The sequence below is a fragment of the Polyodon spathula genome, chromosome 12 (assembly GCF_017654505.1).
Source record: "Polyodon spathula isolate WHYD16114869_AA chromosome 12, ASM1765450v1, whole genome shotgun sequence".
Taxonomy (NCBI): Eukaryota; Metazoa; Chordata; class Actinopteri; order Acipenseriformes; family Polyodontidae; genus Polyodon; species Polyodon spathula.
Window position 1 is genome coordinate 41,257,779 of NC_054545.1, and position 72,089 is coordinate 41,329,867.

The window sequence follows — 72,089 nt, forward strand, 5'->3', positions numbered from 1 at the left end:
TTCAAAACTGAAGGAATGTTTCATGAAGGGCAGTTATAAAAGTATGAAACATGTTAACAATGCTATGGTGCTTCTATTTTTTCCCAGCCTCTGTACCATAGAATATTACATTTTCAGTAAAAGTGTGTATGGTCCACCCCCACATAGGCACAGCAAAGCCCCTCCTGGGATATTGTTTTTATTGCTGCAGACAAGAATTTGATGAGAGAGCAGCAATAAAAAAAAAACTTTTTTACTCTGCTCTTGTAAGACATCTCCCTGCCAGAAACAATCCTCCCAGATCATTACAGAACCAGAAAGAAAAACCAAAAAACAAACAAAAAAAAAACACGACTGGTTGAGTTAAAGGCATGATAACCAAACCTATAAAATTCATTTTCTTTTTAAAGGCATTGTCCTTGCAGGAGATATGTAACCTTGATTAGATCACTCAAAGATTCACCTGAACAGGAATTAGCGAGGAGTACAATAAGTCGTTTCAGATGTTATTAACATTTTAACTTCTCTCTTACCATTATATCACATTTGCAGTCATTCTGAATAGTTATGGGTTTTGTTTCTCAAATTGTGAGTTATTATGCTTTTTCTCTCAATCTATTTGGCTTTGAGCTGCATTGAGATTGAGCTTTTCTAAAGAATCCCAAGTGCTAGCACTTAACAGCTTGTCTCATTCAGTTCAAAGCTAGTGACAATGCTACCTTTCAATGCTACCTACTCAAGTTAATATAGTCAGAGAGTAGGTGGGACTGGCAGAGTTAAAAGGTCACATTGTCGCATTGCATTGAATGGAATCAGTCTCAACTCTTACTAATAATAACAATAATAAATATAGCTGCAAGCAGCAATGACCAGGGGCCAAGTACCAGACTATGTGACCTATAAGTGTATTTCCCCTGTGGCATATAGCACCCCATTGGCCTCTACTAGTCTTTGAACTTTGAAAACTGTACTATATTCTACCATAGATTAATAGTACAATATATACTGAAATTTGATTTGCTGATGGCCTGCATTTTTTTTTTTTGATGCAGCAACTTTATTTTTAACAAACTTAGGTCAAAGGTCAACGTTAAGATAATTTTTGGATAGCGCCCATATGGTTTTTTATATATGTTCCATAGTCACCATGGCCCTATCTGCACTCTCTAAGCAGTTATAAGCCAGTTTTGCATTTGAATTTAAGGAGAGGTCAAAGATCATGATCAAGGCAATTTCTTAATAGAGCATATATGGGTTCCTATCTGTGTTCCATAGTAACCATGATCCTGTCTACACTGTGTAAGGAGTTATAAGCTAGTTTTACATTTGACCTTAAGGAGTGGTCAAGATCAAGGTAATTTTTTAATAGAGAACACACTAATTCCCATAGGCCTCTTCTACTCTGTGAAGATTCATGAGTCTACAACATTGTACCTCATGTCAGAGAAGTTTCAGAGAAGATTTTTTTTTAATTGTCCAAAATTCATGAAAAATCCAATATGGCCACCAAAACATGCGACCTATGACCTTAATTTTCGGGCTTGCTTGTGCAACGATGTTGATTTTACATACATTTGAATATTTGACATAATAATAATAATAATAATAATAATAATAATAATAATAATAATAATAATAATAATAATAATAATAACATTCCAGCAACTTTGTTGCTTGACCCCCTAATAATATTTCCCTCTTTCTTAGTCTGCTGTACATTGCAACAAAGCCGTGTGGCTATTGGATGAGAAACTAAAATACATTGATACGTACATACTGTATAACTACTATACTGAACACATCTGTTCCCAGTTTCCAATAATCTTAAAAATCCTACATCTACTGTGAACAGAGTGTTGCAGCTTTTGAGGCCACTTCTGAATTTTAAAAAGTCACCAGGATAAAAACAGAAGGTGATTCACAACGTGACTTAAACAAGATAACTGATATCTCAAACCCATACCAAGATGCTCTTTATGGGTTAAATGATACAGATAAGATTGTGAACTATTTGGTGCACAGTTTTCCTAGTAGGAATGCATCATTCAATCACAAGAACTCATGATATAAAACTATTCCATCTGAGCAAGGCTAAGAGGCATTTTATATTACCTCTTATTCCTCCATCCTTCAGTGGATATTAGTACTTTAAAAATGTATACCAGCGTGACCTACAGTAAACTTTATGAAGCAAGTTAGGGTTATGCTGTAAAAAACCTTTGACTAATTTCCTTTTCTGAACAGGTTGAAAGCCAGTCCAGAGACAGTGGGCAAAATGAGAGGTATTGTCTGCTTAGCTGAAATCTTGGATTCCATTTCACAAGACAAGCCGACAGAGGAACCGAGCTCAGGAAAGCTGGTAGTTTAATGTTGTGTTCCATGACTGTACCCCATCCAGTATGATTGCACGAGATGGAAATGGATGATTTATTTGTCCCAAAGGAGTCACAAATCTGCTATGTAAGAAGTAGTCATTTTTACTGACTACATCCTACACACAGGCATCCGGAAAGAGCTTTTTGACGAATTCTTTAGCGTGGTATTATTTTTTTTTTGTCTCCTCTCAAAATTAGTGTCTTGGGAGGATGTGCAGGAGACATCACACTTTTTTCTTCTTTTTCTTTTTTTTTTGCTGCCCAGTTCAATGAGGCCTTCAACAATTTTGCCATTGTGAAACCTGCGAGTAAATCTTCAAGAAGCCCAGACTGATGATAGCTGAGGGGGAGAAATGAACAAGTGGCTTAAAATAACAAGAAGGATATGTTGTTGGTTTAAAGCATTTGAAGGGAAATAGCCCCATTACATAACATTTTTCACTGACCTGTTTCCTGGATGAAATGCAGTTGATCTACTTTGGCAGCACCTACCGGAGAAAAAAAGCATAGTGTTTGTGTTGGAGAGATACAATTCATAAGATTAGTTTCGGTAATATTTCATCAGAATATATTTCAGGAGCACCCTGTGCATTTGTTCCAAGATATATTTCAGGAGCAAGCAATAGAAATGTGTTATTGGAGCAGGTGTGACCAGTTTATGTGTTTTACAAGACACAGATGCATACAAAATACTGATGTGTTCAGATGTTTCTGGAGCCATAGACATAGGTGTTCTAGGGCTCAAGCACTCATAGGGAAAAATTAGCGGGTGCTCAGTATCCACAATAATTTTATTTTATGTGATGAAGTTTATTATAGTTCTGTCGAACTGAAGTGTTTGTGCGTTCACTATGAATAATATTTGACGCTGTTGAGCAGTAAAACATTAACTAGAGTGTACCAGTAGGTGGCACAGTGTTGGCTATATCGGGCTGCTAATTTCATGATCTAATTTTGTTCTAAGTACGTGAAATGCCAAATTAGTAGACGGCTGCTCTGAATGACGTTTGGGTGACATACACTATGTGACTGATGCAGGGGCATGCACAAGAAGGGGCAAGCAGGGGCACAGGCCCCTTCAATAACCATCTCCAAAATATTGATTTCTGCTTATCAATGTTTTGCGTTTGCCCATTCTGTCACTGACACTCACAAACTGAACTCAGTTTACACACGTTCCCTCATAACATGCAGTTTAGGACTGGCGCATGTGTCCCCTTAGTGTTTGAGTCCAGCTGCAGTAGTACAATTAGTGGAAATATATATATATATATATATATATATATATATATATATATATATATATATATTTTTAATGTGCCCCCCCCCCCCCCCCCAATAGCGGTCACATTTTTATTCCGGTCACATTTTTATAAGGGCATATGCCTCTGACTGACTGTAGGAAATAAAACAAGATGGATACATTTAAACATTTTAGATCAATGGGTGGGAGACTTAATTCCCTACCTTGGGAAACCACTTCGGCAAGGATACCCATGAGTGCACATAAAAAAATAAACGAGGCAGCTGCAAAGAGAAACTGGCTTTGAAAATCTATAGAAAGAAACTTGTGCCTGAGCTAAAAATTTCAATCTTGAAGAACCCTGCATGTGCAACAAAAGCACCCAGGCGAATTGATGAAAGAAGCAGTCCCCATGTTTTCGCAACGTCAGAAAATGTGTATCGAAAATTGTAAAAATTAGGTTTTTGATTTGATTCTGCTATTAGTGATCATTTAACAAGAATGGAACAATTTGAGACTGGCAGCGAGATGGTTAGAACCGAGGATGTAGAGTTTTATGCAAATGACTTCGACGTGCAGAGATTAAAACACTGAGACGTGTTTATGGATTTAGCTCGTCAGTAAAACATATCATTCTCCAGTGTTCATGATCACCTTTCTAAAAATTGAATGAAACAAAAACTTGCAAAATATTGTAGCGATCTCGGTTCCCGCAGGCAGGCGCATCATACAGGGCGAGGTAATCCATACACAGGCAAAGGGTGGGCACGAACCCGGGACCTCTTGTGCTAAAGCATAGCGCCGATTCTGCTGTACAAAAGAGCTGGCTCCTTTGCAAGGAGCGTATATCGGGCTTATGTCTTTGTATGTGATTACGTCACCTACCAGCCCTGCTGCTGCCTTACCCCGTGCACGCCACACTCTCCCTTGCCAGCCTGCCCCAGACTTGCTCACCAGGCTACAGTCCAACAAGTGCGTGCCGGGGTATCTGCGTCCACCTCTGACACCACTGTAGCGATCTTTGTTCCCACAGGCAGGCACATCACGCAGGGTGAGGCAATTCACACACAGACAGAGGGCGGGTGCGAACCCGGGACCTCTCACACAAAAGCATAGTGCCGATACCGCTATACAAAAGAGCCGGCTCCTTTGCAAGTGGTGTGTGTATATTTTTGGCAGTGGTCACATCTGCCACCATCAATGGGTGCCCATTTATGCTCCATAATAATTAGTTGTTCCAAACACATAGAATGTGTACCATCAGGTACATGCTGACAGTAAACATGCCCCAACACTGTGTACATACCATGTCGTGCCTTGTGGTAACTGAAACCAAATAACATATTTCTGGGCAAGTTTGACACAATTTGGTGATTAACTTACCAACTTGCTGCTGAACTCTACTGAAGGGTAGAACAGTATTGCGAGATGTAGTGGATAGTAACTGATCAGTTGTGTCTATTTGCTTGGTGCTGACGAAGGCTGCCCCAATGGTTTCTTGAAACTTAGCTTGTGTTTTTGATGTCTCGACTCTAAATGGCTGGGCACTTTTGATAATTTGCCGTTTTTTCACATTTCCATTGTGTTTTTGTTTCAGATAAAGTAAACTTCAGCTGTAACAGAGAAACAAGCAATGATTGAGAAAGTCTGTTATTTACACAGAAGAGTGCTGTACATATGGGTGTCTGGGGAGGGAAATTACTCTGCTGATGACGATGATTGACACATTACTGTTAAAACAATGTTTTTTTTTAACAAATACAAAAGAGGTTGAAGGAGTAAGTGGTCAGAATGTTGTTAAGGGTGTAATCTTTGATTCACATTTTTAGTTTGAGCATATCTAGGTCAAGCGCTCTAATTCCATGTAACTCCATCAGCTGTTTTGAAATATTTCTGCCACATTCAGACATTTCAATATTAGAGGAAGATTTTTAGTCTATGAATTTCAAGGAAGCAAGCATTGATGGGGCAAATGGTCTCCTCTTGTTCGTAAATGTTCTTTTGATTGTTCTGGGATAACTTTTGTAAAGGTTTACCATAGTAAAAGCATAAGAAAGTGTAATAAAACATAGTCCATCAGCATAGGTAAGCATTGTAAAGAGAGGCATGGTATATTTAAAAACCATAGTAAACTATGATAAATGCATTGTATAACTATGGGAAAACTGCAAAATTACAATGACATTGTTATTTCATGTGGTAAAGAAAAAAAAGCCTATATAGTTATAGTTAATTATCTTTTTGAATTAATATTTAGAAAAGCCTAACAAGGCCTGACCTGAAATGCATTGTCACTTGAATTAACTTTTTGCAGTAGTCTTTATTTCACAAACTAACCCCCAGGCTTCCTGAGTTCCCCTCCTTCTCCGGGGTTAAAAGTCAGCCTGCTTTGATGTCAGGAGCGAGCTGTTGCTTCAGCAAACAATAACATACAAATTCACTACGTACAGATGGGCTTCACAGGGACCTTGACCTCACTAAGACACGCTTTCATTTAAATGAACGCTTCTCAGCTGTGACCTGACAACCTAAAACCATTTATCAAAGCCAGCTTGCACAAGGGCCAACTATAACTAACTAAAAACTACTACCAAACCTAACTGTGTTTTAACATTTTTGTTCGTGAAATGGCAATGATGGTTAATTACCTCCTGTGGGCCAAAACAGTAAGAGCTGACTGTTGTGTATTTAGGAGCATACAGGCGTATTTATTTAAATTGGAAGTCTTATACTTCAAATCATTATTAGCAGATTTTCTTCAGAATAAAAAAAACTCACCCAAAAAAGTTGTCAAACCAAAAATAAACAACTCAGGCTTGCACTGAAGAGCCTGTAAGTGTTGTTGTGTGTTTCTTATTAATTCAGAATTGAAGTTGTTTTTACCTTGAAAAAACAATTGCTGATAATGTTGAAGCAAACTATGAAAATTTTTACAATTTAGCTGTCTTAACTGTCTGCTTAATCTTTATATTGAGGATTGAATGGATAAATAATGATATTTTAAGAGATTTTAATCTTGTTTTGGCTTGCAGGTGGAATAATGAAGTATGCAAGGGGCACTTTAAGAAAAGCGTGGACATTAAAAGACCATTGTTCCTCAAAGATTTAGCTCTTCATGTTCCTCACTAATCCTACATCTGTGTTTAGGTTCTGTGACATTAGACTTTAATTTGTTATGGCTGAAAAATGATATGTGTATGTCTGTGGCAGGCTACCACGGTTGGATATAACGGGGAAATTATCCTGGACCTCTCAGCCCTCATGTTTCCCCAGTATAGCTCTCTCTCTCATGCTGTAATTTCTCACCTTATCATCTAATACCTGCTGTGAGACCCTATTGGAATTCTAATTAAATAAACTCAAATCGTTAACAAATATGCCAATAACATACATGGCAAGGAATAGTTTAATGAAAATTGGATAAGTGGCATTTAATGACCTATATGTCATTAGGTAAGAAATGAGGTGTCATGGTAAAGTGTAATACAATGATGCATATCAAATAACTTCTTGTATTATTAAGATACATGTAAAAATGGAAATGTGACATATCTTCACAAACTGCAACTCCCAATAACTTGTGCTGAATAATGTTAATACCAAGTTTCATCAGAATTGGATAAGCAGTTTTCCATGATAATTGATGTTTGTACAAACATACAAACACCTCCCTACTGTACATGCCCTATAGGGGATAATAATGCTGGGCTGATGGCAGCTCCAGATGCATGTTTCAGTGGTTGAGTTCTATTTTTTTTTTTAAATTAGAACAACCATTAAAGCTACACTTCCATCTGCCACTAGATAGACTTGAAAGTGATTTGAAATCAGACTGGTTCGTTACCATCAGCAGCAAACTGAGATCAAATCGATTTCAACTGGGACTCACACTGATGGCGGAAGTTACTTGATGAGTGTGATGAGCTACTTTTAAACTATAGTGTTTTATTTAACACAAAATACAAAAACTGAACTGGTTTTCTTATTGTTTGTGTTAGTACCACTGTTAGTAGTATATTTTGCAGTACTGCTATATACTATTTCAAGGACACCTCATCAATTCGATTTTTTGGGGTTAGTGGGATAATATTGCTTGTTGTCAGGATGGAACATGGATAATACTCTGTGAAATATATTCAAAATCCTGACTGTGTGCCACTGACATACACATTTCTTCATTTTCTTCATTTCATTTAGACTCATAAAGAATATGGCACACTACTGCACTAATAAAAAAAAAAAAAAATCATAGCACAAGCTCAGCTGTTCTGCTTGGCGAAAATCTTGCAGTGACACTGCTGAAGTCTGGAGGATCACATACATTGGTCTCATTTCTACTATTTAAAGGCAGAGCCCAGAAAAAGTGAATTTCATGAAATACCAGAATTCAATTGTGTTGTATATGTTGCTGTAAAAGTTAGAATCTGGTAAATCTTAAGTTCCCTTTCAATTCGAAGACGACCACCAACCTATACTCTTGGGATATGCCTGCCACAGGTCAGGTATTTACTGAGCATTTTATGTCAGAGCTGCTGATAGGTCGGTCCTGCCTCATGAGGGAACAAACTATCAATTCAGGTCAGGTAGGTAAGGTCGGTATATTAACCTTTCCAGTTGCTGTGATTGAGTCTGTGTGAAAGAGCTCTCACTTGAGTTTTTCTGGAGTTCCCCTACAATATTTATATTATTGCTGGAAGTTGGCTTGCCACTTCCCTGGGATCAGAAAATTGGCATCTAAGATTGAACTATAAACACTGAACAACTGCGCTTTGTTTTAAATAAGTTCTCTTCTCTTGCTGATTGCAGTCTGCTTTTCTAACCCGCTTGGCTGAAAAAAGTCTCCCTGCACAGCTTGCTGTTGTGTGTGTGTGTGTGTGTGTGTGTGTGTGTGTGTGTGTGTTTTTCTTTACTGCTCTTGCAGTAAACACAAGCAGTACATTCTCTACTACCGCAGATCTTCAGACTTTGCTCCACCCCGGCGTACGCTATGCAGTGCCCCGGTTGTATGTGACTACACCTGGTTCAAATCATTGCCTGTGCTGCACATAGGTGTAACACCTGTACTACTCCCCTGTGCCTAACCGCAGCCACCAGAGCTTCTGTATCCACCCTGGTGTATGCTATGTGCTACCCCAGGTTGTGTGACTACACACGGTTAAGGCTAAGCACCTGCTTAGATGCTCCGAGCCCTACTGCCATCAGTGCTTGGTGCCCTCAATGCCTCAGAGCCTCGGTGTCTCTGCACCCTCGGTACTGAGACGCTCTGTGCCTTGGTGCTTCAGTGCCCCAACACGCCCTTAATACATGCACCCTTGGTGCTCCGGTGCCCACGGTGCCTGAGAGCCTTGGCGCCCTCAGTGCTTCTGTGCCCAGCACGTCCCTGGTACCCCTGGTGCACGCGCCCTCACTGCCCTCGGTGCCCTTGGTGCGTCCAAGCTTCGCTGTCTTGGTGGTTTGGCGGACTCTGTACTTCGGTGCCCCAGCACGTCCCCGTTGACCTTGGTGCTCACGCCCTTGATGCTCGCTGTCCTTGGTGCTTCGGTGCGCTTGGTGCCTCAGAGCCTCGGTGCTTCAGCACCCTTGGTGCTTAGACGTTCTGGGCCTCAGTCCTTTGGCGCCCCAGCACGTCCCTGGTGCCCTTGCTGCACGCACCCCTGGTGTGCGCTGCCCTCGGTGCCTCAGAGCCTTAGTGCCTCGGTGCTTAGACACTCCGTGCATCTGTATTTAGACACTCCAGCATGCCTCCTCTGCCCTTGGAGATAAAATGTTCTTCTCTATTTGTGTAGCATTGCAGCCTCGGGTGCTACACAGGAGGCTTTATAAGTTTATGGGTGTTATGTCCCCTGCTAGTACGGATGAGCTGTCAAGGCCTGCCCTAACGGTCAATGCAGGGTAATGGAAACCAACCTGAAAAGGGCATATGTGGTGGAAGCGCAAGTCATGCACTTGGCCAACACGGCAGGCCTCTTGACTGCGCATATGGATGGCATACTGCAGACTCCCCTTTCTGAACTGGTGGCTTCAGAGCTGTGTCTAGTTTCAGGCATGCTGCTCCAGATATCAGGCTTCCAAGGGCAGGCAGCTTTGGCTGTCCCAAGCAAGGGTCCCAGGTGAGGACAAGGCTGGATGTGTCGATATCTCCCGGCCATACCTTCGGGTTGGCTGTGGAGGATATATTGCAGTGCTCCCACCGAGAATGCGAGGCATCTCAGCAGATAGCCTCAATGCTCCCTTCCCATGCTCCCGTTCAAGAAAGAGCGAGACGCTGGTACCCTCCCTGCGACATGCACGGTGACTCGGACGGTCTTGACTGCTCCATGTAATGAATTGAAGCACCACCTTCAGGCTTCTGCGGCAGCTAATAGCTGGGGCCCACCCACAAAAACGGAAGGGCACCGGGCACCGGGTGTGGGATCCCAACACAACAGCTATCTTGGAGTTCCAATGCCGCCCCAGGTAGGAGTCATGACCCTATCTCTTGCCTGATAGCGGTCATTTTACAATTTCTGCAAGAAAAGCTAGAGGAGGGTAAATCCCCCTGTACGCTGAAAGAGTACTTGGCAGCCATATCTGTGTGCCATGTCCCTGTAGACTCGATGTCCCCAGGCGCTCAAGTCCTGATGATACATTTTCTCAAGGGTGTTCAGCGGTTACGTCCTCCTAGAAAAAACACCAACTCCGAGTGGAGTCAAGATGTGGTTTTGGAGGCTCTCACTAAGGCTCCATTTGAGCCTATACATTCCAGAGAGTTCAAGTATCTCTCTATGAAGACAGCCTTTTTGTTAGCCATCACTTCCGTTAAGCGGATTAGTGAGCTACAGGCTCTGTCAGTACACAGCTCCTGCATGCGTGTTTGGGACGATGCAAACAAGGTGTCATTATGAAGTGGGAAGTAGCAACAGTACCTTATCTCTTGGTCGAATGGTCCAGATTCTTGTTTGTTTGTTGTGTTGCTGCTCTTGACGATGCTGAGCCAGTTTTAGCTTCTTGTGTGCCAAACGACTAACCAGTTCCAAGTCTCTCAAAAGTATTACGTATTTGACCATGTTTTTGGAACTTAATTTGGTCTTCCTACCCTTCTTTCACAAGATCAAGGATACCTCAGGGTTACCGCCAGTAAAAAAAATATCACTGCAAACATCAGGTAGGGAAGGAATTTGGCCCAATGTTTCTGCTTCAGTTGATAAACCGCCTCAGTATCTGTTTCATTAACACAAGTAGCGCTAAAATGGTCAATTTGCGTTCCGGAATATAATGCACATGCCTGTTCATGACTTTTCCTAAATATATGAATTACATATACTGATGGTGTTTGAGCCACATATTCACAAGAAATTGATCATTATAAGTACGTTTACCTAGAGGTTCCAAAACCATCATTTTAAATGGCTATTTCAATACATATCTGTCAAATATAGCCTATAATGTTGCTTGTCCTTTTCAATACAATCACCTGTCCTTTTCAATAGTCCATGATCCTGTGGTGTCCACCTGTCTACATTCTTTGAGTGTTTGAAAATCACGCCTCTCTGAGTCATAGGTATGTGGATAGCATTGCAGGTTCATTCTTGCAACTATACTGAGATTGAGTGGGCATACTGAGAGAGATACACCGAAAACAAAAATGGCTCATTTTGGACATGGCAGCCATCAATGCGTATGTTTTGTACAATATCGGGGAAAACTGCAACAGGAAGAACTTCATCTTTGCAATTAGCCATGGAGCTTCGGCAAGCACATATTGATTAGAAAGGGACAGAGATAGATGCCCCTTTTGGCAGTGCTGCAACCCACATGCAAGAGGAAACAATGCCAGGTTGCAAAATGCAACGACAACAAAACTTTGGATGCTGTGCCGGTTGTGGAAGGGCAGTGTGCGATAAATGCTCAGGGAAAGTGGAAGCGTGTATTGTGTGTGGACTGTACAAGTTAGAAAGCTGCCAGGCATGTAGGCTAAATAAATATGTTATGTAACATCCCCCAGCAGGTCTGCTTCTTCCTATGGTTTCCTATGGCTAGAGGTGGACTGCCTGCCACTCCAACCTCCACCATCAGAGTGAGACTACTAGCAGTTTCCACCTCCACCACCGGCGCGGCCTGTCTGCAGCTCCCACCTCCGGCACCGGTGGGAGAAGTGGAGCTTCCGCTGCCGCCTGCTTGGCTGGGGGCTCCTCTCCTGCTGTTACCTCCCGAGGGTCCGCACCTGCTGTCGCCTATGGAGGGACCACTCTTGCCTTGTCCCGCACTCCCTGGGGCTACCGAGCCTGCAACGCTGCTGGAGTGTGCTACCCCGCTGTCAGCCTTTCCACTGCAAGCGGGGCCACATGAAAGAGCAGCCTTTTCGCTGCCAGGATTACCGGCCGTGGACTCCTTGAAGTTTCTATTCTTGGCCCGAGACTTTGAGTGAGACTTTTGGGCTTTTAAGGGGGGAGGTGGCCTTTGAGGTCATGTGTGCTACGGACAAGGGGGGAGATATGTGGCAGTGTGCCCTGCCCCTGTGTGTATCATTGTGTTTCATGATGTTTGTTATATTTGGATATAGTGGTCCACGGGATATAAATGGGTCTGTGTAGCATGAGTGATTTTAAAATATAGAGTTGTATTTAGGCACGGGGATTGCATAATCACTTCACGTGCAGATAAAGTATGTAATAGTATGTAAGCACAGGGAGTGCACAAATTAGTTCAAGTGAATAATTAATTAGTAATTGAATCCCGGCACAACTGTATATATATATATATATATATATAGATGCACGAGTCACTCACTCGGGGTTGGATGTTCATGGAGAAGGAATGAGAGAGAGAGAGAGAGAGAGAGAGAGAGAGAGGATAATTAATAATCTAAGTCCCTCCAGCACGATACTTGTTGTACGCTATTGCACCTCAGTTTCGCCCGCAGTTGATGTGTGTCTTGCATTAATTTCCTGGCCTGATGTCACCACTACAGCCAGCCTGTTCATAGTACCACAAAGGGAAAACCATCAGCCATGGTCACTATGTTGCCTAGATGCAAAAAGATCAGCAGTGGTTTCAATGTAATGCTATGCAATGCACACAACACATCAGACTGACCAGATTTCCTACTGGAAGGTCTTTAACCCACCTAGGTGGTATCCTTGGCACTGGCCTGTGATGTCAGATATTACATGCTGGAAGCAAAAATCATTGTGCCATATGCCAGGGAAGGTCGGTGGGTTGTTTGATGTGAAACATATACCACTCCTAGATTATGGTTAGATGTGAGTCACCCTCATTTCTAGGGACGTGGATAAAGTACACTATCCACACTTATGGCAGACTCCTAGTAGTTCTCTGGGAGGAGGGGTAAAGGCGCATGCCCCCTATTTAGAAAAAAAAGACAAGCATCCTATCGTAACTCAAGGTCAATATGGTAATGGAAGGTACATGTGTGTGCTGACTTCCAGGTGGCAGCCCTGCAGATTTCCGGACAGGCATGTCCCTGGAAGCAGCCATTGAGGCAACAGTATATCTGGTGGAAAGAGCTTTAAACCCTGTAGCAGGCTCGTTATCAGCCAACTTTAATGGTTATTTGAATGCTTTGAAATGCTAGAAAATGTAATAGTGCATTGAGACATGTTAATTACTTTCATACTTACATTGAGATCAAAAGTGCATGCAAATATAGTTATATTTTTGCAAGTTCATACGGTTGTGCAGCCTGATGTGGGTATGTATGTGTTGAAGAGTAAATGTATATCCATTGCTGCTCACTGGTGGACCATGATGATGGATGTCTCTTGTGTCATCTGGAAAGAGTTGCATGTTCTATGTCATACCTGATGACGGCAGTCTGCGGTTGCTTGTGTTGTCTGGTTCCTTTGGCTGCTTGTGTGGGGGTGGGAGGGCTAAAAACCCTAAAGCCACATTTCTTTTTCTTTTGTGGTGTTGAGTTCAACCCTAACTGCTGCATTTACATAGTTTTTTTTGCAATGAATGTCCTTGCTTTTTGAGGAGACTTATTTTTTTATTACAAACTACACCACTTCTATAGAGGTGTTGCATACATGACTGCTGGATTTTATCACATTTTATTAGACATGCTACGGCAAAGAGTGCAAACTAGCAAAATAGTAAAACAATGTTGATTGTTTCTATTTGCATAGTTTTTGAAATCTATGATGCATAGTTGTAACGTAATAAATGAAGTAAGGTGGGTTCACACTAGACAACATAATGTTACAATGATTATTACAGTTTGGTGTAAAACTGCAATTCCAATGTTATTGTATTACAGTCTAGTGTTAAATAATGTGATTCTGCATCTTCATTGAAAATGTCACAAAAAATGGTGTTTCGTAATTTTGTTACTTTGATAATAATATATCAAATCTTCATATTATGAAAATTATGAGAAAAGGCGCTGTTTGGAGGCAAAAGTTTCTTCAGAAGTTTAGTAATAAATATGGGTGAAAAAATACCTTTAAGTCCATTGCTCTCATATAGATTCAAATAAATCCATCAGGCAAATCACCAAAAAGCAATTATTGACATGAATTACATTGATTACACAGGTTAATTAATTAAACACAGATTAATCAAAGAATTTGTGGAACAGCAGTCAAAGGAATAAATATCAAAAAAGATTAGACCAAAAACTCAAAAAGACCCTATAAGAAAATAACATTCAGTTCATAGGTTGGGTCTGTAATCTAGCTCTTCATTTAATCCTGGAAATTCAGTAGCTTTTAGTTGAAATATCCAGAATGTTTCCCATTGTAAAAGAGATTGGAGTCTGTCACCTCCCCTTATTGATTTATTAACCATTTCAGTCCCTAACATTTTAAGATTATCAAAGTTACTTCTATGAGTAACTTTATAGTGTTTGGCATGGGATATTATAAATGGCCAGTTCTAATCACTTCTTTATGTTCCACTACCTTTTCTTTTAGTTTTCTTTTAGTTCTCCTTACGTAAAAACAACCACATGGGCAGTCCAGGTACCACTGTAGCTAATGGAAAACAAATCTATCCCTTAACACTTTTAGTAATATGAGACATTTTCCAAATTTAAAGGATTTAACTGATGAAAAGAATGAACAAGTAAAGCTAGCCAATCACACCAGTGTTTTAATCTGGAAACTGGTATACCATTCACCACACCTTTTTTCAAGCACTTTATTACTTTTTGTTATGTATCATTTTGTAACAATTGCGTCAAAACGAAGCTTTATAATAGAAAATATTCTTACCTCAGACAGCCGTTTATCACCACCCTAAGAGCTCGACCAGTAATTTGTTTTAAAAATCTAGTGCCTCTGCATGCAACAGAAAGTTCTTAAAGTGAATATTGCAGTATTGTCACAATCATTTGAAAAACTAAGAAAATTAAATAACCAGTCTCATTGTATTGTGTGTGAGATACGTTTCACCTTACTGACTAGTAACATTTTTTAAGATTATTTTTTACTGACTAGTAAAATTGGATGTTTGCTGATCTTGTGAGTATTAACAACACTTATCAAGATGTTTGTTATGCATTCTGGGACCTGTAGTTCAAACTGGAAAGTGTGTCTATGTGATTGCATTGTTTACAGGCAACCCAGAACTACATATCCCACAGTGGTCTGACATGCAGGGGCGGGAATCTCGAAAACTGCACAAGGTGGCGTCATGAAACCCTCCACACTTTCACAGCATTGCAAGTCAATGGAAACAGGCAAATTGTGGGCAATTCTGACAAACCCTGCCGAAGATAGTAAAGTGCAAAGTTAGGGGTTTAACACTGAGAACCCAACTCAACCCTAATGTATAAATAGACAGAGAGAGTAGGTATGGCTGACAGAGCAATCTGTTACAGTGATTGTATTTCCATAAATCTTACCCTTTGTGCACTTTTATTATGTGTTTATATGTCTCAAAAGTCCAGTTTTTAAAGAAATGTGTTATGGCAAATGTATCAGGATAGCGTCACGGCCCAAGCTGTTACTGGCAGGAATGAGACACTCAGCAACAAGAAGCTGCAGTTTAAGGGCTGTTGCACACGTTTAATAAACAAAACAGAAAAAACACAAAGAAACAAGGCATGAGGGCCAAAATAAAGGTTTACACAAAAGTAGGCTGGGCATTGGCCTTCGCCTTCGCCTTCGCCTTCGCTGCACAGTTCATAAACAGCCAAACTCCCTCTCCACAAGCAAAGGATTCTTACCCTTTTATACAGGTGGCCAGTCCTCAATTAGAACTCAATTACCAAATTGGAGAATGGCCACAGATGTGATTGTTAGCAGGGGCAGATTTAACCCCACCCCTGCCAACCTTACATTCCCCCACACACTATTTACATTTGAACAATAACCATGTATTTATATTTTAAAACATGATATGTGGTACTACACTTGGTTGAATAAACTTCCGTTGAATGTCAATGATTGCAGATAATGTTGTATTTGCTTGGTTGTTTCAACTTGAAGGTGAAATCTTTCCCATCCCTTCAATGGCTTCTTTCCTGTCAATAACCAATAAGCTGATTCCCCTATTGGCTGATGTGCTTTTAGCCAATAACACCCTTTGACCTAGAATATACTACTGAGGTGAAAATACCCAGAAAATGCAAGAATAACAGATTTCCTTTGAAAAAGGCAGATAAAAACAAAACAGATAAACATGAATAGTGTAATGTGAAAATACATCCCATAATGCGTTTTTTTTCTTCAAAAATACACACTTGAGAACTATATAGCTAAATTAAGAGCACAATTAGTAATTGTGGAATTATTTAGTTAGCTACTATTACTTTAAAGAGAAGTAGCATCAAAAGTCATTTTAATAGTTTTGTCCACTGCTGGATTTTTTTTAGATAATTTTAAAGCACACAGAATTTCCCGTGACTGCATCACCACATTTTTATTTGTAATCCAGGGATAACCACGGATGGTTGATGCAATCCGGAGTGATTCCCCATAACAATGCACATTTTTTGGGTTGGAGCAATATCTGCAGAGAGTCAGGTAGGTCTGTGCTTGAATGGTTTTGTACTCAATTGGTTTCTATGGATTTGACCAAGGGCCCCCTTTGTCTTGTTGAGAGCCACCCTCGAGGAGGTGAGACCCAACACAGTCTAGGCTCTGTCTTGAGGTTGCAAGCTTCGCCTGCCCCTCGGAGGAGATGCAGTGGCAGATGTAATGATGAGGAGAGATGGTGGAGCAAATTAAAATGATAGGGTGCTTAACCAGCAAGCTGATTGAAGATTGGGGAGAAGCCCTTGATCCTGCCCCCTGAACCATATTGGTTATATTAAAATGGTGCAACCAGAATAAACTCTTAATATATGAACATTCACAAGTCTAAATCAGCTGGATTCAAACATTGGATATGCTAAAATAAATCCAGCTGTACCTATACCAGATTTAATAAACTTCTTAATACAGTTTTCAGCATTTCCGTAACTTTTTTTTCTGTTACCAGAAACATTAAGAAAATGACATACTAAAATTTTAGAATAGCTTTAATGGTTTCTTATTTGTACAGTTTACAGTTCGCAGTATGATCCCAATATGTGCCTATAATTCTGCAGAACATTTTTAAAAATCAGTTTATTAATGTAAATACATCCTCTTCTTCTGCACTGTACAATAAAGAACATGCAAAACAGATTACATTTTTATTTTAACTGAATTGCTCTTCTAATTGTATCATTAAAAGTGCTGATGACATTTAACTACTACTAGGTCTGTAAATGGTCTTAGAAAATAACCAATTTCCTCCTTGAAATGGATGCAATAAGCAGAAATCTCCAACCCTTAGAAATATGAGCAGTTTAAAGTAGCTCAACACCAATAAAAACATCAAACTGAGTTTATCGTGGGAAGCAGTCATTTTACTTAATACCTGTGACATTAATACATTATTCAAAGCTGGGGAAGAACCCTTATGCTGCGTTTTACAAAAACATTGGAAAACGTTTGGCTTCATGCAGTATTAGCACAGCAGTTAGCACATAGGACGGCTTTGTCCTTACTGATGTCATTAAAATGTGGCACTCTGTGTTTTCTTTGGGAAATGGGAAATTAGACAACCAACTACCTGCTGCAACAACATCCTGTACTTAAGACATTTCAGCCATTGCTACACTACATACAATTTCCTATTTCTAACAACAGTAAAGTGGTTAATCAAAAACTGACACAAATCATACGTCTTGATTGCGCTCTGCAATTTCCTTATATACTGTACAACCCAGACAGGCTACAGAAGAAATTGCAGTAGCGAGCCATATTTAACTCTTCATCCGTAACTATAAAACACTCGGTAGCACTTTAAAACAATGGCTGCAAATTCATATGATTTTTGGTAGAGTTTCATGAGATTGTTAGGAGTAACGGCTGAACAACTTGAAGATTTTTTCAATGTCTGCTAAGAATGAAGACTGTTACTCATGACACAATTTATAATGAGGAATGGCAGCCAATGCACTTGAATTCACAGGAATGTTTAGGCATGATCTCAAAGTGTAATGTTCAATAGTGGTAAATGTAGAAGTACCACATTAAAGACATTGAGAAAGATTTTTTGTCAAAAAAAGTTGAAGTGACAAAGTTTATTTTGAGAAACAATTAGTCAAAATGTTTTTGAAAACATAAAACACTTTTTAGTGTTTTATGGATGAAGGATTAAAGATGACACGGCATATATAAAGAAACTAGGTGGTTGAGAAAGACATTTAGTCAAAATGTTAATTTCACTGATTTTACAATTCAATGAAATGACGTTTTTGTTGTTAAGTTTTTTTATTTCATATTTAACACATTCAACCCACAAGCAAAATGTTTTTTTTTTGCCGAAAACATTCTGTAGGACTGACCAATGGAGCACATATGGGTTTACCAGGTATTACAAGCTAGGGCTGGCACTGGAACATGAAACAAGCAATGTGATTGGCCGAGTGAGGGTCCAGCTGTCTGTATATTGGATGGATATGGACAGTTGGAGCCTTGTCACATATTCTAATTCACTGCGGTGCCTCACAGAACTTAAAAGTATTGGATGGTAGCCATCTTGCTTTTACAGTTACAGACGTACAGCTGTAACTATGAAACTGAGCGACGAATTACCTTCAAGAAATCCCAAAGTAGTAAGCAGACATGTCGATTCGGATGAAGAACAAGTACATTAACTGAACCCCCCCCCCCCCCCCCCCCAAAAAAAAAAAAATCACTGTCTTTCAGGATTGGCTGAAACAAAAAAGAAATTGACTCAACTGTGGAAAATGCACATCTTAAGAAAATCTTTGTACAACACTATGGGATTTCTACGAAAATGTAAGAAATGCCCAAAGAGAATATAACATTTCAAGCTACATTAGTCTCTGAGCTGGAATAAACCGCTGTCTAAATGAAAACTCGGTAATCTATCAATATACTCACTCATACTGACTTTGTCACTTCAAATAATGTCTTTTTAGCCATTTGTAAACACTACAAAAAAACCCACTTCTGCGCATTATCCACCCCTCTCCAACATACACCTTGAAAAATTACTGAAATCTGAGACATCATTATTATTTTTTTTTACTCCAGTTCTGCTGAAACGAAGCGTCTTTCACAAACAGAAAAAAAATTGAATGTGCCATCTCAATCCCTGGTGGATCTTTTCAATGGCAAATTCAACACATCAAAAATAAATTTTTACCTACTCTGCATGTTTCAATTAAATCAATTTACTCAGCTTAACATAGTGTGTAGTTCAAAGTTATAAATGGAACTACTTTAGTGGTCCTTTTATTGGCATAAGGATATTTAATAATAATAATTAAAAAAAAAATGTTGCCCTAAAAATTACTTCTGCTTTTTTGTTTTAATCCACGGTTTGACCTGGATTATAAATGCAATAAGGCCCTTCAGGGCGTCCATATATGTCGAATAAACGGTCTTCGTCTCGTGCCGCACACCATCCCGAGGCGTCTGTATATTCGATGTATACGGACACCCTGTCAGATCTTATTGCATACACAACCTTATTCAATTTGTGACACATTACACAGTTTCAATGGGCAAGAGAAAAAATGAACTTTCCAAATAGTTTATTATTTCAAAATGTTACATCTTTTTTTTGCAATACAAAATTGTAGATTGTAAAAAAATAAAATGTAACTATTAAAAAAAACAATTTTGTATCTTTCATAATACAGTATAATCTAATGTCATGTAAATGAAAACGTATGCGAGATAAAGATTGCTGTCACAAATTGTTTGGAATGCTCTTTTTTTGTCTCTAAAAAGACACCAGTTTTCATTGCACCAGCACTAGGTGATGTAATGTCATCATTACATTGTTATTAATTATTAGTTTGTTTATTAGACATGTCAAAATTCACCTATTTTTCATAATGAAGTAGCACTGTCTTTAATTGTTTATCAATGTTGATCAAAACACTGAGAATGTATTTGTGTGTATTTAATTATAATACATCTCTGGAGGTCATATTATGTTAAAACCACCTTTATAGAATGGCTTAATAAAGCACAAAATTGTCATCCATGTAACTCATATGGCCTAACATACAGCACCTGGACACACGCACACATTGCTACAGACCATTTTGGTTTATTGACGCACATGGGCATTCCTGACACATATTCTGTAATATATAAAAGCTGCATTACCCTACTGCAAGTCAGTTGGACAAAGGAATCATAAAGAGAATGTAGAACAAATTGTTATGAATTGGTCTTGGTGCCCATGGTGACCCTACACCCTACTGAGTGATAATTAATTTTTTTGTTCAGCCACGAGTAGTAATATTCATTAAGAATTACTTTTACTGCTATTAAAGCATTCATCATGTCAGCTTGTAGACAACATGTACTGTATATGTATATTGGTCTCTTTTAAAACCATAGTATCTGAATTCTTGCATAGGATAAGCTCTTATTTACACATTTCAATTCACTATACTATACATTTCTAATTATTCATAGGAAGCAAGTCCCCTTAAGATGCAAATACAAGCATTTTTATTTTACTAAGAACAACACCATTGTTAAACTACCTAGGTGATTGTCCTTGTGATAGTTTATTTTCACATCTGCTAAACTTTTTGATAATAGCAGAGATTTGGCTAGCCATATCATTAATATCCCTGTTTGCGTGCCAGTAGTATTTACACTGGATATGTGCACAATTGTGTTGTACAGTCAATATTTCCAGTTGCATATCCAAAGCAAGGCTGGGGTCCCTGGAAATAAGCATGGTTTGGCCCTTGCAGCTGTGGATCACCCACATTGTTTTCTGATAACTGGACAGTTTATTTGGAGCCTCTATTCTGCTTATTCTACTCGGAGCTGGGAGAAGCAGCAGAGTCCACCTCATCTGTCTCCTGCTCCTGGGGGGAAACCGGCTGTCCGCCTTTGACTCTCTTCCACTTCATCCGTCTGTTCTGAAACCACACCTTCACCTGCAGGAAACACAGAGAGAGGGAGGCATGAAACTGGGCTGTCCTACTAACCTGGCATGTGTTGAATGACCCTTTAAATATAGAAGAAAATAATTCCATAGATGGACATTATAAACCACATGAGCAAAGGTGGCATTGTATTTCCCTTTTGGGATTTTTCAACTAAAAACATACTGATATCATGAACTAGCAAATCTTATAAATCACATAACTTTATTCTCTGTTAAATTACAAGGATGAACTGAAAATAATATTGATCGACAAATGGAATAGCTGTTCTAACCTACATCATAAGAAAAAATTAAAAAAAACGGTAATGGGAAAGATTTAAATCTAAAATGCTTTCTCTCAAATAAACAAGGATAAATGTGCAGGATAATATCGTAAAGTTGCAATTTGCTGTGCTTTTACCATGGTCTACCTGCGGTTTATTATGATTTCACTTGTCTTTCTTATGCATTATTACACGTTGATGTGCTTTAACTACAGTAAACAGCAGTAATCCTTTATAATAACAATCTCATCCACATCTATAGTTTTACAGTTCCAAATTAGAGGATGCAAATGTTAGTTGTTTGCCTGGACAGGATGCGAATGTTGGATGTTTGCCTAGAGTGTGAGTCAGGGTTGATGTCACCACCTGGGATGTGTGTCCTGGCTCATCCAGGCTCGATCAGACCGAGTGGGGGGAACGGTCTGGAGCCCATCCTTGGGTTCTCTATGGACTCTGGACAGCAACATAGGAATACAAAACAACTGTTCCCACACTATTTTAAGCCCACCATCAGATAGCAGACTGCCAAAATTTGGAGGTCGTAATGGAAAAAAAAAAAAAAAAAAACTTTGTTGCTTAATTTCACTTTAGGGTTTTGCACAAGCTCAGGATATCACTTTTTAGTCTGGCTTACATCTGTATAGAAATCCTGGGAAACTCATCTCGTCCTACCTACTGTACGTGCCGTTGTAAAACAAGAACAGATGGAATATGGAATATTACAGTTTTAACAAGCAGCTTAGTAAGGGTATAAAATGCCATAGTTATCTGTTCCTGTTGTTTAGAATAACTATCGTTTTCTGCTTCAGTTGACATATCTTGGCAGTTAAAATGCAGAACTTTAAAGCATTCCTGGTATAGAGCTCTCAAACATGTCTAATTATTGGCTAGGGTTACTGTCCCTCAAGCTTTATTGCTCATTCCTTAAGCCCTGGAGTTAGCCTGGCTGCGCATCACTGGACTCTCTCCAAGGCCAACAAGCACAAAGGGCCTGCTCTATTGTAAACTGTTTTGGGAATAGTGGTAGAACGACTAAATCGAATAGCTGAGGTAAAAATTGTCAAATAGGTCAACTAGTTGCCCCTTTTATATATAATTTTTTTTTAAAAAGTTAATAAATCATGTATTTGATGTCTGGATCTCTATTTGTGAATATACTGTTTCATAACACTTTACTGTTTGTGTACTATATTTAAAAAAAATGCTTGGAATTAAAAAAAAATAAAAATAAATAATGTTCTAAAATGTAATTCATATGTTAATGGATTGCACTTCCATCCACCTGAAACCGCACACCACACAATTACTTCACAATCACATAACATACCAGTTTCTGAGGATGACCATCACTTTAGCATTACTAGTCAACTATTTGAAAATGTATGGGCACTGATGCTTAAAAAAGGGACAAAAAATTGGTTGCATGGCAAAAAATATATTACCACAGGGAGATTTCAGAATCTGAAATAATGATAGTGCTACCATTGCACCATAGAGCCAGTTTATGTGGTTATTGTTTTGATGTTAAACACACGTATTTAAGACACATTTATGCGGACTGCTCCAACCTGTCTCTCTGTAAGGTCAAGATTGACTGCAATCTCATATCTCCTCAGTCTGGTCAGGTAGTTATGATGAGTGAATTCTGCCTCTAGCTCTCGAAGCTGCTCCTTAGTGAACGCTGTCCTCTCTTTCCTGGCTTTGCTGTTTGGCTCAGATTTGTAACTGGAGTCTTGATTTTCTGAAAGGAAAAAAAAAAAAAAAACATCTGATTAACACGTAAGTCATGTGCACGTGTACCCTTTATTTACCAGATTCTGTCGAGTCAACGGTCATATGTCTGAACAATCACCCCACCCCAACTTTTAGCTGAATGTCAATTTTTCACCATTTCTAATAACCATGCAATAAATAAATAAATAAATAAATAAATATACAACCATGTGCAATAAATAAATAAATAAATAAATAACCATGCGCAAGTAATGGCTGCGATTTCCAATATCGCGCTTCAGGTGAGCAGAACAAACTGTGTAGTACAGTAGTTGCTCTGCGCATCGATTGAATAAATTGTAAGCACTTTTCGTTTTGGATCCGACAATACCGACTCTCGATTAATTACGCTTTCCTGTTCAACTACAATCCATTTATTTATTATTTTAATTTATTTATTTATTTATTTTACAATAGACTTCTGCTTTAAAGGTTAATTTGTGTTTTATGAACATTTAATATGGCATCACAGTGGACTTACGCAGAACCCTGGATTTCAGGCAAACCCTTTATTTTGTATTTCTTCATTTTACAAAACTCAACATTCAAGCACGTCATATGAAACACCTGCACAGCCAAAACGTCGTATTTAAATGAACAATTAAATATAAAAGGGTTTATTTTCTAACTTACCGCATATAAAGCACTACTTCAAAAAATGAAAAAAAAAAAAAAAAAAAAAACTATAATAAACATTTCAAAAGAAACTAGTGTAAACAGGTTCATACAAAACTGTAAAAATGAAAGTTGTTTTTTTAATTTAAAATGAAAGTAGCATGTTTTCTCTTGCTTGTGTGTCACTCGGTGTAGCACAGAATCCAAGCTGAGCTGCTGCAGCCTGCTGCTGCTTCGTAGTTCCGATCGAAATGTTTCTGCCGAAGCGCTGTAACTGCACTCTTGTTTCTTTAACGTAACTGTGTGCTGTTCCTTTTGAATTTTAAGCAGGCCTAATTCTAAACGTAATCTATCTAGCTAACGTTAAACAATATTACAGTAATATTGCTTGTTATTTCACCCCTGTCTTGAGTCAACGCCGCTCTCCCACCTTTGCCTTAACGTCAACCTCTACTCACCCGGGGCGCTGACTCGGCAGAATCCGCCAGATATAAATATTACAATGTGCTGTACATTTACAGTGTAATTGATTTTATTAATTAGCTCTATTGTAATCAAAGGCAACATTTGTAATGGATTATTACAACATATATGAAAAGCGTGTATCATAATCAAAACACGTAGTCACCCAATGGGTTCGATAACTTGTCCGTACACGATCACGCACATTGGCGACAAGAGTTCTCAGCTTCTGTGGCAAGCGCGTTTTACTTGTTCGTAGGGAAAACTATTTCTATGTGATGTGTAGTTTCTGCGACTTTTAAGCATCTTTGAACCCGATTGGTTAAATGGAGTCTCACGGGCATTCTCAATGTGGAACACTTTTTTCAGTCGAGTTGATAGAAACAGCAGGCAAAGTAATTAATTGACCGAATATTTCATAGTCAGAGGTGCAAATGTGGCAAGCAAATTTAACCCTGCATGGGATGATGAGTACTCTGTATTTCCGAGAGGGGATGGAACGACAAAATGTATATGTTGAGGACAAATAATTAAGCAGCTAAAATCAACAACAGCACGAAGGCACAATGAAAAATTGTGTAAAAAGTAGGGCTGCTCTTTTGTATATAAAATAAAATCAGCCGATAGAAGACCTGCATTGGCTCCGTATTACCATGCAGGACAGCTGCTATAGTATCGTTATCTTTATTAAAATGTGCAAGGATTAATCTAGCGATTAATCAACTAATGCACATAAATTAACGATCAAAAATTTTCGCCGATTGACAGCCCTAGTAAAAAGAAATCAAAAACTGAAAGCAAGTCTTCTGCTGAGAAAGTGATGTTTGTGAATTTGCCAAAAGAAGGCAGATTAGGGCAAGTTAAACTGTTGTCGAGTTTTCTCAGCAAGGACAAAGCCGGTTTTAAAATGGATCTTTCCCTTGCTTATGGCCTTGCCAAAGCAAAACTCCTGTTTACTGCCGCTGATACTTTTAAAGACATTGCAACTAAAATTAATCCAACATCGGTTACTTTTCAGAGATTTCACAGCAGTGCTAGGACAGTTCAAAGAAATACAGAAAAAACAGGAGATGATCTTTTCGCTGAAGGTTTTGATGACTTAAGTGAAGCACCATTTGTACACGTAAGCTGTGATGGAAACATTGATTGCAGTGACAAAAGCCAGTTAATGCTGCATCACCAATTTGTTGACACTAAACACACACACACACACACACAGACACACACACACACAAAAAACAAAAAACAGCGTTTTTGAAATAACTGAGTGATGCTCTACAGAAAAGTGGAAAAGTTAGTTGGGTTTATTTCAGATGGTGCAGCTGTAATGATTGGTCACAATCAACAGGGGGAAGATAAGCTTAAGGATCCGTTTCAGGAACTGTTTATTCAACATTGTACGACACACCGTCAGGTTTTGATGGCACGAGATGCAGAAAAGGAAATCCCTGATTTTGTAGAGGATAAAATTAAAGTGACACTGTCTCATTTTAGTCATCTGGCAAGAAAGAAAGAGTTTGCTCATATCTGTGTGGTAAATGTTGAGGAATACACCCACCTAGTTACCTACAAAAAAAAAAAAAAAAAAAAATGTTGGCTGAGTCTTGCAGCATGTATCGAGAAGTTTGTAGCCTTAAGAATGAGCCTTGCACAGTACTTTGAAAAAAGAGGCAAATGGCAAGGAAGGGTCGATTTGCTATCATGAAAACTGTGCAGTCTTGGACGACATGCTGCAAAATTCCAAATTAATTTTGTGCTTGCTGTTTTTTAGATTGGATTTTGCCACTCTTTGCTCACATGAATGAAACCCTACAGAAAGAAAATGTGGACTTCTTACACAGCTCTCCAGAAGTACCTCGGAGTAATTCAGAAACTGTACAAGGCAAAGATGATGACCCAGTGTTTGTTGAGCCAAGCCAGTTGAAAATACCCAATGAGAATTTGAATGGATTCTTTAAAGAATGTGAAACAGAGCACCATCTCTCTGAATCTAAAATCTTGGAAATAAAGGCCACATTTGTCAGGTATGCAGAAAGATTACACAGCTTGTTTCAGTAAAGATTTCCAGAGAAAAACTGGTTAAACAAATGCTTTTTCTGGATTCCCTAAATCCCAAACCTGCCATGAATGAGCTGTCCAAAATTGGGCAAAGGTTTTCCAAGCAAATCTGTGTTCCTGAACCGCATTCATAATACGCATTGTTTCGCAAAGATGATATCTTTAAAAACAACGAGGAATAGAAGGAGTTAGCCAAGTTTGCCATTCTCCTGTTAAACTAAGTCCAGACATTTGTAGTTGTGAACGGGGCTTCAGTCACATGAATGGGATCAAAACCTTTACCTGTAATCGACTGGGACCATGCTGCATTGATGTCTGCTTAAGGATTGCTACCTACCTGTATACTGTACCAGAATTTCCAGCTTCAAAGTTTCCAGAACGATCTTAGAAGGGAGTGTGGGAGTCAATCACAAGACATGGACACAAGTAAGTTACTGGTTTTTTTATTTATTATTATTTATTTATTGAATTTTAAAGTGCAGGTTCTTATGAATGTCTTTATTCCTTGAGAAAAAAGTGGTGCAAATTGTGAATTGATATAAAATCGTTTGATGAATACATCTAACGAACACACACTCATGTAAATGAGGTGTAAACCACGATGGGGCATGTGGTTCCCATGAAATATACGCACGCCTGGGTGGTGATTAGGCCCACGGCGAAGCCAAGGGCCTTTAACCACACAGAAGTGCATGTATTTCATGGGAATCGCACGGCCTGAAGTGGTTCATACCTCTTATAAAACAGCTATTTCAAAGTTAATTGTCGTTTGAGGTAAGAAAAATTATTAAAACACTTTAAATAAAAAATATACTTTTATTACAGTGTTATATAGTCCCAAAGGGTAAAACATTTCATTTGTATTCAATAATTTGTTTTAAGTTTTACTTGTTAAAAATAAACTACACATTTCCATTTATTGTGAATTTCTGCATTGAAAGAGTCTTCTCATAGGTAAAGGCTGGTGTACAAGCTGATGAAGAGGCTGGTCTGGGCAGGAAGGACGTGGCACAGCTGTAACTGAGGGTTAGAATGTCCATATTTTTTTTTTCTTTAAGCCAGTCTTTAAATACATTAACAAGCCCATGCTGTAGTCTTTTTAGTATTTTTTTCATATTTGTTTTCGTCTATTTTATTTAGCTGTGCCTCATTTAATCTTATGTGTCTATTGTTGATAGTTTCTCTTTTTTTTCAGGTGCATTACTGTCTTCACTGGGAAAAGTTGGTGAAAAAACAGTTCTCTGGAGTTTCATCCCCAAATATATTAAAGAAAATGGATGGGATGTCACTCATTTTGTGGCAGTGGTTTTATACCTAATAAATAAAATGGCAGTTTGTCATGGAATTTTTATAATGTTGTGCGTATTGATTTACACAGTGTGAAGTGGCTCATTAGTATGAAAGCCATGCTATACGCTATATATATATATATATATATATATATATATATATATATATATATATATATATATATATATATATATATATATATATATAATATATATATACACACACACACACACACACACACACACACACACACACACACACACACACGGTCATGTGATGCTGTTTAACAAATTAGAAGTTGTTATTTTTCCAAACTTCCATTTTGTTTGTCCGTGTTCAACAGGGTACCAAACCTTGAGGTAGAGTGTGCAAGCAGTATTAACCAGAACAGTGCAAAAGATGGTTTGTTACCAAGTCCTGGATGGTAAGAAAAAACATGTTGAAATATATACAAAAAAACTAGAACCAATCAACTATAAATAAAGACATGAATAATCATAATAGTTGCCTTTGGCTTTAATAAGAAGACCTTCATCCTACCTGCATGTAACCCCTCTGCCTTTTAGAAGGCATTTGGATGAACCCTAATGCCCTGACTAAGAGTTTTAATGCAGCAATCCACAGGCTTCACCTTGGGAAGAAGTGTTCTTTCTCACAAAATCCGAAACAGAAGGGCTCAATTAGTTTGGAATGCACTGTAACACAGTTTCACTCATTTTCCCCTCAAAAAAGACAAGAGTTCCGCCAATTGAAAAACTGAAGATGTATAACCCTTAACCTAGTTGTCTGTTCGGTACCAAATCAAATTCTTCCATACCTCTTCAGCAACACCCCAAAATATAACCTCTTTAGGATATTACTGAAAATTGTATCATTATAACAAAAATATTGGGAAAAAAAGAATATCATTTTCCACTTTTTTATTTTTACATTTTGTTTGGTTGCAGGAATTATATTTTAAAAATAAAGGTCGGCAAATAAGTTATCTAAATTTAAGAATTGCGATATTGAGATTATTAAGATAATTAAACTAGAATTCCTTATTGTGTACGTGATTGGGGGACACTGCACCCAGTTATACAGTGAGTGCCCAAAGTAACGAAACGACGTACACCGCGCGGCATTGGGGATAAAGCAACACATTTGATGTCAGACCCTATAAATTCTGCTTGCGGTTTGCGTCTCATGTAGAACACTTTTTGTATTTCTCAGAAAACCACATGTATGCTGCTCCATAATTGTGCAACTATGCAAGCACATTTGGTAGACTCATCGCAATTCTGGCATACGTTAAGAGTGTTAGCCGTCTACCAAACTGCCCCAATAAATGTCCCAGCTAACTCCTATTAAATTTTAAGCAACAGCCACTGTACTCAGCAGGGGTCTAGACAAACACCATTTGGTCCAAGTTGGAGAGAGGTGGTAAAGTCATTAATCTTAATTAACACTTAACAATCCTCCTTAAGACCTATAATAAATAAGTAATTGCTTGTAAATACCTTGTTTTTTTGTAATTGGTGAACATGTTGGATACCAACCACTCTTTGGTCTAGCTTTACTAGGCTCCAGTCCAATGTTAGTCACTTTTGTTCATATAAAAAATACACAACAGTTAATGTGTTAACACTATAAATATATGTGAGGGGCTTTCCAATTTGTTTTTTTTTTAAACTGCTGTAATAAAAAAAAAAAAAAAAAACATAATACCCAATTCAATGGTTCTACAAAAAACTCATTACTGTATGGTAACATCAGCATCCTGAACAGATCGCTCTTCAAATACTAATGATTTCAATAAGCAGAAATACATTTTCAAAGAAAGACAGATGGCGGGGTGGTTTGTTTATTGCCCATTAACCCTAATCACCCACCTTGTTCATAACATATTTGGGAATCCCTGAATAGATAACTTTTAAAAATACATTTTAGCAATACATATCTTGCAAATTCAGCAGTGGTATCCCAAATGTAATCTATTATTACAATTACAGAATGAGAATTAAGCTCTGGTGTAATATATGAAAGCAATGTCAAAATGTACACTACTAAAAAAAAAAAAAAAAAAAAAAAAAAAAAAAAAATCCTTTGGTTCCAAACAGTGATAATAGTTTACTGGAAAACTTTTTGCCATTTTCAAAATGGGTTTTTACCATAGGCTTTCTAAATATTATTATTTATTATTTAAAAAAGAATGAACGTCATGCATTTCAAGTTAAATACAAATTTAGTACTTTGTGGCTGGAGTTAGTTTTAAGTCAAGCCGAGGTCCTATTAAAAGTATCTGCTCCAGTTAACATTCATAACTTAAGTTAGATTTTGAATGTAGCTTGTAGCTCAGTTGTACATGTTGTACTGTTTGTTTGTTTTTTACTTTAAATAAGCCAACAGTTTTAATTTGATGTTTAAAATACAAGTACCATGTTGACCACTTATATTTGTCTGTCCAGAACCAAACAACAATTCAGATCAGTTTCTGTGGTTAAAGTTTGTTGTTAAAGGGTCCCAGGGAACAATATTGGAAAAAGGCAATTCATTAAAAATGTAAACAAACAAAAACAGTTACCATATCACCAGAAACTCATACAGGACCCGTTGTTATACCAACTAATATATGGGTCAAAGTATATTACCTCATAAAATAATATGTCTCGAGCTGGTTTTGAGCCGTTGTCACGGAAATTGGTGGACCATGAAAAGAAGTAGACATCGCCCATAGGGCCTACTGCACACATGTGAATTTCAGAATTTAAAGGGAGATAGTTGGAAATTCAATGAAGATTACAGGATCAAAAGACCCTTATTTATTTTTCAAATACAAAATAATGTGACATTTGTCATCTTATCTATCAAGGTGTAAAGTAAATTCATGTTGAATTTATTTTTATCTTCAGGAGATCTATCGTGCCATTCAAGTATATATATATATATATATATATATATATATATATATATATATATATATATATATATATATAATATATATATATAAGTCTTTAACAAATGGATGTATTTAAATATTTAATTAAATGTGCTTTTAGCAAAAAAACATAAATGCATATATACTTTAAGGTAAAACGCTTACTTTTTGCTCAAGAGTGTAGTTCCTATAATACTGTAACTGTAATCTTTAAGGTAAAAACGGTAAATTTGCACTTTTGCAATAGTTGTGCATTTACCATATTTTTAATATGCTGTACCATACCTCACTACTTCAATGTGCAGCATTTAGTTTGCTATGCATTTTTCGATGGTAAACGTTTGTAAGGGCTGTACTAACTCTTACTGTGATTAGGGTTCAGTAAATTATAATTCAGCAGGGGTGAGAAGCAGTGCAGATGAAACATAATTTTATTTCATGTTTGTTTTAAACCCGACAACTTATTCGATTAAAGTAACAATATGTTATATATATATATATATAGATAATATATATATATATTATATATATATAATATATATATATATACAAAAAAATAATTATAAAGTTTCAAAGTATGATGTACATATCTGATATAATGAACTTAAAAAAAAAAAAAAAAAAGAATATAGATCATTTCTGCTCAACTTAGAAGGGGCCATACAAGTTCCTGTTCAATTTTTATAAAAAAATAACACATTTTAACCTAAATATAATTGCCCATAAAATTAAATCTCATGTTAAATGCATATCCCACATGCAAAATAATGCATTTAATATTTGTACAATGAAAAATAATAATATACAGTTCCCGGCATTTAGAAATGTAACTCCACATTACCACCCTCTGTAAACAGGGTAGTAAGGTAATGTTAACGACCATGATTAAATTATAATAATAGATAATAACAAAAAATACAGTATTATATTAATTAATTTAATAGTGTGTCATATTCAAAACTGTTTTTATTAAAACAATGTGGTTTATGTATATAAAGTACTTAAGCAAAATATCTGTCACATAAAATGTAGCTTTTATAAAGATTCTGACAACTTCTTTTAAGAAGCTTAAAATAGTTTTGTACATTTTGTGGTAACAAATTGCCCTGCGTGAAATGAAGAAATTTGCACATGCGCAGTATATATACTTTTTTTCAAGGTCTGCCAGTTTCCTGTGACATGATGCACGTGTGTTTGTAAATTGCGAAGGGCTGCCGTGGAAAATGCTGCGTTCATTATGTCTGCGCAGGTAACGGTCATCACTGTTAAAAATGCTTTGGAGAGAACTTGGTTCAAAGTAATCATCTGGTGAAATTCTCACATTTCTCCCATTGAACACAAATATGACTTTGTGAGGTTTATGTCAGTAAATGTTTTTCTTATTGTATTTTCATTTTGTTGCTCTTTTAAAAACATTTGTTTAAATTCTTCTGTTACTGGTGTGAACCTTGTTTTTTGTAATTGTCCACACCTTAGTTTATATGTAACCTATTATTGTCCGCGTTACAGCGTTGCTTTTTCCATCCAGCTGATGAAGGAGACTTTGCAGGACCTATATATATATATATATATATATATTATAGATATATATAGTATATATATATATATATATATATATATATTAAATGTAAACACATGGACACTGTGTTACAAATTTATAATTCATTTGGTACACATCAAGATAAAGTTCAAAATTTATATATATATATATATATATATATTATCTATGATGAAGAATAATTGATAAACTTAAGCATATTAGTCCATCAGAAATATTCTAACATATTATTTTTGAATTCACTCTATTTTTTCTGAGAGTAAGTAATTCACAGTAGCCGTCACGCTAATGAACAGTGTACAACAATTAAAGCAGAGAGTTGTTTTGTCAACGAGACAGCCAGGAGACCCAGCTAAGCAGATACAAGTATATATATTTTTTTTACTTTTCTGTTTTGGTTTTCAATAACTTTGTAAAGAGCACACAAGATATAACAATCACTTACCATCATGAACTGCAGGTTTAGATTAACATGCTATAATGGACTTTTGAGTTTATTTAGGTATTTACTCAGAATGATCAAACAGTTAGTAAGAATTATCAAGTCAAAATCCTTAAAGGAAACACAACTGACATTGCCACGTCCATGTTCTGTTAATTTAGAGATGTGTTACTGCTGGGTACACCGCCTTAAAATAATACACGTCATCTTTTACCAGGGTTTTACCGCACAGGTATATTAAATACTATTTCAATATTTTAAATAACTCAATATAACACAATGAAAAGGTAATGAAGAGTATAGAGATTAGTGGTGGTCTTAATCGCCAGTACGCAACTGTTTGTCAGACAGTCAGCAACATTTTTGGTGAGTTACGTAAAGATAACTAGAGCTGTTCTCAGTGTTACCATCTAACCTGCTGTATTGTTTATTTTGTGTCTTTATATGGAGGTCTCGCTAATCACATACATGGGCCGTACGTAACTAAACTGAAATGGACCAAAATGGGGTATTGTCAAATTACCAAAATGGACTGAAAATAAATGCAATGATGACAAATGTTTGTGATGCATTTCACATCTTTTCAGCTAACGTCTTTTGTGTTTTACTATGATTTCATTCACATTCCGGCTGCATCTATGCATGCAGTGTAAGGAAAAATAGTTTCCCCAGACAGCTGTTATAAACTTGTTCATGCTTCCACACAATTGTACTGGTAACACCATCTGGGATATTCAATAATGCAACAGGTTTTATTGGGGTGAATGACAAACAGAATACATTTGTTGGTCACAGTATGCAGTTGGTTCAATGAACAGTGATTCTGTTAAGCATGTGGAATTCTATTTTCCCATGTTGAAAATGTCAGAGATGCATATTTCATGGCAGTATAAATGAATTCAGTACATATACCGTATCAAATACTGTTAAAAGGAATATTTAATCTATACCTGAAATTGCTATTTTACAAGGTTTTAAGATATTGCAAGTGCCTAATATACAAATGCCTAATTGAATCACATGGTTATTTGATTGTTATATTTTAGAGACAGTTTGGTATGGGAGAGAGAAGCACAGACTCAACCAACCTACCGAATGGACACAGAATATTGTTAGAATATTGTACTGCCATATGGTATATTAGGCAAGATAGTCCAAGATCATTAAAAAGTAACACAGCTTTGGGCCAAAGCATACCCACATTGCTGACACACTTCTAGCTAGGTTTCTATAAGTTACCTACATTCTGATTTACAAGTACAATCAGCACATGCAGCTAATAATGATACAGTGCATGCAGTATTACTATCATTAAAAATCAATCAAATTCTTTCTTTTTTTTTTAAATAGCGCCTTTCATGGTAAGCCATCTCAAACTGCGTCACAATCAAATCAGATCAAATAAAAAACGCCTATGGAACAAGACCAAACAATACAAATAAAATGAACCACAAAATAAAAACATAACATGCAATAACACTCCAAAGGCTTGAGAGAACAAATAGGCCACAATTTAGCTGATTTCTATTTTCAAGAAATCAGTGGTATAACTTTTATTCCAATGTTTATAAGATGAAAAGGCCTGCAAACACTTAAACTTTAACCAGCTTAATTTTACCAAGGAAGTAATGGGTGATTCCATCATTTGGGTCAAATCTAAAACCTGTGCAAATTAGAGTAGCTTGAGCAACAAATGTGACAGAGAGGTTTCTCAATCCTGGAAATGATGAGATCAGCCCTTCTTGTTAATGAGCTATGAATTTCCTGGTACAAATTATAGCATTTTCTGGAAACTTTGTTGAGTGTTGAATTCTGGACACGGTGTGCTTAATCTGTTATCCTTTAGCATTGCGGTCCAGCTACCGCCCCCCTCCCCCAACCCAACCCAACCCAACCCCCCCACCAATTGGACACACTCATGCAAAATCTTAGTTTAATTAGTATATTAAAGCGTCTCATCAATGTTGTTGGTGCACATTGTATCATTGTTATCATTAGTTTGCATGTTTTGCGTAAAAGAAAAAAAAAATTGTCGCACATAATAGTAAAACTCTAATAAAAGCATAGAATAATGAAGGCCATTGTTACAGCAGGGTATGCAAAATTACCATGTAGAATTACCACTGTGAACTTTAATAGGCAAGTCGTATGGATACTTATTATTGGAAACATGCACAATATCACTTTTAAAGGACATTGAGACTGTCAATATTGTATAGGTTGATCTATGTTAAACAACAGTACAACTAAGGACTAACATTTTGACTGCTTCCTTTCTCACTTTAATGGGATAACTTTTAGAAAGAATATGCTGTAAAGTGGGGAAAAAGAACAAATTAGAGATCTGCTGTTTTTTGGTCATTTGAAAAAGGGAGAGAACATTTTCCATAAATGTAACTGTATGCTGTAATCCCCCTTTTAAAACAAATCTCAGTAATGTAGCTAAAATAAGAGGTAACAAAATAAAAAGCCAAAGTTAACATATGGAGATATACCTTACTGGCATTAACGTGTACATGGTTTGCACTCTTTAGCTTTGAAATAAAGGGTTTCTTTTCTGCCTGCACCATAGCTGCCTTTCACGTCATCTCATTTGATGTGGAACTCACCTGAAAGCTCTTTTTTCCGCTTGGCCGATTTCTTCTCGGTTTCTGTCGTGACTATCCTGTGCACACCATAGTCTCCCTCCAAGCACCCTGCTGATGTTACCACTGCTCCATTCGTGCTGACCGCATCCACCTCTGCACTGATCGGGGGCAAGCAAGAGGCCACTCTGGTCCGGGCTTCTGTGGGAGAGAACTGCCAGTCGGAGCGCTGGAACCCTGAGTGCTGGTCCACATATAGCCTGTCCTCTCTGGGGTAGCTGTGGGGGGCAGACACCAAGCAGGAGGTTGAGAAGTCAGTATAGGCCAAAAATTCGGGCTTCTGGTGGAACGAGAAGGGAGCTTGTTGATAAGGCTGGATTCCGTGCTGGGGTACCCCGGAATGGGGGTTCCGAACGCATCCCCATATCGGACTGCCAGGGTGCGAACTCCTCATACAGCTACTTGCAGGTTGATCCATGGGAAGAATGAGGTAACCCTTTGAGACAGAAGACTAAAAAGTAAAATACAGAATTTTTGAGCAACAAATAAAAAAAAAATCCTTGTGCTTTTCCTTTTTTAACTGTTGTATCCTAGAGTAAAGAACTGCTATTAATCATTTAGACTGCCTTTTTAGTTAGCAAACTCCTGAGTCTTACATCAACTACCCCACTACTGTTAGTATCATTTACCCGATTAGCTGCTTTGTAAAGCTCTGCCAGCTAGCTTCCTCTGTCCTCTCCTTGTAGTTTTAGAGTTCTAAGGCATTCCTGTCATGAGAGCCCCCCCTCTTTTAAACTCTTAGGTGGGAAAGAATGGCAAGTTTATGGAGTGTAATGCGAGAGAGAAAGGGAGGAGCCGGCCCAGCCACATGACCCTCCAACCAACACTGCCTCATCAACTATTAATCATCTGGAAATTTTATATGCACATCTAATGGGATTTGCAGGCACAGATTTTTAAAGGAACATTGTCTGTAAAATAAAAAAAAAGAACTCCCACATGGGAAAGGGTGCATTTTTTGTTTTAATGCTGTTTAACTTCCCTCAAACAATGTCTGGTGAAATGCACCATCACACACTTAATGTGTGTGTGTGTGTGTGTGTGCGTGTGTGTGCGTGCATGCGTGAGTTTTATTTCCATGGTCTGGTACATTGCCTGCACAGTGCCTATTTTAGTTGTGTGCTACAGCTAACTTGTCCAAAAAAGGACTTCCTATTAAAATTGAGTACTGTTTTGAATGTACTATCCGCATTGGCACCAAAATGATTTATAGAGAGTTGCCATAAATGCCAGTATTAAACAGGGTTAGAAACTCTTACTCGTACCATACCCAGTCCTGGCTTTCAAGTAAGTATATTATTTAAAAGATCAGTTTGTGCAGTCAGGACCCTGTTAAGTCTCTCCACCCCTATATCTGCATTGCAACTCTTGATAGTGAACCTACAGGTGGGACATTCATGCTGTGATAAGTGGAGGACCTTCTGGCTCCAATTCTTCACACCTGGTCATTTTAACAATACACCTAACGGGCTGACAGAGTTATTCTATTGTATTACACATGTACAGCCTGTGGTGTGATATTGGTTACTCAATTGAATAATTTGTCAAGCTGTTATAAGGCAGGTTTTGGGTGTATTAATAACGGTGAATAGTTCCAGTGATTTATTGACTTTATTAGGCCATCCTAGATAACATGGCCTCTCTCTGTGCTCAGCTCGTTTACCTCTTTAGTTAACAGACCCAGACACAGAACTGCACTTTTAGCACTTTCATTCACTTTTATTCACACAGAATAAATCAAAACAAAACACAAAACAAATCCCATTGGCGTGCTAAACCAAACTTTTCTTCTGTTCTAACTAAGCTGTTCAGCGATTACAAAATACTTTTTCACACAAAGTTTGCAAGATGTATAACTATCCTAAGGTTCACAAAATACCTTTCTTTACCCGCACAGGACTTTGGCCTTCACACAGACTCCTGTCTCAACATTTTCTACCTGCTTAAATATGCAAATTACAGGCAGGTGTTGCGAATTAAATTAATAAACCAATTAAACAGATAATCAAATACACCTGTGGCTTTGCAAAACAGATACAAAACCCACGTTTATTTGGCAGGGATAGAAATTAACCCAACACTCAGGTGAAATGTAGAAAAAAAAGTCAGTACCGATCATACAGTAAGAGAAATAAGTCGCCAAAGTAAGGTAAAAATGTCATTCTCCTTTTTCTCACAATGTATTTTTTTGCAGACCACTTTTATGCATGCATATGTATATTACAGGACATCCGAGTTTAATGACAATCAACTGTTTTCAGGCACTATAAAAGCGGATCGAACTTGCATCAGAAACACAAGTTACAGAAACAACTGGGGCAACCTTGCTTTGTGCTGGGCAAGGTTGCCTCAGTGGTTTCTTGAAACTTGGCTTTTGTTTTTGATATCTCCGCGCTAAATGGCTGGACACTTTTGATAACTTGGCGTCTTTTCGCATTTCCAGTGTGTTTTTATTTCAGATGTGTGTATTATAAAGGGAAGATTACTGAAAATTGGATTGTGAAAATTTGATCATGAAAATCATTCCAGGTTATAGCAGGCATTGTAATAGGGTGTTAAATGTAAAAAACAAAGCATTTTACCTTTTTCTTTTTTTTCCTTTCAAAGCTGAACATGTAGCTACCTAATTCAAATTTTAAGTGTGATGTCTAAATATGTCTATATATTCAACTTGTCTTCCTAACTATCGTACATCTGTCTGGAGTTGACATCTATAACAAATTAAACCACAGGTTCTGCTGATTACTTCAAAACATTTCTTCCATTTAGCTTTCTTGTGGTTGAAAGATATTATGAGACAATCTTTAACTTGCAATATGGTCAAAAAGTATTGTTTTTAAGATTCCTATTATTGGGATGTGTTGGAAACGTATTCTGATAATAACATTATTATAGTAGCTGTTTCATTGTTATTCATATTGGGTTTAAATGTAGTGTTGACTAAATATTATAATTGTCCTTATATTTAAAGACATCATGACCCTTAAAATGGAAAGGCATAATGCTACCAGAAAAAAATAAAATAAAATCGAGGCTGCTTCAAAACAGGACTGTGTATGACATCACCTCTTGCTGGTGAATGTTGTGGTTAGTCTGTTTTCATTGAAATTATTAATTTTCCTGATTTCCTGGCTTGTTGCGCTTTATTATCGTTATTAGTTTATATAAACTAATATTATAGTTATATAACATAATTATATATAATATAATTATATATATAATATAATATTAATTATATTATTATATCAATAATATATAATATATATATAATCTATATCTATATATATCATATATATATATAATATATATATATATATATTTAGCACACTTTGAAACTGAGGTAAAATGTATGATACACTAGAATACTGATGAAGGAATTAGTCAAACATATCTTTACTTAACTTTAAAGATTGGCTGCCTAAAATACATTCCTGTTTAAATAGTTTTTAAAATAATTTTGAATAATGTTGCAGTATTTGAAACAAAAGATTTCGCAATGTAAATTCTGTAATGAAGTTTGACATTTCTATACCCCAAAAAACTATATTTACTTATCAATTACAAAAGAGCAATACATTCTTTTAAACCGGATGTAAACAAAAGCTTTAAATGCAAAATATCAACAGGAATAAAAAAAAAAAAAGTATGTTTTTTCTTTCTTTTATTTATTTTTAAATGGAGTTTAACACAATAAATCATTGGAGCTATTAACCCTTACTAATACACCCAAAACCTGCCTTATAACAGCTTGACAAATAATTTAGCAAAAATTAAAATAAATAAATAATAATAGCTGTGCTTTACAAGGGTCTGTACCATGGAAACTGTCTACCATTGATGGCCAAAAATGTAATATTTACTATCAGTTGTTTCATCTTTAATGGAATTATTTGCACACCACTAAGGGACTTATTTTGAGATATTTTGTCCATCTGTATAACATCCTATGTAGGACATTATGAGTTGTGATAAATATTAAAAGGTTATATTGTTTAAAGATGATTTAAAGTGTATTTATTTCACCCTTGAAATCAGGGAAGACACATTTGTTAGAAATGGCCTTCTTACAGGAATAATGTAAAAGTAATAACGTGCATGCTTAGATTGGCTAGCAATTTGTTCCCATTTTCCTGTCCAGATTTTGAGTGCAGATCTACCGTAGACTATACTATCGGTTTGGTCTAATGAGAGTCTGGATAAATCTGGCGCAGAAGTGCTATGTTTTGACTTTGCTGTGTTTTACTGGACTATTCTGTGGTATAGAAATGCCTCCTATTGATGTGTCCAAGCTGTTTGAGGGAAATGCATATCTCTAAAAACAATCTTTATTTCACTTGAAGCTTTCCAGAAGAGATGCATCGCACAGTAGCTTCTGTGGTCAGAACATTATGTAATGTAGATTAAGAAACATCTGTTCCAAGTACTGTGTGTGTGTGTGTGTGTGTGTGTGTGTGTGTGTGTGTGTGTGTGTGTGTGTGTGTGTGTGTGTGTGTGTATGTGTGTGTATATATATATATATATATATATATATATATATATATATACACAGTGTATACATATATGCTGTGCACGTCTCTTGTTTAAGGACCTACATTGAGGTTAGTTACTACTTATTTTGTGTGGCAACCAAAAACCATTGTGGAAATAGTACATTTCTTGCTCTAAGTTACTTTGTGATTTTTACAGATTTCCTACAGAAGGTGAATTTCAGCAATGATCTATACATAGGCACATGTATACAGTTATTTTTAAATGTTGTTTAACTGTGGAATGTGTTTGTTAAAATGTATCAAAATGTCATCACAAAACAAATACAAATACTTTAGTCTGGCAACATGCAAGGAAAGCATAGTGTTTTTATAATGGTTTTGCTGTAGAACATGCGATAGACTTCCAATTATATAAAATATCTGTTCTTTTATAGCTGTTTGGGAGAAATTTAATTGGCACATAAGCAGAGTTTTTGTGGTGAGACTGAAATCCATCTATAAGATTCACCAAATAGTTGAGCCATGATCCATTCTGTTTTATTGGCATTTCGTGTTGTGGCAGGACCACAGTGTGGTTGGGTGACATGCTCTCTTGTGGTGTGAATAGGATGGTTTAAGCATGAGTGAGCTTGCGTGTGTAGGGCACCATTCTCTCTTCAAACCTGTTCCTGTCATTCAGGAGGCACAGCAGGGGAGACCTGTGTTTTCACTTGATATGTCTTCATGACACTTGGGCCTATCAAAACATCACTCACAGAAAAAAAAAAAAAATGTCACAGGACTTGAGTTTAACCTGAAGTACATCCAGGTTTTGTGAACTGTCTGAAATATTAACTGTTAAAATGCCTTCTGTGTTTTGGCATCAGAAGCAACTTGTTTTCAAACAAAGCGTTGTCTAAAAGCTACTATGCTGAGGATGTGTTGTGTTTTATGACTGTAAACAGTTTGATTGCCCAAATTGGTACTCAACAAGCACAACCAGACATGCACAAAGCTTTCAAAAGCAGGTACAGGCAGATTTAAAGAAAAATTTATAGCAATATTGGAGCAACTGAACCACTCAATTATTGAAAACACCATAGCATAACAGAAATTACATTTTTTTTAATGACATTTGAAGGCAGTTTTAAATAACATGATGTGGTTTGTTGAAACTATCCTGTGTTCCAGTACAGTCCAAATTGTTGTTGGAGGAAAGTGTGTAAGGCTATTGGGTAACACAAGTGTGATTTGCCTAACCCATCTGTAGTTTTATTTTATTTATAAAATAAATAAGCAAACAAATTCTAATTTGTCATTGCTTTGGAATACAGTTTGGGTTCAGCAGGACTGCAAGCCAATGCCAGAGGGAAGTGAGGGAAAAAGGGAAACAAACAGACCAGCAAGTGAGAACTGCAAAGGAAGTGTTGGAAAGTATAAGATTGTTTCCCTCCAGTGGACAATAAGAAAACTGTAGCTTCTTGTTAAGGAAACAAAAATGGTCAGAGAGTTCCAATAAGGCTTTTAATTACCATTTACTACAATACTCCTTTTTAACTACATCAAGGTATGACTTTTGAGATCTCGTCATACAGGATCAATATTAAGACAACTGATTCAACACAAATGCAAAGCTACAGTATGTAAAATACTAAGTTATGCCTTGACACTTTTATTAGGACTTTACCTATTGGATTAGGCCACCATTTCCCTGATCACAGCCTTGACATGACTGGGAATACACTCTACGTGGTGCTGGAAAGTGTCTGATAGGATTTTAATGCATTTAGTCATATAATATTTCAGACTTGACAAGCCTCTCTAACTTCTGTCGCTAACTGTTTGTGGCCACAGATGTCTCTCTTGGCAACTTTCCTCCTTGGTTTTGCTGTTGCAAATATATTCTGCTGACTAATGTCTTGGAACAGCTCACCAGTATGACCTACTGTGGCACCTGCTGGACATGCACCCACTGTCATTCAATTTTCAAATGCTGCTAGATCTTTGCCTTTCCCCATTTCTGGTAGACTGTTTGCAATTATGCTGCTACCACATTTTAAGTGCTACAGAGATCACGTTGCATTACTAATTTGCTTCTCTAATTCTCGGGGCAAAGCCAAATTGAATGGTGTAGATGACTAGGCAGCGTATGTGTAATTGGGGTAACTATAGTATTTGGCACAATGTAGAATTGTAGGATTTATTCATACTGGCTGCACAAACCAGTACACTTTGCACAACAAACATTGTTTATTTTCCAGTGCACTTATAAACAAGAAAAAATAAAGAAAAGCATTTGCTATCCTGGCTTGCTCTTTAATTCTCTTTGATTCACAAAACACAGGTCCTTCCGGGTCACTTTTCATAAACCAAAACGAAGGAACAGATAACATTGCTTCGACCCCTATTTATACCATCGCTCATGACCCCTTGGTAAATGATTGCAGCCGCTCCTCCAATCTGTGGCTGTCACATCATTTACCTTCTGGGTCAATGAGTTAGTGTACTGAAGCTCCATCTCCTTTCTGCATGACCGACGTCTTTTAACCCTCGGAAAGAAGTTTCAGGCCAAGTAATTCAGAATACTCTGTTCCCGTTACTTAACGCCCTCGCAGGTCGGGAGGGAGATTTACCACCAAGAATCACTGTCTTTCTGTCAGAAGGAGTCACATTTAAAATTCAGACGTGTTTCGACAGCAACGTCTTTTTCAAGGGTATTCTTGCCTATATACTCTATATAAAGTATTGTAGTGGCAGGTGCAGGTGGACCGGCTTTGTCTGTGGCTGTATTGCATTCCGGAACTGTTTTAGCTGTGCACTTGGACTATGCCAGACTGTTAACTTGCAGGACTTAACTGCTTGCACCGTACAGCAGGGTGCTGAGACTTGACGTTGGATCATACAGTCTACACGGGGTTCTCCAGGTGCTGTTCACTTGAACCCCATGCAGCTGTACAGGACTCGGATTGGGTGAGGACTGTTATAATGTTTTACATTGTTGTTTGTTAAAGGCCAGGGGGCGCTGATTGGCAAAGAGTTTAAAAAAAAAAATATATATATATATATATATATATATATATATATATATATATATATATATATATATATATATATATATATATATATATATTTTTGTTTTTTAATTTAAGGAGTGGGGATAATTTACCCTCCTGGTTAAACAACCAAGCAGAAGATTTATTTAACCAAGTGTACTATCAAATATGTTTTAAGGTATAAATACATTACTATAATATATGTTTCTTTTAAGACCTATACCTATTATGAATGCATGTGCACAACAGGTAAGATTGATGGAATTATTTTGTAAGCTACAACTACATTAAAAGTTACTAAGCATTCTGCTTGTCAGTTGACAAAACAGGCTCTGCTTATCTTGGTTAAACCCTAAATGCAACAACTCTGGTTCTATTTGTGACGCAGGGAAGCCCCAGCCCTGAGATTAGGGAATTGAAGTATGTTCCGTCAGGTTTTGTATTAATGAAGTGCTTTCCTGTCAGGCTCCTATAACTGCAGGACAAAGGAAGGCAGGGCTTCCTGCTCTAGGTAAATGAGGGGGAGCTGTATAACGCCCAGCACTGTCCTCCCCTGGGGTTAAAACAAGATGAAACTGGCCAATGAAGTACATAAACAAGGTCTATGGAATAATTTAAATTTAATCTAAATTTAATTTAATCTGTTGTTGTGAGTGTGTGTATTTTTTTTTTTTGACAAATGCATTGTTCAGGTTCATCACAAACATGCTTAATTGGATTGAGAACTGAGGAATAGTGGGTGGTGAAGGAATGCTGCCTGCTGACAAAATGACTCACCCACCCCCCTCCCTCCCCACAAAATCCCAGATGTCAACAATAAAGTTTATCAAGCCTTGCCTATGCTGCTTGGGCTTTTGTATACCTGTTCTGCAAAATCAATTACTCCTTGCTTGATTAAAACGCTAAGAATTCTCGGAAACGTTTCTCCAGTGAACTATGTCCTTTTCACATTCTTTGACAATTTTGTTTTCCCTCAAACTTGTGAAGAGTGTGTGTTTATGCTTCAGTGTTTGGGATCTGATGATTGGAACCTAAATGCCTGTCCTATTGAAGACCAAGAAGGGTCAAAACGTCAACTAGCTAATGTCTGGGAAGATTTGTATTATTCTTAACTATTCTGGGTGCAATAGTGAACAATTACTTTCTTTTAAAGTGACTTCAAATTCCATTTTTATTGTACTCTTCCTTTTACCTTTGTATGATGTTAGCAACTATTTCGAGTATTTTATTGCAAATACTCAGTCTCTTTTTTTGCTATTATTTTTGTTAAGGATTTTGAGTTCAAGAGCTGCCCTTCGTTCCCGTTTCTTACCATAGACACAGGATGAAGCAGACCTGTGGTTTAGCATTTTTAAATCGTCTCCATTAAAAAAAAAATGGTCAATCAACTATTGAATCATTACCCAGCTGGATTTATAAAGTGTTTAATTTAACATGACCAAACTTTATATAGCTAGCAGGTACACAAGCATGACTATAATTTGTATCTTCATGGGAGTTATATTCAAAATGCTCAGTAACTTGGTTTTTAAATTCACCGTTAACATTAAGAGAACAATTGTAGACCTATATCGTTTTTCTCTGTAGAGCTGTTCTCAGAATGCATTGATACACATAAGCTCAATTTATTTTTAAATTGATTGTATTTCACATGCCTCAGAAAACAACTATATTTTACAAATTCCAGTTTATTCATTGTTTTGAAAGTTTAAGAGCAGAAAGCAAAAATATAAATCAGGAGACTAAATTAAACTTTTCATAATCGTAAACTTACTTCAGGTGTGTATGAAATATGGCCTTTTCCTTTGCTTTCCATTTCTTCAACAGATAATTAGTAGTTGTTATCAATAAATGCGTAATTGTGATAAAATATTGATCAATCATTCAACTCCACAACCAGATGTGACTGACCGGTTGGTTTTGTAATGATTACCTAAGGTAAATAGGTCATTCATTGCCATTGGTTAATTTTGAAAATATTTTAATGATTGTTTTGTTTCTGTAACGAGACTGCTTTCTTTTTTAGTTTATTTTTTAAATTTGTATTTAGCAGGTGGAAAAAGGTACATTTTTACAGCTTTATATCGTATGTACACATATGCTTATTTTCTTCCTTCATTTTTTATAATTATAAATCCAGATAACTATTTACATTATGTGAGCAGGTTTAAAAATAAAAATTATTTAAACTCAGATTAACAGAGAGAGAGATAGAGAGAGAGAGAGATCGCAGCAGTTTAGGATAGAATGACATGTTCTCTGTGGGTCTTTATGGTTCAAAGCTAGGTTTAGGGGGCTAAAAAACTAATCCAGGTTGCCCAATGTTTAATATATTTTTCTAATTGTAATTTAAGAGAAAAGGTACATTTTTCCATTATGTAGGCCTAATTTACAACGTCAGTCCATTGGCTGTATGTTGCAGATTCTTGTGATAGCTTTCTTATTGGCTGCCAAGAGAACACCCAAAATAAATCTACTTTTCATTAATTAAAAAGGAAGATCTCCCAGGTATAAAGATGCAAATTCTAATGTTATTTCAATATTAGTTATTAGTTCAATTAACCCTCCTATTAGGTTTTGGGTCTATTTTACCTGGCTCTAGTTTCCAATTAGCTTAAATGCTATTTTTCTTTTCATTTTATGTATAATATTTTATGACTTTTCCTAAGTTGGGGTCATGAACTTATACACAGAAAACAGAACCTTTGAGATGTTTATTTCTTTTAGAATAGGTCATGCATATAAATAAGATGTTTCGGGTCACAGTGACCCGTGGCATTTATCTATGTAGATTTATGTGCAGGAATAAAACACTTCTTGAATTTGTTATTTTATTTGTATTATTATCTCTGGAAATGGCTGCACCTGTCTGGAGATATTTATGAACAAAAAAACAAACAATATATATCTACAAGGCAGAGCCTTATTTTCACTGTCAGTATTCAAACAGCATCTCACTGGTAAAGACACTCCAAAATGAGGAGCTCCCAGGTTGGCAGTCAAAGAAGTTTTATCACAGCTCCTGGACTAAAAGAGCATAAAAGAATAGAACCTTTGCAAATAAAAACAGTTAATCAATTTAAGGCTGTTTAAATTAGTTTAAAATTGCATCAGGTCAAAAACAAAACATTACAGATGTACCTAAATTCTGAACATAATAAGAGGGTTAAAGGTCTAGCTACATAACTAAGAGCAATGTGAATGAAAATCAGAAGACACATGGGGTCCCCAGGACCAGGGTTGGAAAGTCCTGTTCTAGAGTGTTATTACTTTCAGTCGCTCCTTTTATCCAGATTTGTTGTCCATCCTCTCTCTCTCACTTCTGACCGCTTGTCTTCTGCCATGTAGCATTTCTGATCAGCTTCCATGATAGCAAAACCTCTGCCTGCTAAATCCTTTGCTGCCCGGCTGCTGACATTTAGAGCTGCACACCTGATTCAAAGAAAAACCTGAGAACAGTTTCGCTGGAAACGATGTTTGAACTTTACATTTTTTTCTTTTGTTATTTTCATAGTTGAAATTTATTCTTTTATTTTTGCAGATTTCTTTCTTTTTCCATGCTTTCAACAGGATTTCTTCTTTGGTTTTGTATCTGAGAAATCGAATCACTATAGATCACTGTCTTTACTGGGGACCCACAGGTCTGGACCCCAAGGCTCAATGAGCCCTTTTGATTTGGAGGTCTAAATGTTTGGGCAGGTTGAGCTCTTCTTTAGTTGCCTGCCCTATAGATGCAACATAGGCTAGATTAGTGTCATTATAGAAGCAAGTCCAGGCACCATCTAAAGGTCTGCCACTTTCAAGTTTCCTTTTGTTCTGCTGGCAATACTTTGCACAGGAGGGTGCTGGCGTTTACTAATTTAAAGACAATTTGGCTAATCTAGCCCATGTAACATATGGCAGACAGCTATTGTAGAACAGAAGAGCAGCTCCTGAACTCAAAATCAAAACGGGGTAGACAGACAGGAAACCATATTTGAGTCACTGCAATAAGAACCACTCGGAATGATTGCAAACATCATATAAGGTGATGCTAATTTTTACTAGCAGTGATATTAAATGCTGTTTCCTGAAGCAGAAATCTACCGCATAATATGGGAGTCCAATTAAACCTGCTTGGTACTGTATTCAAATCTGGTCTATCCAACAGTGACTTGTAAACTGAAACGCCCCTGTAGAACTTTCAACTATCCAAAAGCTTCCAGATCTTTGAAACCCATAACCACAACTTGCCATATGTGAGATCGCAATAGGCTTTGCGGCCTCTAAAAAGCAGCGTGAGACCCAAGTTTGGCTGGCGGTGCGTCTCTTAATGGAGGAACAGGATCCATTCCATAGAAGCCCAATGAAATTGATTTAATTTGCACTATTATAACACCGGTTATAGATGATTAGGTTTCAGCACCCAGCAACTGTTTCCTAACAAGGCCTCATAACTTGAGAGGCAGAACTGATCTACAAAGAGTCTTGTAAAAAAAAAAAAAAAAAAAAAAAAAAAGGCCTGTTGGTGACCCTGCATATCAATCAGAATTGCTATTAATAATCCAGTATAGGGAGATACCTGTCAGCTTTGAAGTATGTAAATTGGTCTTAGATTTTTCTTTTGCTATTTGTATTGCTGATTTATAATTCATATTATTAAGTTTACTTAAATATACAATAATAATTAGTAACATGCATAACAATATATATATTTGCCTTGACAATACTTTTATTAAGCATTCTCCACACCTGAATGAATTTGCTTGCAAAGGGTGGGCCCTCGGAACAGAAGAGTGCTCAGTGAGAATGGAGAGTCATCAATGGAACAGCAGAGTGCTCAGTGAGAATGAAGAGTCCTCTATGGAACTGCAAAGTGAGCAATGAGAATGGAGAGTCCTCAGTGAGACAGCAGAGTGCTCGATGAGAATGTAGAGTCCTCAATGGAACAGCAGAGTGCTCAATGAGAATGGAGAGTCCTCAGTGGGACAGCAGAGTGCTCGGTGAGAATGTAGAGTCCTAAATGGAACTGCAGAGTGAGCAATGAGAACGGAGAGTCCTCAATGGGACAGCAGAGTGCTCAATGAGAATGAAGAGTCCTCTATGGAACCGCAGAGTGAGCAATGAGAATGGAGAGTCCTCAGTGAGACAGCAGAGCGCTCGGTGAGAATGTAGAGTCCTCAATGGAACAGCAGAGTGAGCAATGAGAATGGAGAGTCCTCAATGGAACAGCAGAGTGAGCAATGAGCATGGAGAGTTCTCAATGGAACCACAGAGTGCTCAGTGAAAATGGAGAGTTCTCAATGGAACAGCAGAAACCCAGGACTTGGTGCAGGACTAATGGGTCTCCCTAATCCTGCAGTATGTAATAGAAGACCAAAAGAAATGTTTCTGTCTGGCCTGTCTGTGCTACTGGTCATTTTAATGACTTCATACTAGCGACCCATCATTACAAATTATTTTTGTTACTGTACTTCTTTAAATTTATATATATATATATATATATATATATATATATATATATATATATATATATATATATATATATATATATATATATATATATATAAAATCTCACCCCGTGCCTATAGAAAATCTACACCCCCTTTCAAAATGTTCACCTTTTGTTGCCTTATAGCCTGGAATTAAAATGCATTGAAATAGTTTTTATTTCATTTATCTACACATTTTTACTTCCAAATGAAAAAAACATTCTATCAATTTGTAGAAAATTAATTAAAAATAATAACTGAAATAGCTTGGTTGGATAAGTGTCCACCCCCTTGTAATAGCAATTCTAAATTAGCTCAGGTGTAACCAATCGCCTTCAAAATCACACACCAAGTTAAGTGGCCTCCACCTGTGTTAAATTGTAACGATTCACATGATTTCAGGATAAATTCAACAGTTCCTGTAGGTTCCATCTGCTGGATAGTGCATTTCTAAACAAAGACTCAACCATGAGCACCAAGGCGCTTTCAAAAGAACTCTGGGACAAAGTTGTTGAAAAGCACAGATCAGGGGATGGGTATAAAAAAATATCAAAGGCCTTAAATATCCTGTGGAGCACGGCCAAGATGATTATTAAGAAGTGGAAGGTGTATGGCACCACCAACACCCTGCCTAGATCAGGCCATCCCTCCAAACTGGATGACTGAGCAAGAAGGAGACTGATCAGAGAGGCTACCAAGAGGTCAATGGCAGCTTTGCAAGAGCTACAGGCTTTTATGGCCAATACTGGTTATACAGTGTGCATGTGACACCTATTTAGAAGTGCGTTGTAACACTGCAAAATTATTAAATTTCCCTCTATTAATAGGGAAATCTCGCCCTCTGGTGGTGCTACACAAAAAATTGATGCGAGAAGTAAAAACATTGCAGGGGCTAGATGCCACTGGAGGCTAATTTAGTTTCTGGCTTGGGTCAAATGTGAAAAGTTTGTTTGGCCTTTATGACCATTGGTCCACATTATAAAACAACTAACAGTTTAGCAGTACTGATTCTGCTAGAGGGAATTCCAGTAAAGTGCAGTGTCCAGAGCCAGATTAACTCATCACGGAGCCCTAGGCAAGCATACACTTCTGGGCCCCTACCTTCTTATATGAATAACAACAACAGCTGATTAGCTTCTATAACTCACGCTCAAACAATTTGCAAAAGGTACCATTTTCATTATACTTGGTTTCGATCAGAAACAGTCAATTATTCCAAGTTCTAGCTATTAATTATGATGAAAGTTTCACACACTGCTCTGAACTGAACGACTGACCGAATCTTCCACAAACAGTTTGACTGAAGGAGGTGTGCTAAATACATTTCAAAATAAATTCAGAAAAACCCCTACGCCAAATCCTATAGCGCAACTTGATAATCACCTTTCCTGATTTACTGAATAGAAATACAACAGTTAGAATATGGAAAAGAACACCACATGTTGGTCGTTATCCAATTTTCTTTTTTAAAATGCTATTTTTATATAAGAGGGTGCTCAAACTTTTGCCCACTAACAGTATGTCCCATATGGTCCTCAAAAAAAAAAAGAACCAATTGGGGTTGAGGCGCGAATAGTTGTAGGCTAGGGCTTAATGGTGGAATGGTGCCCCATGCTGGGGGAGGAGAATTGGCTACTGTGAATCAAAGTGGGAGCAGGAGTTTGGAGTCACGTCCTCTACCTGTTACCAGCCACGGCAAGTATGGGAGGATCTTTGTGACCCTGTGAGCATTGTTTTATGCTGTTTATTTTTGATGTTGGACCTTTACTTTTTAACTTTTATAATCCAATTAAAATAAAGTATTCTGGTACTTAATTGTGTTGTTGTCCCTGGATGTGGGTGCTTTGGATGCTGTTCCCCTCTGTTGATATTCGAACCTGGGTGCAAAGAAAAGAAAATATAAACCTGATATATAGGTTAACTAGGAATTCCTTATGTTCCCTAAACATATGATGGCATAGTTGGTACTATTTGGGTGACAGAGTTTTCTCTGTCATTTCAAAATGTGTTTGTTCTAGGGCTATTGGGCATAAAATATCTTCCAAAACCAGGTACATGAAACCATAATCTAATTAATGCAGAGCATGCATTCAAAATTAGGCAGCATTAAAATGACCTCTCTAACTTTACTTTTTTTCTGTCCTAATTTACTGGGTTTATTATTATATTCTATTAAATGTATGTTCTCTTGTTTCTCCATATCTCCTGAAACACACATCTATTTTGTTTTCTCCATTTTTACTATTTTTCAATCCCAACTCTCCATTGATCAAATCCTTTTGTCATTTGCATCATTAACATATAGGTTTCTCATTTAGATACTGACTAGTTATTCTGCCACATTTATGTAAATTGCCCCCAAACCGCCTATCGGAAAACAGCAGAAAAGTGTTTAATTTATGATGGAAACAGTGTTCGGGATAAGAGTCGGGTTAAAGACAGAGACAGTGAGTTTCAGACTGTCGAAAGATACTTTTGATATTCAGAACCAGTGTGCGATCAAAGCTCTTTTTACCGCTTGTCTTATTTGTGAGAGATCGGATTCCCTGAACTGGCTGTGCTAAAAAAAAAGTCTTGGCAGCAGGTGGACCCTTCATGTTAAGTTGAGTATATGTTTATTTGAAATTTACAGGTGTAGGTAATTTATTCAAGGTTGTATCAACTCCTCTTAGGTTTGTGAATATGTTTTAAATAGGCCATCAAGCGTGCTTATGCAGGTGTGTGTTTTTGTCTGAGTTGGGGGGGGAGGGGGAGGGGAGTGCAAACAGAAATTGTAACTCAAGGGGGGCTTTAGCTCAAAACGCTTGAAAACCGCTGCTCTATGGGTAGAGGTTGATGGAGAATGGGCTAGCTGGCACAGCAAGTTTAATTTGCTAGCCTGTCACATCAGGAGTCTGGGTTCAAATCCAGTTTACTGGCCTCAGTTTAGACTACCAGTGGACAGCAATGTACAGTACTTTAACACCATGCAGTTCTACACAATTGGGACCTTATTCAGGAAGTATCTCGGTAGCATGTTTTCATCACTTCCAGACTGTTGTGGATTTTGTAAAGGAGCTTTTGTGTTTATGTAAATCGGCTATCCCTTCTGTTTCAGTGCCCATTTACCATAGAATGGAAAACCACTGTTTGTCTAAATTAGAACAATCAGCGCTTCAGTTTTTGGGTCTGCGAGTAACTTACCCTCTAATCTGAACACTTTTTTTTTTTTGAGGTATCACACTGACTTACAGTCTTAAACTCAGTGAACATGTTAAACCTTCAATATACACCATACAGATAAATAAAATGAGGAAACACATGAATAAGTTAAACAGTTTGTTTAATATTATAGGCACCTTTTTTTAGTGGTTGCCTCAGACGATGGTTCCAGTTGGATTTGTAGCTGTTCAACATGTGTAGTTTGGAATTTTTCTTATTCTTGCTGTGATTGGCTGCAAAGACAACAGGGCTACCCAGAGATTGGATAATGTTTGTTGGGTTGGTTTTTCTTGTGTACAGTTTCCTTGAAAAGGAAGACGTTGTTGGTGGTGGAAGTGTTAAGGGAGGCGGTAGGGCAGACAGACAAGATTCAGCACAATTACTATGCATATCTTTTCACACTACATATTAATTTAGTGCAAATTTCTGATTTTTTAATGCATACAAATGGCAGATGCACAGCTTATCTGGGCCGCTGAGAGCAATGACAGATATATTGTCATGTTTCCATTTAACGCTTCCATCATACAAAAAGACAACAAATCTCTGGTTTATAATGGTTGCATTTTCATGGTTATTACCTTTTCTGACCATAAGAGGGAAGCATACAACAAGATAATTCTTGCTTTTTACAATGCAATTATATGACTTAGTCACAAAAAATGTATCAACAGTTTGCAGAGGGAGCTTTTCTTTATATTTGTACTATTGTTAGTTTAACACAATATATTTTAAAATGCTGTAATAATATGGAAAAATATAACTGGCCAATAAAGTCTTTATAAAATTCATTAACTGTAATTAGCTCCCACTTTTTCCATCCAGTTGATGATTCACAAGTGTGAGAAATCTGATATTCAATAATTTTTACATCAGAATCGTGGTAATATATGTATTCTGGTTCATCTTCAATGAAATAGCCTTGCCCATTTATATTAACTCGGCATGATATGATAGTGTTAGTTTACTATAAACTGTATAACTTGAACCCCCCCCCAAAAATGCTTTTGTAATTCTTCTTTATTTGGTTTTACTATGTGTAGTTTACTTCTGAATTATAGAGTACAGCTCAAATGCAATTCATTAGTTAAGGTGCTTTGTCTATATCATCAGTTTAAGTTGTCTGCGAGAGACATATGTAATGTAGATTAGACCAGTGTCTTTATATTGGTAAGCGCCAGGCCCATTCATTGCGCAGCCATGTATTACCAGCAAAACTAAAGGAAACTTGATCCAAAGTGGCAGACTAGTAGATGGCGCTGGCTCTTCTATAAAGACACTTTGGTTGAACTAACCTATGTTACGGAAATTAGAACTGATGAGCAGCAGCTCCTGAACTCTGGTTAAAGCAACATTAACACCTACTTAACTACAAAGTAGAGTTATTGCACTTGGAACATAAGAACATGTACAAATGAGAGGCAATTGGGCCCATCTAAGTTCCTAGTATCTGATTGATCTCAAAACGTTGTCACGTTGGGTCTTAAAAAAGTAATTCTTCCTCAACAACATGACTAGGTAACCCATTCCATACCCTTACCACACTGTGTGAAGAAGGGTGTCCTCTGGTCCCGGTTTCTGTACTGCGCTTAACGTACTGGATTGGGTAAACTGTTAACTAATTTTAAGATTTTAAAGACTTCAGTCATGCCCCACCTAATTCTTCTTTAGTTGAGTATGTCCAGTATTAAATTAAACTGGATTAATTGATGTTTTGAAAATTCTGTTTAAGACAACAGACCGCCAGATCCCAATTAACCAAAAATCTAGACATCTACTTTTTTCATCTATATATAATTATTCAGTTTCCTTTATAGTTATACTTTCTCAATCAAAACATAAGGGTAGGGGGAGTGTCCCTTGATAAGAAAAAATAATAATAATCAAATTCACTTCTAATTACTGTAGTGAAACAAATAATACAGAACCTGCCAATCATTGATTTAGGTTTGAAACATGTTGTTTTTCCTGGGCCAGTACAATAGAGTAGTGTTCGGTTGACAGTAGCGGATTGATTTGAAAAGAATTCCTCCAGGCAGCGCTTTCAGACAGCTAGCCCAGCTTCCAAACACAGCTCTGTCTCCACACCATGGTAAGAAAGAAGTTTACTGGGCTCATTTTCCCAGGGCTCATGGTCACTAAACTTACCCTCCTTAAAAAAACACTCTGCCATCTGCAAAGTAAACAGGACGTTGTTTTAATGTGTCATGCGATTGACAAGGCTTCTAACTGTGCTGGGGTGCTGCTGAAGGAACATATCCAGGATATTTCTCAAAAACTATCTGAACTTGTTCCTGACCTCCACTCCCCAGAGTCTAACCTCCATCCAGATTAAATACTGTTCACTCGAACTGCAGGAACTGAAAGAAGATCAAGACACGGCGGTTCAGACATATGTGTTTTTTTAGTTGTTTAGTTTCGTTGAAGATGGCAAAAATGTGTACTGTACATTGGCACGAATCGTCCTATTCATTTCTACCTCTTGTTAGATTTTTTTTTTTTTTTTAATATTTCAAATGACCAAGCCGTTGTATAATCGCAGTATGGCACTCAAGGATATGCATTGTTGTGGGATATTACCACTTCTCGGGTTGGTTGAAGACACTCTGTTTCACCTCGTGCCTCATAACACACCCAAGGCATGGTAATATCCCACAATGACACACACCCTGTGGTGCTATATTTTTAATTACCGTCTTTTAATGGGGGGGAGCATTGATGCTGGTGTTTTTAAGCCCATTTTGATTAACTAACTGGTAGCTTTCTGTTTTTCAAAGTGTTGCTTTATATGAGAGAATGTTTATTACTGCTTTTCAGAAAACAGTCCTCCTTAAGAAAATAATTCCTTAAAATCTTAAAATGTTTTAAAAAAAATAGTAACGTTAAAATGCCCTAACATCCTCCAATCCAAGCCTCAAGATGGGTAAGAGATGCTGCCTAGCCCATGGAAACTACATAATAATAATACTAATAATAAATAGTGCAATTATACTATGCCTTTTGCAGTGTAGGGGAAATTGTTTTAAAAAGTAATCTGTTACAGTTACAAATTACACACAATTTAAACTGGTTATAGTAACATTACTTATTTGTTTAACTAGTTTCACAGTTATATACTATAAAACTGATTTCTTGACATTCTTGAAAGGAGAATCTTTTTCTTTCTCATGAGAGGAAATTATGATTTATACAAGATGCACCAGAAAAATAATCTTGCTTCTCTTTGGTGTGAGAAACTCTTACCAATTGCAGTAAAAATGTATTATTACAGGAAAGAGTTTCTTATAACAAGAACATGGGAATCATGCTTAGGTCTCCCAAGCCCCCAAGTTCACCAGGCAGGCTAAGGGCGAGCTGACAGGTGTTGCCAATAACAATCAGAGGGGCCTGTGGGCAGCGTACATGCCTGCCATGACGTCAAGGCGTTAAGGGGTGAACAGGCTGCATGTGTGATTAGGTAGGCAATTATTGTTTGACCGTTGTTATATTATCATTAACCTTAATTGGCCCTACCATAAGTGTGAAGGGCCTGCAATGATGTGGTTAGAGTCAGCATTCCTTGGAGATGAAAAAATAAATGCCAAGAACATAACATCATGCAAGAAGCGAATAAGTAGTCACTCCACAGAGATCACGTTCCCTTTTGCTTCTCACAACCAGGTAAGTAATGTACGTATAACTAACCTTTCCCAGTGGCTGTTATTGAGTCTTTAAAAGAGCTCTCACTGAGTTTTCCGGAGTTCCCTTGTAATTTGTTGCTGAAAGTTGGAATCAAAAACTCAGCTTCTGAAGACTGAGCTAAAACGCTTTCGTTTAAAATTTTAAAAAAGTGGATTTGGGTCACAAAAAGGATGTTTTTATAAATTTTTGATAAAACTAAAATTCTATTTGCACTTGGTAACCAGTTAGAAATATACATAACATACACATACAAAGAAAAAAAAAACTTTTCAACGTCCAGCGATCGTAGTCTGTTTTCCATTAACCTTGTGTTTTGTCTTTTTCCTCTGCTTTTTGCAGCTAAAAATAATAATAATAATAATGAGAGAGACGTAATCCTCTAGCTAGACCCGGCTCCACCGTGCCCTCTGTTAAGTTGACTACTCTAGGTTAGCTTAGTACGCGTGTCCTAAAGCCAGCCACCTGACATAAAAGGAGGCCTCAGCTTCCCATTAGGGAGAGGCGGGAGCTGACAGAGCGCGCTGGCGGAGCGTGCTTGCACAGCGTGCTGGCAGAGCGTGCTGTTTTGTGTTTTTGAATTCTTCTCATCCAGTGAAGCATTGCCCAGTCTGGAAACCTTTATTTCTGTAAGTTTTGCTTTGTGTTTTGTTATTTGTGCTTAAATACTTTTGTTTTGGCCCTTGTGCCCTTTTATTTTGTGTTTACTTGATAATAAAAGTATTATTTTTTTGAACTGCAGTCTGTCTCTGGGCCTCTATCCACTCACCATCCTGTCACAGCACTGTATCCCACGAAGACACCATATGTCACAGATCGCTTTGTGTGGCGTGTGGGTAGTGACGCCAGGTTCAGCAAGCAGTAGTCAAAAACAAGGTATGGCGGGGTAAAACTGAAATGCAACAGTGCTTAGTATATTTATTAAATAATAAAACAAAATAAAGATTTATACAAAACACTAAAACAAAAGGGCACAAGGGCCAAACAAATAAACAGTAACAAAACAGTCGTGAACGAAACAAACAAGTATTGTGCTGGGTTTTAGCCAGCACGTATAACAATTGTTTACTCTAGTTTAATCCTCTTTCACAGACTTATGTCTCTTCTGACACCCTCCACCTATAAGGATGGAGTGCGTCTTTTTATAGTCTGTGGCTGGAGCCTTAATTACCTAATTTGATACAATAATTACCTTAATGCTCCTGCTACATTCTCACGAGAGTTCTAGGGTAGGGGTTTTAATCCCATTACCACCTACTACACACTATGGGCACCCCGTCAGAGGAAGATACTGTATATGATGTGACCGAAAAAAGTTTTCTGATGTGTATGTGCTAGATAAAGACGTTAGCATTGACAAGGGTTTGAAGTGCGTCTGCTTTTAAATCTAGCGCACAAAAAATACGTTGTAAAAAGTGATATGCCTGCACAAGTATTATAATTGGGGGGGACGGGGGGGGATTATGTTATGTTATTTTTTATTATAATGCTACAATTGTAAAAACATTGCTGTTATTTAAGTTTTCTTGAAATAACATTTCCGCTTTGCATAAACAATAAGTGTGAATTTAAAAAAATAAGTTAAAATCTGCAAAAGGAGCATTTTTAACATGGAAATTGTCCCAGAATAAAGGGGCAGCTGGGTGGTTAAATAAACAAAAAAAAGTTTTACTCCTTTTTCCACGTGAAACAGTGCAGTTAATACAAGCAAGCCAATGTTGCAGACTCCAGATACAGAAAATATTGATACATGAAAGGTTCCTAATTATTTTTATAGCACTACTGTGTTTTTGAGTTTATTTCACCAGTGTTCAAAGTAAAACCAATAATTAGCTTGGCAGCAAACATTGTGGGAATACTAATGCAGTTACTGAACATGTTACCAATCACAAGGACTATGGTTTCCCAGTGTTATGTCCTTATGGCCAGTGTTTGGGGAGAATTTGTCATGTGCTTAGTGATGTCATTGCTGATATCATTGATATGTGATGTGTGATGTCAAGTGTGACGGTAAGCATACAGATAAGGGTCCAGAGTTAAAGCTGCGTGGCTACCTTAACTTGCAATTTCCTAACCTTTTGAACTTTTGCAACTAAACCTTAATTTTACTTTAACAATTTTTACCATTGAATATATATATAACATAATTTTCATTTCATCTTTTTTTTTTTTGTTCCCTGGTTTGGTCGGGCTGCAGCTCTTATTTGAAGATCCAGCAATCAAACCCATTATTTCCCTCCTTTGCCATTTTCTAGCAAGTTAAAAGCATGTTTATATAACTTACAAATTTGACGTGCACTGCTAAAGCACTTTTGATTTCCATGTTATGCATTAGCCATAGTCCTTTTTTTTAATTGTAATTAAAAGTAACCATTTTTTTCACATCAAATGTAATCTGTTATCACGTTCCATTACTATTCTGAAAAAGGAAATATTACAGTTAAGTTACTGTAAAATGTATTCAGATTGAAATAATGCATTACATGTAATGTGTTGCTCCCCAACAATGACCTTTTCTCATAATTTAACCCATGAAATGCATTACAAGGAAATCTAATAAAAATAAAACAAATTAGAAAACCCAAACCAATTCGCCCAGTCATGACACTTCTCCAAACCACAGGCGAAAACACAAGCCAAAGGGAACAAGTGTTTTTAGTTTGGACTTAAAACACAGAAATAGAATAGCTACCTCTAATATCTTTAGGCTGAAAATTGCAAAAGAACAGCCACCAAAAGTGTTGCCTTGCAGTTGCTCTGACATGCAGGCATATAAGGAGTTAAAAGCTTAGTAAGTAACCAGCAAATTTTAAATACGTTCTGAGCCGTCATTCATCATTAAGCAGATTTAGAACCTCATTATTTATAAATGTTTAAATATATTGCATATATAGCCCCTGGTGAGCCCAGTTCTCCTCTCCAGAATCCTACTGAAATATGACACAGTATGGTTGAGATTCCAATTTTAAATATATGCAAAATAAACCCCAAACTGGGACCAACCAGCAGCTGAATTCAGGAAATGGGTGTTTCAGAGCCCCTGAATTAGAGACCACAGCAAGTGGGGCTTGACAACAGCTGAATTTATGAGAAGAAACTAAATTGGATTAAACCAGTTGCGTTGATCACAGTTCAAGCATTCACACAGGTTTTAGGAGTGAAAAAAAAAAAACCTTGCTGACTTAATAATGGAGCCTTCCAGGTTTCTATCGCACTGCAACATTATTTTCTAACATGAGAGCTCAGTGGCACAACACAGTGGGTACATGCAGCTGAGCAGTTACAAGATGCAGATAACTACCGTACCACGATTAACGGCAAGCTCGCATTTCAGACATTATTTTACAATCGTATAAGGACATGTTATTATTATTATTATTATTATTATTATTATTATTATTATTAAAAATTTCCAATGAGACTTCCACTTTAAATAACAGGCAGGCTGCACTACTGCAGTAGAGACAATGTTATGCATTTATAATAATAACAAAGGGTGTAAATTAAGCTCCTGTGTTCTGATAGTATGTCCTTTATGAGATTTTATGTGCCACCAGAAATGGATCTCATTGTTGCTGTGGAAACCTATCTCTCCCTTTGGAATTGCCCTTCCTGTTGATAATTAAATAAGAAAAAAACAAAAACATAAGGACTTCTGACCTCAGACAGAATTCCTGAAAAGTGAGGGAGGCGAAAAGTATTTCCTGAGAGGGGGAAAAAAGGTTATTTGAATTCTTGAAGCCTTAGTTTTAATCAGGCATGTGAGAAGTTTCTCAAGGGGTTCTTGTTTGTCTTTAAGATCTGTGCATGGAAGAAAGAGGACATGATAAGCACAATTTAGAAGTCCTTTAAATACCAGGGGGGGGGGGGGGGGGGGGGGGGGGGTTTCAGCCAAGCTGCTTCCTTGCAACACCCTTCGCTCCAGGCTGCCCCTCTAAAAGTAAACAGTGTCGTTATTATACAGTTACAAATTGCTCTGATTGCATCAATATTTTTCAGCTAAAATTATCCTTTTCCTCTTCCTTTTTTCTGCATCAATTAAGAATTATTTCCCTGCAGACAGATGTCCTGTTCCGTTAGCCTTTTGGCTGTGTTTGAGTTTAAAAAAACTGGTTCCCCATTAACTATTTTAACTTTTCAGTAGTGTCACAGGGAACTTATTCGGTTACAAGAGTCATCCTGTCATCATATTCAAGCATACAAGTCATTATTTATTTTATTTATTTATTTTAAGGGGTGAGAGGGATAATTTTACAAAACTAGAACCAAAAAGCTAAGAAATATATTCACGGTATATAAAATGAATAATGTAAACCCTCTGAATCTGTGTATTTTCCCATCCTAACTGCCAGTCATTTATATAGTATGGGAACTGGTGGAGTCAAATGGTTACTTTGTCACATGATTTAAATGGATCAATCCTGGAATTTAGGATTCTAAAGACAAACAAGTTTAAAGCCAGGTAAAGCCAGACTATGAGAGAAATGGTAATACTAAATATCGAATCGGAATGATTGCCAAAACCATCAAATTTGAGGGGACAAGTATTTAAAGTGCCATTTTAAGCTGTGTTCTCTTTAATAATTCATGTTGCAGTTCTCATTTTCTAACATTAACTTGGTATTTATTGAAGACTGAACTTATCAAGGTCTTTACATGAAAATGCAAATTGCATTTTTTAATGTTACATAACTGGTAACAAGCAACATGCTTCAGGCACACATTTCAAATAAACATGTTCTGTTACTTGGTTTTGTAAGATTAATAGTGTTATGGTGTCCAGTTGTTTTTAAACAGGTGTGTACACTAGAAAATAGGAACAATGTAAGAATTTGAATTCAATTATGGTCATGCTTTATAGTTGTCATATGTTGTGTGTGTGTGTGTGTGTGTGTGTGTGTGTGTGTGTGTGTGTGTGTGTATATATATATATATATATATATATATATATATATATATATATATATATATATATGTTACTAGAGATTTAGCATAAAGTATTAAATTATGTATTTATTTAGTTTTTAATTTTTATTATAGTTTATATTTAAAATATGTGCTAAACTAAAGCGGCAATTCAGAAGGAACACTTTGTGGCTTTCTTTACAGCAGCAAATCGGACTGCATCCTGTCACAGATGCAGAAGTCACAATAAAAGGTCTGGACAGACAGTCAGAAAGTAACAAGTGTCTGGTTTTGATGTGCAGAGAGACAAAAGGACTATGTTTGTGAGCAAGGTGTAGAGATAAGGAACCACTAAGAACAAATACATTTTAACTGGTTTTTACTGTATTAAATGTTTTGTATTATGATTAAACTGTGTTAATATGTTTGTAATATTACGATGCTCTGTGATACAAGTTTTCTATTCTTTCACGTCCCCTCTTGTTAAAGGTCAGCTACATTCAGTTTCACACAAAATACTGTAGGGTGACTTAAAATCACAAACAAGTATTGAAGCTAACCACATACTAAGAAACAAGAATTTGAGTAGAGAAAAATTTGCAAGACTGGAAGGGGACAATTGGAACACAGTTTTTATAAAGCTATAATTTAGTTCTGTTTGTCTAAAGTTCATCTTTTACAGCTTGGCTACATGCTCTAGAATAATGGTGCACAACTTGGTCCGGGGGCGGCCGGTGTACCTGCAGGTATTTATTCAAACTGCACCCTAAAGTACTTTTATTGGACCTTATTAGAAGCTAAATTGGTCCAATTAACTAATTTAGGGTATGGTTAGAACACAAATCAGGAGGGACAGCGGCCCTCCATGACCTGAGTTGTGCACCACTGCTCTAGAATGTTCTAGAAGGTTCTAACAGGAGGTGTGTTAAAGGTGTGAGTTAACAGGGTGGTCACCTCAATAATTGGATATTGAAAAAGAAGATGGGAGGGGATCACCCATGAAGTTTGTGGATAAATATGTGTTTTTCCTGTTATAAGTTGTTCTGTTCATTTCCTTGAATTGCACCCACGGATATCTGTGTTCTAATACAAACATATACATTAAGTGAGACGGAGACTTGTGGTTGAAGTCGACTGTAAACAGTGTCTATATGATTGTATTGGGGTATGCCTTTCTTTCATATAAAGTGTCATTTCTCCCTTAATACCTGGGATTCCTTTAGAAAATACCTGAAAAAGATATGTGTTTATAAAGAGGTATATCAGATGAGCTTTAAAATCTCAACAATCAGTCCCGCTGAGGCAGATTGAGTTACTTAGTCTAAATCCTGGTTTTTAAGACCTGTTGAGGTGACTAGGTACAGAGAGTCAGACTAAAGTATTTAATTACTGAGATATCAGTCTGAGTTGTAGAACCAGCATTACAGTATTAGAGAACAGTTAAAAATGCAGTAAAAATGGCCAATCTACCACCGTATTATGAAAAAGCGCTAATGAAAATAAATAAAATATTAAAAGAACTGTCCACTTAGTTGCAAGAATCAGGCAGTAAAAATAGAATAAAAACTGCCACTCTATTGACAATCGTGTTAGCACAAATAAGAAAAAACTTGAATAGAAAGTATGTTTTCCGGAAAAGGCAAAGACACATCTCAATTAACCATTGTTGAGAAAGAAACAGATCAATATAAAAGACAATGTCAAGATCTAAAAACGGAAAGGAATAGAATCAAATGTAAAACCTCCAATATATGGCATCATAAGGCCAACAATGACTCCTTGTGGAATAAATTAAAAGAATACAAATGTTCAAATGCCTCCTTGGCCATTGAGCGCAAACATATCCTGCCAAATTCATTTTGATACAAAGCAATTGTAATATTTCTAAGTAATACAAAGCTTTGGCATTTCAGAATTTTTACATTTGAAAAAGCATTTTTGAATCCAGTTCTTTTGCATTTAAAATTAATTCACGAGATATTTTGCAAAATAATTACGTGATTTAGCTAAACCAGGCCTGGGACAAAAGCAGTCAACTGCCTGTACAGTGTGATGGAATGGTGCAAATATAGGGGGACCCTCCTAAAGGCCAATCCGAAACACTGCAACACTCTATTGTAATTCTTCACATCATCCCTATAGCCATGTTAGAGGAAAACAGGAACAGGAATTCATAAATGAGGGAGAAGAATGTCTCCTGGTAGTTTGGGTAAACTGAAAATTAACAATAGTAATTAAAACCCAACAAAATTCAATAAAAGTGTCACATTGGATTTAAATAAGGACTGGAATGAAACAAATGGTCACGAGTTGGTAATTTAATATACCATAAGTTAAGATACATTTTGGTTTAAAATTAATTGCAAGAATAACATTCAAAGTTAAATTAGTAGTACTCCAATATGTCCAGAATGCTGCTGCTTGTATCCTAACAAGGTCAAAAGCGCATGATCATATTTCACCTGTACTATGTCAGCTCCATTGGTTGCCTGTTAACTTTAAGACTGATTTAAAAATTGCAATGCTAACCTATAAAGCTCTACCTGGTACTGCTCCTTCATATATTGCTGACCTGCTTACTCCCTATGACCCTGCGCTCCTCTGAGGCTGGTCTGTTGGTTGTCCCCAACTCCAGGCTGCGTGTTCAGCACTCCTTGCCAAATATATTAAACGTTCAGACTTTTTATAATAATAACAGTATAATATACATAATAATATATTTCAAATATATTAAAAGTTCAGACTCTGGAGTTTTTTAAAAACTTCTTTAAAGACTATTAAAATTCTTTTAAATTGTTTTTTAATTGTATCTAACTGCACATTTAACTGGCTTTTAACTGTACTTAATTGTGCTTTTTCTTTTTGTTTGTTTAAATCTTATAAAGTGCCTTGGGATACTTGCTATGAAAGACACTTTATAAATAAAATGTTGTTGTTCTTAAATAACTGAAACTGTGATAAGGGACAGTTTTTGAATTTGCAATCAATGTAACAAATGTAAAACAATAGAAAAATTAACTGTTTAGTTTCCTAAACAGTAAATGCACAGTATAAAACTCCATAACAGTGTATACAACACCTGGTCATTCGCTTTAAGGGAAAACAGATACCGTATGAGACCCACTAAACGACTAAGACCCAGTGCATCCAATATGCTCAGTATGTACAACTGCAGTTCCAGCAGGCGCAAGGACTATAAGCATGGCGCAAGGACAGTCAAAGGTTTGGCTCTTATAGAAATATAGAAATTGCCTAAATAAGACTAATATCCAGATCCCAGGTATGTCCAGATAGGTGGGAGCATAACTCTGCACTGTCCTGGGGACAGGCTTGGAGAACTGACTCACTGCCACTTTTACTGTGACACTGTCACAAAGACGGCCGGAGTGGGGGACGTCAGACCAGAAACAGGAACCAGGAAATAAACGTCAATGAGGTGGAGTTTGATGGAGCTGAGCGAATGATCTCGCTCTGCATGTAATAAATGAACAGACAGTCAGAAAATAAAAGGTTTGTAACAAGAACAGCACACGGCACGTGAGGCCAAAATAAGTAGACAAACAAAACGAGTAGACACTAACAAAATAGGGTGGGCGAAGGCTACACAAAACAAGTACAGTGTTGTTGCTTCCAGCACTCGTAGCAATTGTTATTTATAATTATGCTTCTCCTCTCTCTCCCCCCAGTTCTCCACTCCCGAACACACAACAACCCCGAGTGAGTGAAAACATGCTGCTTTTATGCAGCTGTACCAAGACTTGATTGCTAAACAATCATTCAGTTGGAGTCGCGGTACAACTGCACGGGAATTAATAAAGTGCAAGTACACAGGGGAGGGCACTTTGTCACAGACACACACAGGGCAACACAGGTTTACTCCTACTGACCAGCTGCAAAACTGCACATACTTGATCATGAACTATGACAATGCCTCTGAGAGAATATAAATCAAAACAGTTTAAAACAAAACAAATTGAGAAAAGGCAGTATGCTAGATACCGTTGATTTATAGTATCCATATAGTATGGTTTGCATTGCATAGGTGTAGAGGTGATGCAATGATCAAGAGAATGACAACAACAATGTTACTGGTAAAAGTTTATTTGTAATTCAAAGTCACTTGACAACAGTAAATAATAATGTTAACTGGCAAAACACAACAATGCGTATTGGTTTGGTAAAACCTGAAACAATAAACACGTATTTAATACACACACAATACACAAACATGGTCACAAGTGAGTGCTGTAGTGCTCATGGTGCAAATACAATTAATCGTGAAACAAAGTGCAGTTCTCCGGGTTTTGTGCTGGAATGTATCAGATCGTGTTAGCTGTCTAATAACGACAAACAAGTGTAATTAGACACAACAAAACAAACAAAACACTCACGATTTGCAATATGGTTCTCCTTCTGGTTTAACATTAACTATAACAAATGAACAGATCACCTCGCTACGTCCCCTTATGTATCGTCAATCATACCCCCTTGTTAAACGATTGCAACCGCTCCTCCAATCCGCGGCTGCCACATCACTTCCCTTCTGGGTCGATAACTTGATGTACTTTAGCTCCGCCCCCTTTCCAGATGGCCAACTTCCACCTCACTCTGGGAATTAATTGTCTGGTCATCCAGTCCAGGGCACTCTGCTCCCTTTACACAGCACCCTCACAGGTCATCAGGGAGATTTATCATCAAGAATCATTCTGTCTGTGTCACAAGCCCCCAAAATGTAAATGGGATAGTACAGACAGTTCAATGGAATATCTTTGTGACATTAGTTTCAACATTAGCCTAAGAAATTCAAGAACAAAAGTTTGGTATGTATTAGTAATTTTAAGTCAAGTCTCTCTCTGTACGTTATAAGGAAAGCAAGCTAGCTTGAATGCAGGAAACAAGTTTCTGGGCATTCAACCAAGAGGAAATGTGGTTAACAGCTCAGCAACTGCACCCATGCTGAAAAACACAGAGGATGATTTAATAAGAACAATGTGGATTCACATATTAGACTATCAATTTAAAATGTTTTTCAAAAATATTTTAGATACTATAAATATGGTATTGATGTATAATTCTAATGATTTACTGTTACGTTTATTCAATAATGCAGACAGTATATTAATATTAAAAAATGGCTGAAAAGGCAAATTCATAATCTAATAAGGGATTATAAAGAAAGAATCGCTGAGCAAGGGAATAAAGGTAAAAATATACGTAAAAACAACCTGGAACGCACAATATGACAGTTGGAAATGAAACAGCAGTAACCTGATGACTCAGACAATTAACAAGATACAGTATGATTGCTAGAGTTTAATAGAATGCCTTGTTACTGCTTTCTAATGCTAGATGTTCTTAATTGAGCAGTTTATGTATTTATGTAGTTAAGGATGGCAAAGGGGTTCCTCATGAGTAATTGCGAGAACGGTAGGTCTCCCCCACCTGGCTATCGTATGGTACACTATGGTATTGCAGTTTCAAAACATCTGGCTTTAGCAGATTCTTACATGTTGCTCCTCTTGCTGAAAAGAGAAGTGAGACATGAAAGATCAAATGCAGTGCAGCTATAAAAGAACGGAAGTCTGGGCATTGAGACAAAAAGAAGGCTTCCGCTATAGTGATATGATTCATAAAGTATGCCGTTATGAAACCAATGCCCATGTGGTATGTTAGTGCTCTGCAGCTATTCCAGTGGTGAGCTGAAGAGTTGTCACAGACCATGAAGGGACAATTAAAAGACACTGGTCTGGGAAGCAATGCTCAGGGAGATAGTGATGATGTTTATAGTCATTATAAATGTTACAGGTTCAACAAGATCAGGCATATATCTAAATACTTCCAATGGAGTGATGAGCTTATGCAGTGCAATATAGGGGAATATTTTTGTGGGAGTATAACTATGCCAGGGGTATCAGAAGGGAGGCATCCATTTCTTGTAACCATGGCAGTGAATGGGACAAAAGCTAAAGCTTTTGTAGATTCAGGAAGCGCAATTACTCTGGTAGCTCCTGATTTTGTGACTACCGACAAATTGGACAACAGTCTTAAGAATGGGAACATAAGAACACAAGAAAGTTTACAAACGAGAGGAGGCCATTCGGCCCATCTTGCTCGTTTGGTTGTTAGTAGCTTATTGATCCCAGAATCTCATCAAGCAGCTTCTTGAAGGATCCCAGGATGTCAGCTTCCACGACATTACTGGGGAGTTGGTTCCAGATTCCCACGATTCTGTGTAAAAAAGTGCCTCATATTTTCTATTCTGAATGCCCCTTTATCTAATCTCCACTTGTGACCTTTAGTCCTTGTTTCTTTTTTCAGGTCGAAAAAGTCCCTTGGGTCGACACTGTCAATACCTTTTAGAATTTTGAATGCAAATCGCTGCATAATCTTCTTTTTTCAAGACTGAATAGATTCAATTATTTTAGTCTGTCTGCATATGACATGCCTTTTAAACCTGGAATAATCCTGGTTGCTCTTATTTGCACCCTTTCTAGAGCAGCAACAACTTTTTGTTGTAGCGAGGTGACCAGAACTGAACACAGTATTCTAGATGAGGTCTTACTAATGAATTGTAAAGTTTTAACATTTCTTCCCTTGATTTAAATTCAACACTTTTCACTGTATACCTGAGCATCTTATTGGCCTTTTTTTTAGCTTCCCCTCATTGTCTAGATGAAGACATTTTTGAGTCAACATAAACTCCTAGGTCTTTTTCATAGATTTCTTCTTCAATTTCAGTATCTCCCATGGGTATTTATAATGCACATTTTTATTGCCTGCGTGCAGTACCTTTACTCAAATAAATGTCAATTGCCATGTGTCTACCCAGTTCTGCTCTTATTCTGTCCATTCTCCTCTAAAATGGATGAAGGAGAACACGGAGAGAAATACAAGGGTAAAAATGGTTGTTCCTGCACTCCAACAGTGGAGATTCAAAATTGAAACAACGCAAACACTGACGGACTGCCTGGAGTGCATTGTTGGTGTAGGAAGGTCAACTGAACCATTAGCTTTGTGCTGGGGAGAAGGATATGTGACAGATAGGGTGGTTTCACATGGTCATGGTTTAAGAAACAGTGGAGGTTTATAATATTTTGTCCATAGCGATTTTTAAACTGTAATTTCACAGCAGTTTTTAGGGTTAAAATCAGGCACATTTGGGTAGGTGTGATAAGATAAGCTAGTCGCAGGTCAAACGTACCGCAATTTGCATTTTTGTTGCGACACTTAACAAAATAAACATTTTGTCATATGTACTAAGAGAAAATATGTTAATGAAAAGAGCCACAATATACAGTGCAGGCTGGGCATCCCCAGGTAGTTCAGGTTGCCATCCCCAGGCTGTGCAGAACAGGGCAGGAGCAATCCCTTGGGAAGCAATGGCTGGAGCGGTCCCCTGGGAGGTGACAGCAAGAGCTGACCCTCGGGAGGAGACGGCAACTCTGGAGCATCTCGGGCGCTGGAGACACAGGCTCCCCCCTCTCAGGTACTGGAGGCTCAGATCCCCCCCTCTTGGGTGCTGGATGCTCAGGCTCCCCCTTCATGGACACTGGATGCTCAGGCTCACCCCTCCTCGGTGCTGGACGCAAGGCCCTCTAGGGCACTGAATGCTCAGGCTCATTCCTCTGGGGCACTGGAGACAGTGGGGCTTCTCGCAATAGCACTGGTAACACTAGGGCCTCTCCCTCCCTGGAGGAGTGTGCAGTTGACTGGGAAATGCTCCCACTCCCCACAGGTGGGGAACCAGCTCGAGACTTCAAGAAGGCGACAGAAGTTAATTGTCAATTGTTGTTGAGGTGCAAAAATGTGTGACTATGGCAAACTGGTTTGTAGTGGACAGGTGCAGTGGTGGATAGACACAAGACACAAAAAGCAGATCTTTATTTGCTGATAAATAATAATAGCTGGCTCTACACAATGATGTGTATCACCCAGGTAAACCACGGGTTAAATCCCGAAATAATAATACACTAAATAAGACACACACAAACACAACACGATCACAAGTCCAGAGTGAGTGCTCTTAGTGAAAGTGATGATTTACAGGTTTATTCGTGTACAGTGGTGAGACAGGCAAAAACACACAAAACTCGCGGTTTCTTTATAGCACAGTTCGTCCTTACAGGTCTTTCCGTAACCATACCCAAGGAATGAATTGCTTTGCCACATCCCCTGATATACCTTCAGTCACGCTCCCTTCGTTAGCGAGTGCAATCATGTATCCTCCAATCCATGACTGACACATCGCCTTAAGACGATGTCTTCTTTTAATGTGACTCCACCCTTTCTGGATAGCCGACTTCCGACTGGCCCTGTAATGAACTGCCAAACAATCCAGTCCAGGGCACTTTGTTCCTATTATACAGCGAGGGAGATTGTTGACTCGGATTCATTCTCTCTGTCACAGTGACACATATACTGATATATGTACAGTACATACATATGACTGCCTTCACTATATCCCCGTCATACAGGATTTCATCCCCAGCGGGAGATAATAAGTAGACAAAGTGGGTTATTTGATGAAAGCCAGGACAGTATAAAAAAAATGATCTCCCCTTTTTAGTCAAACAGTGGCGAGTTGTGGCTTTTGTGTTTTTATTTTCTTTCTTCTTTTTCCATTGAAACATTAGGAAATGGGTCAAACCCAGAGAGACCAGAGAAGAAAACAGAAAGATTAAACTTGTGGTTTTGTTGGCAGTGTTGAGCAAGGAAAGAGGCGAGATGCCAACAGAAATGTGTTCACTGTTCCAGGCTCACTCAGGAGAAATGCATTATTTAAATAAACAGTGCATTTTTCACCTCATAGGCAAGCATAAATATTTGAAGAAGAACTGTAGAAAGCACTTCATAACAAGCATGTTAGACAAACTGCAGGAAAACCTGACAGCCACATAATTCAATAGACTGTACAATTAATGTGGAGAGATCAGCAAGACTATGAATAAATGAAGAAATAGGTAAAACAAATAATGTAGTGCAGTGCAAATATAGAGTATTGTTGAACATGTTATCCATTGATCCATATTAACTGTGATGACAAAGTTGGTCAGATAGGTACAAATACAGTGCAACCCACTTAATATTACATCTGTTAATGTCACCCTCTGCTTAATATCACAACATTGAAATGTCGTGGACTGGGAATCAATGATGACAAGTTCTTGATAATATCACTTTGGTTTTCATCACGATCACAATAACAGTCATGAAATGTTCAGAATATAAAGTACTGTAGCAAAATATGGTATACTAAATAATTACATGTGTATGTTTACAAATTTCTTATACAATGTGTTGTACATGTACAGTGTAATAGACATTGGAAAATACATGTTGACAACTCTATTGTAATCAGTGCAATAACTAGTACTACTGTATATATTTTGTAACAAAGCTTGTTCAGTGTTAAAGCTAATTTTGCAAGATTATTAGTGAAGTCTTGATAGTCCATCTCCATATAGTTAAAATGTTTGTCATTTAATTTTACAAAGTTTATTTTAGAATGCATGTGTTACAAGACGGCTTTGTGGTGACCTACCCAGAACAGGAAGCTGACACAGGACTGCAGGTTTTTATTAAAAATAAAATAATTAAACAAAAACAGCGCTAACGGCAAAACAAAAAGTTTATACAAAACACAAAATTTACTGACACCAAAACCAAGTACCGTGCACTACCGTGTACTGTCGACTACTTTTGTTAATTTCTTTCTTTTACTTTTTCCCGTCTCTCTCATGTCATGGTAATTCATACCATTGTAACCCCATGTTGGATAACTCGGTCGTGTTTTGAATATATATCTGTTTGTCAGCAGGCAATAAAACCAACTGCCTGACCTTGGCTCTGTCTCTTACAACGTTCAAGAACACATGTCTTTTTAAAATTATAATAATCTCATTACTTTCTGTTCCCATGAGCATCTTCAATTATTTACCACAACCTGATGCTTGGGTGACTGTTGACGGCTTTCATGAATCCTGTCAAAATGTAAACTGCAGGAGATTATATATGTCATCTGCAAGCTCTGTGGTTTACCTTTATACAATGTTTTCAATCATTCTGGGTGTGTTAAGGTGCTTTCATCTGAGTTCAGACACTGTTGTGCTTGCCTGGCATCTATCACATTGGATAACATTTTGTTTTCCTGGTAATACACAGCTGTGGACTAGATGGCACTGGTGCTTGCTTACATAAAGACTCATTGGCTGCTCTAGCCTGCATTACAAATGTCTGTGGTAGACTAGAACTGAAGAGAAGCTCCTGAAGTTGGGCGAAAGAAGCTTTAACACAGAAAATAATTGTTTTATTTTCAAAACTACATATATGCATAGCTAAAAGATGTGGTCAACAGGTAAGATTTATATTATTTAATTAGCTATAACAACTTTAACACTATGTCACAAACTAATAAATTGAGTGTGAATCATCTGCTAAAATCTCATTTAAAGATTCCTGAACAAATGTGTCTATGGTTGCAGTTTTGGATTTTGTCTATATAAAAGCACAAGATACTGAACATAGTTTTTTCCACAGTTTTTCCAACTTTTTGTACAGTCAAAAAAAAAAAAAAGACACCCAAGTGCAGCACTCTACAAATAGAAATCCAAATTCTGTATTTTCAGTGGAAATATGCCTGTGATGAGAGGAAAAAGTCTTGGTCTGGAATCCGCTGGGCTCTGGGCCAAAACTCAGAAACCCTTACAAAGATCATGTGACCGTGTGGTACATCACACTTCCCAGGGACTCCATCTTTGTATGGGGCATACGATTCCCCATCACTCAGGTCAAGTGTATATTGAGAACACCTGCAGGACACTGACTGGTGTTCCACTGATCTCAGGGGCGGGGTTTAGAGTATAAAAGGGAACCCAGCTGTTGTACTCTGTTGTTGTTGTTTGGAAGAGTGGACCATGGAGAGAAAAAAAGGGAATTGATGATACAGATTTAATGTTCCTAATTAAGAAGGAGACTGAGACTTGGAAAGAGTACCTGCAGAAGTCCTGTTGCATTGGAATGATTTGAAGGGTGTATTGTCTGCTGTTAACTCATACATTTTTAGAAAACAGCTGTGGAACGCTTTTTTTTTTTTTTTATTAGTGATAATTCTCATTTTAAAACGGGTGACATCATCAATGTTTTTTTTTTTTTTCTCTTACTGTTCAGTAGCGACATCCAATCACATTTCTAGAGGCACGGTGTATGTACATGTTTTAAAATAAATCTGCCATGTTTGCTAATGCAGTGCTGTGTTCAGTGTGTGCCTCTTATGTTTAAGAACAATGGGATGTGTTTATTTTTGAAACTATGATGGCCATTTTAGTTGATGTTTAGCAGTCTATTATAAGTTGTTTCTTTTTTGTTTAAATAAATGTGTTCAGAATTTGACATCTTGAACAATAGGAAAGTATGAGTTATGAGAGACTACAGGATCAATCACTTGTTTGTTTTGGGTGTAACTGTGAAACCATGGAGCAGTCACACATCACTGCTTCTTTAATATGGAATGGCAGGCAAACAGACACAGTATATGGTATTCATATATTAAATGTGTTATTATTTAGGCCCACCTAGTAAAGGCATGATTCATGCAAGTTTGGAAGTTCAAATCTTGGTCACACAGACTTGTTGATCTTAACTGGGGACCCACTGGGAGCGCTGCATAGGCCAATGCACTCCCAGAGGTTAGGGAGGTAAAATCTGCTGGGATCAGTCCTCCTCACCACGCCACAGCAACCCCTAATGCTCAGGTACAAGTCAAAGCTTTATGACCAGCTGAGCTGAACTCTGTTGCTTAAGTTTACTGGGTGTAAAGAAACAACTAGTCCAGCAGTAAGATTGGAGTATGGCAGTTCATCTCTGGATTCACTACTTGGGTTGCAGTGGTGACTTTCTAAATGGGCATTTCAAATGAGGGGGTTTGGGGAAATTCCTTAGCCTATGAGAGCTCGAAAGCAAAGAATCACCTCCATATGGATCCTCTATCGATATTGTCTCAACTAGATTTTAGCTAGCCAGCTCCATGAGCGCATGACAATCTATACTTGGCACCTTTACCAGATGATCAGACACTTGGAGAGACTGTTTTTGTTCATGAAGGTAAGTTTACCCCTGTTAGAAACATTTGCAGAACTGAACCATACAGCTCTGCTCTGCATGTGGGTGTGATAAAAACACTAGCTAGTTGGCCAACTGGTTGGAGGACAGAATAAATAGACCAGATGGACAACTGTCTTCAAACCCTAGCTGAGAATAGAGTTGGGACAAA

At 37.4% G+C, this 72,089-nt stretch overlaps 1 protein-coding gene across 3 annotated transcripts; it reads right to left on the minus strand.

Annotated features, from left to right (window-relative positions):
- Positions 1–19,902: 19,902 nt before the first annotated feature.
- Positions 19,903–35,783, minus strand: meox1 (mesenchyme homeobox 1). 3 transcript variants are annotated; one of them, XM_041266669.1, is made up of 4 exons: positions 35,674–35,783; positions 35,009–35,480; positions 22,853–23,025; positions 19,903–21,010 (listed from the first exon to the last, which is right to left on the minus strand). In XM_041266669.1, exons 2-4 carry the CDS (start codon positions 35,460–35,462, stop codon positions 20,888–20,890), a joined length of 750 nt encoding a protein of 249 aa, XP_041122603.1. In that variant the 5' UTR covers positions 35,463–35,480; positions 35,674–35,783; the 3' UTR covers positions 19,903–20,887. The 3 variants fall into 3 exon arrangements, with proteins under 3 accessions (XP_041122603.1, XP_041122602.1, XP_041122601.1); XM_041266668.1 differs by having other exon boundaries at positions 35,009–35,495; XM_041266667.1 differs by lacking the exon at positions 35,674–35,783 and having other exon boundaries at positions 35,009–35,667.
- Between the last annotated feature and the right edge of the window lie 36,306 nt (positions 35,784–72,089).

What these genes read in the sequence shown, in the direction of transcription:
- meox1 (XM_041266669.1), bottom strand. Translation starts at nt 35,462, where the DNA reads ATGGATCAACCTGCAAGTAGCTGTATGAGGAGTTCGCACCCTGGCAGT. An exon ending in GCGGAAAAAAGAGCTTTCAG is followed by an intron (nt 23,026 to 35,008) that starts GTGAGTTCCACA and finishes TTTTCCTTTCAG; the next exon opens with AAAATCAAGACTCCAGTTAC. An exon ending in TTGACCTTACAGAGAGACAG is followed by an intron (nt 21,011 to 22,852) that starts GTTGGAGCAGTC and finishes TGTTTCCTGCAG; the next exon opens with GTGAAGGTGTGGTTTCAGAA.